Source organism: Ammospiza caudacuta, chromosome 2 (genome assembly GCF_027887145.1).
Source record: "Ammospiza caudacuta isolate bAmmCau1 chromosome 2, bAmmCau1.pri, whole genome shotgun sequence".
NCBI classification, from domain to species: domain Eukaryota; kingdom Metazoa; phylum Chordata; class Aves; order Passeriformes; family Passerellidae; genus Ammospiza; species Ammospiza caudacuta.
The window spans coordinates 107,256,980-107,329,068 of NC_080594.1; the positions used below are offsets into that span (position 1 = coordinate 107,256,980).

The 72,089-nt window shown below is 44.0% G+C and overlaps 1 protein-coding gene across 2 annotated transcripts; it reads left to right on the plus strand.

The window, feature by feature from the left end:
• Positions 1-19,201: 19,201 nt before the first annotated feature.
• Positions 19,202-57,875, plus strand: PTCHD1 (patched domain containing 1). Of its 2 annotated transcripts, none has more exons than XM_058825293.1 (3): positions 19,202-19,567; positions 31,646-32,306; positions 50,305-57,875. In XM_058825293.1, exons 1-3 carry the CDS (start codon positions 19,217-19,219, stop codon positions 51,957-51,959), a joined length of 2,667 nt encoding a protein of 888 aa, XP_058681276.1. In that variant the 5' UTR covers positions 19,202-19,216; the 3' UTR covers positions 51,960-57,875. The 2 variants fall into 2 exon arrangements, with proteins under 2 accessions (XP_058681276.1, XP_058681277.1); XM_058825294.1 differs by having other exon boundaries at positions 19,217-19,567; positions 31,838-32,306.
• The last annotated feature ends 14,214 nt before the right edge of the window (positions 57,876-72,089 follow it).

Here is a 72,089-nt window from a genome sequence, read left to right on the forward strand (position 1 = left end):
ATAAGCTACATAATAAAACTCTGGTGAGGAGGAGGAGATCTGATGATACTTTTTTTTTTTCACTAACCACAAAAACTTTTAGCTGTGTTCCAGTTCCAGAGGCCAATATTTTATTTTGACACAAAATACTCAAGTTTTGAAGCAGTTTGGCTGGGTTTCTCTGTAATGGTACATTCCCCTGCTGTGAGATTTTGGTCCATGCCCACCTTTGGTTGGGATATTTTTCCTGAGCAGTCCCACCTCCCGTCTTACAAAACAGCTTTTTCCCACAACTTGCAATACCTACATTTGGCTCCAGCTGGGGTAAATACTGACAGTAACATTTCCAACAGCCTAAAAAAAATTAGAAAACATATCATTCAGAAACTGTATTTATGCCCATTTCAATGCTTCCCTATGAGAATTATTTCTTTAATGTTGATTTTTTTTTTCTTGACAGGATAAAAGCCCATATTAGGAAAAAAAAAACCTTGAGGTCTAACCTTATGTCTCCCAAAAATGAAATCAAAATAGAAAGACAAAATATTCCTTTAAAAATAAAAAAATACCAACAAGCAAAACAAAGCAGGCATTTTTTTAAATCACAAAACCAGAAAAGACAATGCAAGTCACTTTTAAATTAACGGCAACACTAGCTCATTCTTCTGAATATGATATTAAAAAATCTGTTTGAAAGTATAAATGGTGAGATACCAGGCTAAGTGTTTTTACAGTGATTCTGTGACTAAAGTGCTTTTCGTGGTACTGTCCATGCAAAGACCTCCCAGCAATTTTCCAGCGCTGATGCGCTAACTCCCCTGACATTGACAAATACACTGCTGTTCTCTTTAGCAGTTATGGGAGCTGAGTCACAGAATACAAAGTCCCTCACAGGAGGCTTTACAAGAAGCCAAAGTTTCCTAGGTGTGTCAGTTCTGTAACTCAACAAGCAGGCAATTTCCTCCACCCTGCAGGTGCCAGGTTCAAAATCCCCAGCTGAAAATCCCCAGCTGTACCTTCAGCAGCGTGGGTCTCACACACCCTCCCTCCCCTCTGTGACATGGACTTTCTGCAGCCCCCATCACTTCTGCCTTGTCAACGCCTCCAACATAAATATCCTTAATTTCCCACTATAAAGTGTGCCTAAACACAATTCTAGAAAGGTCTAGATGGAGGATTTTGTGTTCTACTTGAAAGTCACCCTCAGCTGCAGACCTACCCTAAGACACCCGACTGCTGTGTCCTCCTTACACCTGGTGCTTCTTCCCAAGCTGCTGTGTTTGCTCCACATGCTCCTTTACATCCAGTTCCCTCCCAAAGCATCTCCATGCCTTCACTCCAATTCCCACTGAGTCTGGAGAGGGCGTGGGAGGGTAAAGACGGGAGAAAAAAGAAAGTCTGCAACTCAACAGACCCTGAGATACATTCATGCTGCAGTGAGAAATGGTGTTATCCTTGCTTTCCCCACCTCCCCTCCTCTCCTCCCTCACATCTACTCCCCTGCCTATGATCAGTATTTGTCTCACAAAGATGTGACAATCCTTTCTCAGGGCAAGAAGAGGAGCAGGAGCAGGAGAGAGTGGTGCAGGAGCTCACAGCCCTCTCTCTCCCCAGCCCCAGGCCAGGGCTGCTCCTCCATGCCCTCCCCAGGCAGGGGCTGTGCCTCTCCTCCTGCACATCAGATTCCTTGTGTGTTTGGGAGCACATGGGAAAAAAACAAGCTAAAGAGGAAGCAAGCCCTTCAGCTTGGCTCAAATGCAGTTTTCAATGCTTAACCTTTTTAAATGGCATCAGCATTGCACCACAATTAGATTTTAATATATCACTGCCTAAAACCATGTATCTTCATTCCAAGTATTATTTACTGTAGAAAACATCTTATGATGACCTGCCACCACGTGTATCTGCCACTTATTTGCAGCTACTTTGATTTTAGTCAATAATCCCTGCATCAACACAACCTTTTGATTAAAGATCAAGGGATGATTTTTGTAGACAATGTTTTCATTCTGAAATACATTCACATCTGAAATACATTCCAGAATTAATTAATTTATTAATTATCATAAAATTTCATAGTCAACTCTTTTAATCATGCTGTCAACGGCCTGTGTACACGAGCTGGGGAGTACACACACCTTCTTTGAGGTACCACTGCTTCGCATAAATGACAATTATGCAATAATCACAGTGAATAATAACCAGAATTCACAGTACAGCACATTCATCTTAGGGAAAATGAGAGTGACCAGGGTGGGAAAAAAAACTCCAAGACCAAAGATCTTGCTTGTGCTGATAGCAGAGGCTGGCAGATGAGAAATACAATGAACCCAAAAGGTAAAGCAACTAAATTTACCATTGGTTCTTGTAAGCAATGTATGATAAGTAAAACCCCATTGGAGACATGTTTGAGGCATATTAGGAAATGGGGAGAGGGACAGCTTCAATTAGGTGAATCTTCCTGGTCCATGCCTTGTTTTCCACAAAGGCAGCTAGAAGTGTTGGAAGTGAGCTGTGGAACAGCCCTTCATACCAGAAAACCACAGAGCAAAACAATGTTTCTCACCCCCTTATTGAAAATAAACTACAAACCAGAGCTCCTCCTCAAGGCTTCCTAGCAGGGCTGGGAGCTCCTTTTCTCCTGCTCAGTTTAGCAAAACATGCAGGGAAGGGAGGTGATAATCCCCTGGCGACATTTCACTTAACACTTCTCTGGGAGGCAATAATTCCTGTGTGCCACAGGAACCAGAGTAATGGAAGCAGGCTCTGTCTCAGAGAAGTGTGTTAATGCACTTGCAGCACATAAAGGACATTATTATGAGCTTAATCCAAGTTTTGATGAAAGCACTGTAAAGCTCTCCTTGGTGACATTAGGCACTTTCACTTAGAGCAGGTGCTGTTTGGCAGCCCTGAACAATGAGAGGCTCCAAACCAAAGGAAACCCATGGCTGACCCAGGGATATCCATATGGAGATGGATTCCACACACTGAGGTAAGTGAGCCACATCCTCCATCCCTTACCTTCAGGGTGAGCACAACAGTTCTGGCTTCAGTAAATAAGCAAAAATAAGCACATAGACACAAACACAAAAGTAATAAAGAATCACATTGGAGCTTTTCTATATTGGGGCTGTACAAGGAATTTAATTTGCTAATTCACAAGAGAAGGCTAGGAGCATAAAACTGAGGAACTGAGCCCTATCCCTTCCTTTTTTGAAAACTTATGTTCTCCCTAGAAATCCCTTGGCTCATCCACCTTGTAGGCCCAGGTTCTCTCCACCTTCTTTGTGCACCTAACATCAAGTTTTCTTCCAAGCTGGTTTATCTTCACCACCAGTAACATGCAGCCCGCATGCTAACATATCCTTATACATTTTTAAGGGCTGTTGTGGACTAAGAAATGTTTCATGAAGAGATGGAGAAACTAGGAGAGAGCAGGAAAATGAGGCTAACCAGAGCTGAAAGTGTTAATATGAAAATGTATCTGTAAATTATGGCCTTTGCTATTTTTAGCTATCATTTTAGAAAGAGCAATAATGATGGGCACCACCTTTGTCCTCAACTCCTCAAAGGCAACTTGTCCTCACGACTTTGCCACTGCTGCATGAATAGGAGATGCTCCCTAAGCAGACAGGGAAGGCAGAGCAGCTCTGCATGGGACTGTGCCCAGTGATTTAGCTGCAGAGCTGCCACTCATTTTGCCATGTTGCTGTAGAGAAGCTAATTAGCCCCACTGAGAGTCAAGCTTTATTAGCCTCAGTGCATGTTTGTTAACCTTGTCTCACCATCAGGGACAACACTTGGCCAGCACAGGACAAGGGTCTGTGCACCAGGAGCCTGCCCACAGACGCACCACATGTTCTGGCTCTGTCCCTGGTGCAGTGTTCTGCCCCAGGGTCCCCAGTGCCATGGCCAGGTGGGGAAAGTGGGGGCATCATTCACCCTGCTCCCCATTTCTTTCCCACCACTTCTTCTCCCACAGGCAAACATTGCAGAGGGCCTGCTCCAGCTCAGCAGAAACAGCACTCTGCCCTGCAGCTGCTGCCCACCACAGGAGTAACCAACACACTGCTGGTACAGCTGGGCAACTTCAGCTTTGGAGCTGAGCTGATGCTCATTCTCAGCGAACACTGTCACCAGGTGTTTGGCACCTACACTCCTGCTGCTCCAGCTGCACTTCAGGCCCAAAGGGCCAATGTTACTACAAGAGGACTGGGGATACCTGTGATGGACCTGGTGATGGACCACGCCTTGAGGCACCTTGGCCTGAGCCTGCCTCTCCACACAGGATATGGAAGGATGCCACAAGTCCATGTCAAGGCAGCCAGGGTGCTCAAGCTTGTGGATTGCTCAGGGCTGCAACTGCCTGATTCTGAATCAAATGTGGAATGTGTATGTGCATGGAGATTAGGTCAGATGGTGACTTTAGGCTCTCATCCTACAAAGGGAAAAAACAAAATAAACATCCTTAATCTGAAGAGAAGAAAATAAGGAAAACAAATTGGCCAGAACCACACAGAACCGCTGGGCCACAGACAGGAATCAAAGCTGCCTTGAGTCCTTGCTTACCCCTTGTATTACAATCCCAGCCTTCCTGCTCCAAGCATCCTTTTGGTTACTACTGAGAATATGAACTAAGGTTGTGCATTATCTTTAACAAAAATGCCTCAGATAATCCAAGGCATTGGGAATTAATTCCTTGAGCCTTTTGGCTGGACCCCATGAGCTCATTTCAGTTGTGGAGCATTTCTGGAGTGTGTTGCCCTTCTGTACTGAAATAGCTACACAGATCAGAACCTGGGCACAAAATTCTCCCCGTGGCACCCCAAGCCTCCAGGTCTGCCCATGGCCTGCCTTCCCCAGCCATGCCTGGGCTCCACTGAGCACATCTCTGCAGTGCCTCTAGCAGGCACACACTGTCTCTATGACAATGAGAGACAGGAAGAGCCTGGGAAAGATGCTGCAGAAAGGACTGTCTGGCACCAGGAGGAGACAGCAGAATGTGCAGGAGACCAGAGCAAAACATTCCCTGCAGGCTTAGGAAAGTGATGTGGCCACGGGATGACAATAAAGGATCCAAAGGAAAACAGCAATAAGTGTCAGTTTGCTTCAAGTCAGGTTTTCCTTGCCATTAATGTTTTCATTACCTTTTATTTATAATGGATTAAATTTTAACCACACAGTACTGTAAAAAGTGCTTACTGTGCACCACCCAGCTCAATCTCCATCAGGCTCCTGAAAAGTGTGAAATGTAACCTTTCCAGCTCTCTAGTGCAGAACTGCACTGCCTGTTATGTACCTTGCTGTGGCACAGGAAGGGTTATTATGAAATAACAAGTACTGCATAAGAGCACTTTCAGGTGCTCTCTGTATTTCTGTCAGGCTTTTCCCTCTTTGGAAGAACTGCAGTTAAAAGGCATTACATTAGCATAAAAACCATATTTAACTAAAAACATAACTACTATTATAACTGATGATTCAGAACAGGAAAGGAAGGAAAGTAAGACTTACAATTCACTCTTAACTATTTATTGTTTCCTTTTTAACACTTCATTCAGACAAGAGCAATGAAATGGCCTTGCCAGGCTCAGTCTCTATTTATAGCTTCTTTTCAGTACTCAGGTACTAGTGCCTTCCTGCCTCATATACAAGAACAAGAGAAGTATATTTAAAAATGTACATGTTTTAATTTTGTCAGGATTTAATGTGTCACTAGAGAAAAATGCAGCAAAAGTCTATAAGTGTCTGCTTCTGCTATACACCAAACTACTGATCGTGATCAAGACAATATGACAGGGATTATTAGTCACATTAATTGTTACAACTCATACTCACAAATTGGTTTTAAAGCTGCATGTAGCTATTTGCTTTCAAAATCCAATAAAACAGAAAGGTCAATTTTTTACTTAAATCACTAAAAAGAAGTCACCTACAAAAGCTGCTGAATTTCATCTCTGTAATTTCAGAGGACAGATTAAGAAATTGGGCAAATTTTTACTTGCACCAAGTAAATGAAGAAAAAATGCAGCATGTATTTGCAGGCTTATTCACCCGTGCTGTACCCCTACTGCATGCTCTTTCACAGCCACCTATTCTCTGCAAGTGGGTAGGAGTGAGGGAGAAAGTGGGAAGAATGAAATATTGGGACAAGTATGTAATCCTGAAGTCACTGGAGAAATCAATACATTGGTAGTATATTCAAGTTCCATATGTGTGTGCAAACAAAAGACCAGGACGTATATATAAATCTGCATATGGTATATGGGACTTCTGAAACAACTCCCTGAGACATATATTGCTGCCCTACTGCTGTGCTTTTCAAAACCCACATCTTTTCTGAGAGAGAAAATGTCTGCACCTAGCAGATTCTAACTTTGTGTGGGTGTGTAACTTACTTGGTTACCAAAGAAACTAGTTCATGTTCTACACCACTGAAAACTAATATTACTATCAGAATAAATAATTGGAAGGAGAGGAAAGGAGAGGGAAAGGGGGGAAAAAAGAGAGAGAGAGAGAGAATTACTGCACTGCAGATTTGTAACAACCAATTAATGGCCAGGGAGAGAAATGCCATAGCCTCTGTCACAAAATTTTCAGTCTCCCTACACCAACCAAACAAGCCTTTGCTTTCAACGCAAATATTTCAAACCCAAGCCTACACTGCTGTGTTCACGCACCACTGCACTGCCTACACGACGTGTTTTCTGCATAAGTGAAGGAAAGTTGCAGACATCTTGTACTGTTGCCAAGACACTCTGACACTTGCTCAGAGACTCTGCTGCTGCCGCTGCTGCTCAGGAATCCTCTGACTCCCTGCACTCCAGTGCCGCACCTGGGCACTCCCCGGCTGCCTGCACCTCCTGCCTTGCTCTTCCATCTGTGGAAGGTGAACAAAACCCCAAAGAGCAGAACCGGACCTTTTCTTTGGGGCAGAAATACTGTATTAGTTCATGCTCGCTATGCTGGCAGGGTAACACCCATATGCTTCACGCAGCCCCGCGCCAGCCCCACCAGCGGCTGTTTCAGGGGGTTTTGGCCGGTTTTCCCAAAGGGCCACACCAGTGCTGTGCCCGTGTCCGGCGGCAGCTCCTGCGCGGTGCCGGTCCCGGCGGGGCGAGGCGGGAGCGCCCGGCAGCGCTGCCCGACACCGCCGCCCCGCGGCCCCGCCGCCTCCGGTGTGCCCGGAGCGCCCGGGGTGCTCGGTGTGCCCGGAGCTGCTCGGTGTGCCCGGAGCGCCGGGAGCTGCCCGGTGTGCCCGGAGTGCGCGGAGTGCCCGGAGTGCCGGAGCTGCCCGGAGCTGCCCGGAGTGCCCGGAGCTCCCCGGTGTGCCCGGAGTGCGCGGAGTGCCCGGTGTACCCGGAGTGCCCGGAGTGCCCGGAGTGCCCGGATCTCCCCGGTGTGCCCGGAGTGCCCGGAGTGCCCGGAGTGCCCGGAGCTGCCCGGTGTACCCGGAGTGCCCGGAGTGCCCGGAGTGCCCGGAGTGCCCGGAGCTCCCCGGTGTGCCCGGAGTGCCCGGAGTGCCCGGTGTACCCGGAGTGCCCAGAGCTGCCCGGTGTACCCGGAGTGCCCGGAGTGCCCGGCGCACCGGGAGCTGCCCGCTCCTCCCTCCCCGCGCTCCCCTCTCGTCCCGCGGGGAAGGCGGCGGAGGAGCGCTGGGAGCCTACAGCGGATCTGGGGCGAGGGGAAAAGGGAAACAGGGCGGAGGAAAGGAGAGCAAGGAAGAGCGGAATGTTCGGGATCTGATACGAGCGTAGGACACAAGTGCACCTTGTGCCCGGCAGAGGCGGGGACGTGTCCCCGTCCCACGGCCAGCTTTGGCCGAGCGCTCCCCAGAGCCAGCGAGCCCCTTGTAGGCTCCTTCCAAGAGCTGGAGGCAAGGGGACCCCCACAACATCGCAGTCAGTGTAAATGGAAGGCGCTGTTTTCCTTACAAGAATTAATCGACTCCTTTCCTTCCCAGGTAATCCCCTGTTTACAGTCTGTGGCTGATGCATCAGCGGGCTGGTGGCATCCCCCAAGAACGCTGAAAGCAGCAGACACTCGGCAAATGGAAGAAATTACAAAGCTTTACCAGGAGACGCTGGAGCTTAGCAGCCACTCTCGACCCTCAACAACACCTTACTGAAGGTTTCCCTTTTTCATTACCTTTTTTCTCACATCTGTGAGTTTGATTGTGCTAAAGCCTGGCCACTCTTCATATCCTATTCCCTTTTCTCTATCAAGCTGCAGCTGGTTTCACCTTTGTCCAGGTCATTCCATGCCACCTGGACCTCTGGCTACAGATTAGTGACCCAGGCATTAGTGTCACTTATCTTGATTTTCTCTTTCACTCAGAGTATCTCCCAGCCCTGACAAGAAAATAGATAACAAATTTCAGAAGCCAAAGCTGAGTTCACCCACCTTACTGCAGCTGTTCTCCACTCAAGCCCTTTCCTCCCATACTTTTACCCAGACAAAACTCTGCTTCCTTGCTCTCAAATATGAGTCTTCAGGCAGCCAGACATAGCAGTGAGAGGCAAGGACAAAGTCTGATGTGCAAGAGGCTGTACAGCTATGTGACTCCTGAGTCTTTTCTTTAAATCTTCTTTCCTCTCGTTCCAGTCACAGCAAGATTCCAGCACCTACAGCAAAAGACACAGGGCCTGGCCTCCAGGGAACAGACTCATTCCATATGCAGCTCTGATTCCTTCCTTAATTGACCCTGGACACCGAAAATGAATGGCTTAATCCTAAAAAAAGCTAGTGTGTCAGCACGCAAGTAAAATGTATATTTACACTAAGGCCAAATTAATGTAATTTTGGGACCTGAATTTAGGTCCCAAATGGAACATTTCAGTGCCTGACTCTGCAGCATGAATGCTCCTTAATACATATCTGCATATAAATTCTGGAATGGGGCTGGGGATGGGGACAGATGTCTCTATAGCAAATGGTTTCCCACCCCCTACATGAGTCCCTGAATGCATTATTGCCAGAGGACCCACTGAGAGATCTGAGACTTAATATACAGGCTTTGACCTCACAAGCTGAGAAGGAAACTTTTCAAGGGAGAATAAAACTCTCCCTTTACTGTGATTGTCACCAGTCTTCTCTGGCAACAGAAGAGACACAGGAGCACAAAGAGGTGTGATGTATGGTGATGGGGAAAGACACTTCTCCCTGTTCATTTTCCACTCCTGTAAGTAATGTGTTCCTCAAGACCAGGATTCATCCTCTCACTGTTTTATCCCATCTGCTGGTCCCAGATCCCCTCTGCACCATTATTCTCCATCAACTGCCTAAGATTTCTGTATCTTCATGCACCTCTCTTCCTCTCCATTTCAGTCAGGCTAATTCACCTTCCATCATATCAGAGAAGGATGCATTAAAAGAAAAAGAAACCCAGGAAAACAATCTCCCTGAACCTCTCAGAATTGCCAGGGACCAGAGCAGCCCCTGGCTTCCAAAAAAAGCAATTGCAAAGCCCCAAACTGAGCATGCTAAATACAGTGCGGTTTAAGCAGCCATCTCTTAGGAACCATCTGCTTAGCATGTGCAAATAGTGACTTTGGAGATTATTATGATTTACTGAATTTTGGAAGGATTTTACAGGAACAGCAAGAGAAGGCTCTAAGTACTACTGTGACATAAGTATTACAGAATAATGAAACACTGATTTTAGTTTTAGAAATAGAATTCATCTGCCATGAACCAAAATGTAAGCTTGCAGCAGCCTTGAGGGAAAAAAAAATACTCTTAATGATTTCCTCAAATGTACAGTAAATTTCATTGAAATATAGAACAGTCTTTCCTTGTATGATATTCCCATGCAGTCAAAATAAAGTGTGTGCTCTCAGGTGCAAAGCCAAACTCAATTAGTATTATACACAAACCAGAATATACCCTGAATGCTGATCAGAGGCAGGCTGATGATTCATACTGCCATGGTCTGCACATTCGGATTTGCAAGGAAAGCCAGTGTACAGCTTGATAAGGGGTTTTGATCCAAAAATAGGCACAGATGTGATTTTAAACATTTGCCTTAGAAAATTAGGTTTAGACACTCTGCTTTAATTGTGTGTCATCTAATGCTGATGGGCACTTACCCAGGTAGAACACCAGCTCCTCAATTAAAATGTAAAGCAACATGTAACATTTACAGTAATGTAATTCTATATTCATGAGCAGAAAGAGCTGCTTGGAATGCAGCTTTCATAGAAAGCAAGCCCAAAAACCCTATGAAGATGAAATATGCATCATACAGTAGGATAATTCCCTGCTTCTCTTTTTATCCCAGAAACATCAGGAACAATTGGAAAATCAAGCCAGACCCATGAAAAGCATGTAAGACACAAAGGAATCCAATGCTTTCTTATTTTCAATACACATCTGCTTAATCATCTGATGGTTCTGAACTGAAAATATATGCCTTAAGAACAACTGATCTCTCTCAAAGATTGCATGCATTTCACCTGCTCATAAAAGGTACACCTGTGAATTACTAATGTGGGTTTCTTCCAGCACTGTACAATCATGCTTTGTCATGAGAGACTTTTAGTCCTAAAAAATAAAAACAGGCTTGTTTTTTTTGTTGTCTTACCCTAAAGGAGAAACCTTCTCCTACTGTCCTGCATATTCTTTACATGGCAGTGTGGGGTAAGCAAGTAATGGGATACTTTAGGAGCTATTTTAATATGGTTGTGGTAGGTTTTTAGTGAACATGTGTTAATATAAGGGGTGTAAGAATGGCAAATCCCTTGCATTATGATAATGCGGCTGTTTTGTTTTGTCTTTTGTTTTGCCTCCTGAAGGTCCTAAGAAGCTCCTCTTCTATTTTTCTCCTGATGATAGCCAGTTCCTGTCTTCATCCATGGGTACTTACAGCAATGCAGGGGAAAGATGAGTTTGTGACAGGCAGAAAGGACAGCAGCACAGAGGTACAGCAGCACAGAGGTACATCCAAACTGCTGACAAACTCATCCCTGGTGCATTTTTCTGGTGTTTGTTGAGAGAGCACTGGTGCAGGGCTGTAACAATGGCCATCTGGGATCCATGTTTGTGGGAAGTCGAAAATGGGCTGGCTAAAGAGTAGGCAAAATTCACTTCCCCTTTACAATTCATTCTATTTCTTGGCTCATGACAACATAAAAAAAAACCAGCGATAAAACATAACAAAGTGTAATGTTAAGGATGATCTTACAGTAAGGGTTCTGAATAAAACTCTGCACTGGTTTATCATACTGTGTTTCCTAAATGCTGTTAAACTGCAGATTATGGTCATTCCACTCTCTGTAAGAGGCACACAACCTTTATCATCCCAGTGTTAAAACCAGGGAAACTGAGGCAAGGAGAGAATAAAAGTGAATTTCCTACAGCAACACAGCACTTGTAGAACCTGATTCCAGCAGCTTTCAGTCCTTGGTCTGTCATCTCTGCTGCATCCTATAAATGATGCAAAACCCCTGTGATATTGTCTAAAATCTACTCAATCTGATACCAGTCCATAAAGATATTCTGAAAGACTGGAGAAAAATTACAGGGTTTTTTAAAATGTCCTTTACCAAAGGTCTCTTACTTTATAGCCAACAACACTGTCAATATGACTCAATATGCAATCTAGATGCAGGTGGAATAGTGTGACAGAGCAGTATGAAGACAATTCTGAGTCAGTGTGCTGTCCCAAAGCTGTACATCTGTAATATGTATTTAGATAATTGTTTTTACTAACAGCTTTAGAGACACAAAGCCTAGCCAAAGGCTGTAAAGGGGATGTAAGTCAGAATATAAAGAAGTAAAGCAGGGGAGAAATGGGTTGATCAGGCCTGTCTACACAACTTGGCTGCTCTGCCAGGGACTTCCATCAAACCCACATTTTCTCTTCAAATACAGAGTAGATGAGCTAAGAGGGAGCTGTTCACTGGGCTCAGTAATGAGTCTCTCTGCATCCACAAATCACAGGCTATTTTTCTTATGCTTCATCAGATGTGGAAGTGTGACATCTAACCTATTCTTTGCTCATATCTTGGAGTCACAGAAAATAATGCTGTCTGACAGAGTCCTCCAAGATTCCTAGTCCATTCTTCTGCACCAAAGTGGAATTTGCAATACTTATGTCAAACCTTTTACATTTATCCAGCTTGCTCTTAAAACCCACTAGTACTGGAAAGGCTGCACCCTTCTCCACATTACTATTAGAAAAATGTCACCATCAAAAAGCATTTTTAATGTCCAACTCAAACATATCCTGCTTTTACTTAAGCCTCTGTAAATATATATAAAATATATATAAACAAGTATTTAATATGTTCCGTAAATACAGTGTGTGTATATATTCACATATACATGTGCATTTATGTGTGCATACGTATGTATTCATTCCTAAATCTGAAATCAGATGCTAACCTATTTTAATAGCTCCATGTGTTTTCTTCTGCTTTCACTTGCAACCTACTTCTTTTGCCCATTTTTGTATGAAAGCATATAAACAAAAAGAAGCATTCACACTATTCTAGGACTTGCACTCTGCCAAAAATCCCAGTATCTCCAGACATATTTACTAAACTCCCAGTTAATGTTTTGTTTTATACTAAAACTTGTCTCTAAAAGCAGTGCTTTACCTTTAAAGTAGAGATTTTATACACTTAACTGTGATAGTTAAATGAAAAATACCTATTTTCTTAAAATAATTTACCCTCAAATGAAACCTCTTTTCTATTTTGGTCCCTTGAACCCTGAATATTATAATTCCTTTTCTAGCAGTATTCCAATATCAGAATAATCAGGGCTATTCCAGTAAGAACTTTGAATTGTGCACCCAGGGTAACACATACATAGCAATGCTTCTTCATTGGCACACAGACATTTTTCCCAAAGGATACGTTGTTTAAGTCTGTCCTCTTATTTAGACAAATTCATGCTCTTGATAAAATTTGTGCATTTCCTATTCTTTTAGAAAGCTGCATCACCCAGTTATCTAATACAACTCCACTCAGTTAACATCAACCAGACCAAGACACCAAGCAGATTTATTGTGTTGTCATCTGTTTGTTTTGTTTCCTAAAATGTAATTTGAAAGCTGTAAATGGACTCGTCTGCTTATATTAGCTGTAACATTTCACTACACCAGGACCATTCAGACTGCAATTCAAAACAAGAACTTAATCCATCTTCCTGCAAGGAAGGACTCTTTTTTATCAGGCCATTATTATTTATGGTGAAGGAAGGACCTTTCCCTAGGTCTGGCAGAAGTGTCAGCAGACACTCTTTTAAAATGAACAGGGGAGAGGCCATGATAAATAGTCTGGTCAATCACAAATATCAGAGAGTGGAGTCAAAAACATAGCCAGAGAGAGACCCAAAGGTTTCAGCTTAAGAAACAAATCTGGATCTAACAAAATATGGGGGAGCTCAAATAAAAGCAGAGCTGTGGGTTTGTGCAGGCTATGCCAACATGCAAGGGAACAGATCCATCCTTCCCCTCTACTGATCTTTCATACAAGCAGAGGGAAAGAAAAAAGAAAAAAAAAAAAGCAATAAGAAAAGGAAAAAAGAACAGGCTCACTGGCTCCCTGTCACATTCCAGAGGTTTTTTTCAATCTATTCATATTAATGGCACAACTGGGGATTTCTAGTTTTTGTATCATCACTGCCGGGAGCAGGCTAATGGAGCATCTCAGAGACAGACCACAGCTCCAGCCACACAGGGCACTTTCCTCCTTTTATTACACTCTGTAGAAGATGTCACACATGCTTTCCTTTAGCAGCCCTCATGAATCAGCAAAGAGCTGCCAGAGAGTGACCACCAGGGCACTTGGGAAAGAATCAGGTGCCAGCTGTCATATTTCTTGGTGATTTACATCATTTTTGTATATCTCTCTCTCCACTTGGAGGAACAGGCCAGAGAGGAGCATTTACATATTTGCATTTTACAGGACAGACTGCAAAGAAGAGATGTTGTCATGCAGGAGCAGGAGGGAAGATTTCTTTCCTGTCAGCAGATGCAAAAAGATATTTCAGTTGCTGTGAATTCTCCCAAGATCTGCATTAGCAAGTGCAATGTGTGGAGGGTGTGTGTCCTGTCACGGGTGGCAACACGTCAGGGCGCCAGGGAGAGCAAAGGGCTCCTCCACAGCTCCTCCTCATCTTTGTCCCTCTCTTCCCTTCTGTTTGGTGAACATTAGGGGCTTGAACACACTGAAGAAAAGCTTCAACGTGACTGATTTTGTCAGCAGCCTGTTTGAGGGAGGTAAGAAATCAGCCATCTTGAACTCCAGCAATGAAATCTGTGGATGCAGACTGCAAAAAGTGTGGCCATCCCTCGCAGGGTATTGTTCTGGTTTGTACACTGGGTTAAGAAAGCAGCTGTTCTTGAGACAGCCCCATCCTTTAGGACCCAAAGGACTGGTGTAGAGAGGGAATACACAGCCTGTGATGCTGCTTTGTTCTTCTACTTAATTTCTTCTTTCTCTGGTAGCACAGTTTAAAAAGTCACCTTAGTTTTGGGGTTTTTAAGCTCTGAGTATGCTGTTTGTGCCCATGATGCCCCATTCCTTGGTCCCAGCCAAAAGAAGGTGGGACTGAGGAGAGGAAAAGAGGCAAGTGAAGTTTCATTGATTAAATATAAACTACTAACTGCACTGAGACCAGCTTGCAATTTCCAAGGTTTCTTCTAGAAAGTCCTTTTTAGTAAAAGAAAATTGTCATCCTTCTGGGAGAAATGCAGCACATGAGAGCAAAAAGAGTGATACTTTTGTATAATATTCCTACTGTGATGGAACCCAGCTGGAAATAAGGAAGATGACTCCTTCTGCTTCATTCTTCTGCTAACTGCAAATGGACAAAAGTTGCAAGTTGAGAGGATCCCTCACCAATCAGCAATGGGAGATTAACTTTATCATTAACCTTGTCTGTGCCCTCACCAATTTAATTGGCATTGGCCCAGGTCCCAGACCTGAGGCCAAGAAATATAGAGCAGAGTTTGGTCGGGTGATGCAATGAGAGCCACTTCTCCTCTCCCCAGTCATCCTGGACTGGCTACATGTTTTCTTGATCCCTTGGCACAAAGCACAGGGTCTTTCCACGTCACCAGCAAGACTTTCAGCCAGTATAAATGAGCACGACATAACCAATGTCAATAAAAATAGTTTTGCAGCTCTTAAGAGTCTAACCATAATTATTAAACTCTCCTTGAAATTTTTCTTCTTAGTTCCCTTTAAAAAAAAAGCCTTTGTTACCCATCTCCTCACTGTGGTTAACCTCATTGTCTCCAAGCTCCAGCTGGAACCTGCATTACACTTTGCTCAGTGCCCTGTTGCAAAAAACATTCCCCACTGGCAGCACTAAATCCCCTGCACATGCTCCTAAAATATCTTCTGTGGTTCCTCATGCCTAACTAAACAATGCAAAACCCTGATTCTCTGCATACCTCCCACAGCCATCCCAACTGCTCCTGACACCTTTCCTTTCCCCTAGGCCCTCTTCACTCATCTGAAGTTACTCATCAGGAATGCCCTCCTCCATCACTTCTCTCAGTTTTTTCTTTCATTGGACCACTTTTGGGGAGTTAAGAGAAAGAAGTTATTTTAAATAAAACCTTGTCAACTTCTTCCTCTCTAAAACTTCCCATCATAACAAGATTTGAGCAGATGCATAAAGATATGCTCATTTCTGGATGTTTAAGTCATTCTCAAGCCCTCTGGCCTGGGCTGCTGTTGACCATGACACCATGGCCTCATGCTAATTTACATTACCTGTTTGTCCTTGAGAGCCTCTGAGCGTGCGTCAAGGCAGTCTTTTTGCAGGGATCTGAGAGTCAACAAATGCTCCCCAGCAGACAAATCTGCTCTTGAGAGCAGACTGGAACCCTGTGCAGATGCTGCCTTTGAGTCACATCTTCCCCATCTCCCTTTTATACTCTGTCCCCAAAAGTAGCTACCCTGAGGCGTTTGCTTTGAAAGGACATAATCATATTGTTCCCCCCTCATTATCCCTATTCCCAGCATCTGCACCTCATTGTATGGCCATCTCTTCCCATCATTCTCTCTTAATTTAGTTTGGGAACTCTCTGGAGCAATGAGACATCATTATCTATTTTGTAAAGCGCCATTCAGAGCCGTGGCAGAGTGGCACACATACGTGACAGAAATCCTACCTTTCCCTTTGCTCCAGAGGAGATGCAGAGCAGGGGAAGCTCAGTGCTCACTGTGCAGCATGTGCTGCCAGCTCTCCCCTACAACACAGGCAAGAGCTCACCGGGCTTTGGTCTCCACAGAGTGCTGTGGGAGGTGTCCAGCTGTTCCCCTCCTGACAACCACAATCCCACAGAACACATTTGGATGGCAATTTCTGGAGTGCCAGAGCAACGATGCTCAGTAGCAAGGTGATTTCACCACCTGCAAAGTCAGGAGTATGCAGGTTTCCCTGCTGGCTTGGGAACATGCACAGGGTGCCTGCAGCATTGTAATGTACTCAGTGCAGCTCCAGAACACAGCTGAGCTCCAGTAGCACATGTCAACATTCCCCTGTATGTTCCTCCCCACAGACAACCCCACAGCCAAAGGCAGGGCAATTCTTTGGGCCAAAGGGAGGAAGAATTTTGTGGAGTGAAATCCTGTGACTCTCTTTGGAAAGACATCATTTCCACTGTAGCTAACATTGCAGCCTGATGCTGGTTACAACAGGCAGTAAAACTGACACTGCTCTGGGAAGACAGGGGAACCTCCAGCAGAATTGCTGATGCATCAGTTTTTTCCTCTATGCCCCTGCAAAAATGCATATATATATATATATTGTTAATGGTTGGGTTCATGTGATTCTTTGAGTCTTCCTGGGGTCACCTATAGCTTACCCAAAGTTAATGTGCTGAGAACTGGGTTAGATGTCAGATCATCAAACTAGTTTTCCTGAGATACCCTGGAGAACTGTGCATTGGCCACTGAATGGTTACTGAAACAATTAATAATCTCCCTTCCTTTTTAATAATGATAAAATATCTTTAATGGAGACCCAAAAAAACCAGCACAGATGATACTGCCTGCAGCAATGACAAAAGTTCTTTACTTGTTGCTAATGATGTAGAGCACCAGGAACATCCTGACGCTCCCCTGACACACAGAGGTGAGTAAGCCTGTGTTCAGATCTGTGTGCAGTCATGGCAGCGACGGGAAAGTGCTGGACTGGGACACAAGAGACCGGGGCTCTGAGCCTGACCTAACAGTGAATGGTCACCTAAACTCGGGTCCAGTCCTCTCCCATGTCTGTGCTTCTACGTCCACCTTTGAAATATTCTTTAAAATATATTCAAATTAGATTTTCTTTCTTAAACTTACGTAGGACTGATACAAGCAGTGGGGACCCACCTCTGTGGGAGTGGAGCCAGCAGGGGCAGGATCGTGTTACAAACCCCAGCATCCCTGCACAGGGCACTGTGGGTGCAGCTGCACTGACCTCACAGGCAGATCACTCCTGGAGGGATTCCTGGCCTTGGGCATGAAACCCAGAAGAACCAGGAGATGTTGGTTCTGACCTTGGCCGTGCTCAATCAAGCCACTCGCTTGCTCGCCACATTACAAGTGAAACATGGAAAGAGTTTAGCATTCAAGCTGTGTGACCTAGCTGTGAGGAGACAGGAATGATGTCAAGGTTTTGTACATGAAGCGTACATGACAAAACATTAGCTTAGGTCAGACACTACTGAAATGTAAAAGGGAGGATGACCCTAGGTTGTCAGCCTATCAACAACCAAAACAGGGAGGCACTGCCGTTTTATGCAGCAATACATGTAACAGCTATCAAACAGAAACTTCCTTGCCTCAGATTTGTACAACCACCGGCCTGGGGAGTAACTGGACTCCCATTACCAACACCTTTGGATTGGGAAGCAGCAGCCTGGGCCAGATAACAGGAATCAGCTAGGAATCAGCGTGCCCAAATACGCCAACAGCTAGAGCATTTGTGCTCGTTTCTGTTATTTAGATACAATTTGTGTTTAAAATCGAGGCCGTGCCCCCGAATCGCATCCGGTCTGTCCCTACACACAGGTGGGCAGCGCGCTCACCCACCCGCCGCCGGGGTTGCGGTTCGCGCTGCGGGGAGCGGCAGGGGAGCGCTGCCCGGGCACGGCATGGAGCGGCAGGTGCGGGGCTCAGGTGCGGGGCTCCCGGCGCGGGGCACGGCCGGGGCAGCTCCGGAGACGATGCCGGGTGGCCGGGGACCGTGAGACGGGCAGGGACAGACCCGCCGCCGGCACCCGCTTTCCCTAATGGGCATGTGCGGCGCTCGCACATGCCCACTCGGGCGGCGCGGGGCCGGCGGGCTGTGCCGCGCTGCCGGCGCCGCCGCGGTGGCCGTGCGGCGGGACCAAACGGGGCGCGCCGTCGGGCACCCCGGGACGCGGCCGGCCCCCGTGGCCGGGGGAAGCGCCCGGGCGTTTCTGGCGGCGTGTCCCCGCAACAAAGCCCCCCACGAAACACACGCGACTCCCCCTCCACCGGGGGCGGCCGTTCCGCGGCCCGCCACCCACCCGCCCGTCGGGGCCGCGGGCAGCCCGCGCTGCTGCCCCGTCGTCCCGGGGGCGGCGGTGCCGGCGGCGGCGGGCGGGGCCGGGCGGGGCGGGGCGGGCCGCGGCGTCCCGAGCGCGGCCGGCGGGCGGGCGGGGGCCCCGGCGGGAGGCGCGGCGCTGCGCCCGCCGCCCCGAGCTCGGCGCCGCCCGGCGTGGCCCCGCGCCCCTGGGTGGAGGGCGGCGGCGGCGGGGGCGCCGCGGAGGGCTCAGCGCGCCCGCCCCGCCTCGCCTCGCCTGCCGCGGCCGGGGGATTAGTCAGCAGTCTGCGGGCAGCCCCGCTCCCGCGCAAACTCCGCGGCGGGGGCGGGGAGCGGCGCTTGCCCCTTCCCCTTCCCGCGGCGGGGCGGCGGCGGGGCTGCCCCCCCACACACACCCCCCGGCCGTCCGCGCCGCCGCTCCGCGGCGGGGGGCGGCGGGTTGGGAAGTCGGGCACCGAGGGGCTGGGAAACTCCTCTCGGGCACGGCGGCGTTGCGGGAGGACGAGCGCCCGAGGCGCCCCGCGCACGCACAGGGGCGGGCGGGCGCGCACACACACCGCACACACACGCACACGCGCGGCGGCCGCCCCCGGCCCCCCGCAGCCGCGGCCGGCGGGGAGGCGGCGCCCGGCGGGGCTGCCCCATGGTCTTGAGGGGGCCGTGGGGGAGCTGCGGGGGCCCCGGCGCGGCGCTCGCTCTCCTGCGCGCCCTCCGCACTAGGATGTTGCGGCAGGTCTTGCACAGGGGGCTGGGGACGTCCTTCTCCCGGCTCGGCCACTTCGTCGCCAGCCACCCGGTGTTCTTCGCCTCGGCACCCGTGCTCATCTCCATCCTGCTGGGCGCCAGCTTCAGCCGCTACCAGGTGGAGGAGAGTGTGGAGCACCTCCTGGCCCCCACGCACAGCCTGGCCAAGATCGAGAGGAACCTGGTGGACAGCCTCTTCCCGGTGAACCGCTCCAAGCACCGGCTCTACTCCGACCTGCAGACGCCTGGGAGGTACGGCCGGGTGATCATCACCTCCTTCCGCAAGGCCAACATGCTGGACCAGCACCACACCGATCTCATCCTCAAGGTAACCCCGGCGGGTCCCCCGGCCCCGAGCATCGCTCCCCGGCCCGGCCCGGCGCTCCGCATCCCGCCCCGCTCCCCGCACCTGCCGCCGGCACGGACCGAGCCGCGCATGCCGTGCTGTGCCCGCCCGGCTCGGGCGCTGCCACCGCAGCTCCCCGGTCACCTCCCTGCAACAGTTGGGACGCCAGCCCGCCGCGGGAGCCGGCACCGCGCTCCCCGCCCGCGCCGCGGGATCCGCGCTCTCCCTCCCTTTTTTTTTTGGTTTTTTTTTTTTTTTTCACCCCCACCCCCCATCTTTTTCTTTTTTCCCTGTTTTGCTTTTATTTGCTTTGGGTGAGCGAGAAGGGCAGTCTGGCTGGCTTAAATAATTTTTTGTTGTCTCTCCACTCGCATGGCAGTTGTGCTCCCGAGTTAGGGCATCTCGGGCTTTCATAAACTCAAACTTCAAAAACAGTTAGGTACCAGTCTATCAGGCTGCCGAGAATGGTTTAAGGGGCTGCTGCTGTGTCTGGACTGCACTTCTGCATGGAGAGGGGTACTACAAAACCTTCTTCTCTCTGCTCATCAAGGCAAATGACATAACTCAGCAGCTTATTTTTAGTGGGTAGTGTTTTTTTCCCCTCCACTCCCAGCCCACCAGCACCGGTTCCTTAGATGAAGAGAAAATCCAGCCCAGCTGTAGACTGCAGGCATGGTGCAGCCTGTGCTGCCGGTTCAAGTTAGAGCGGGCAGCATCCTCCCACTTGAGCAGCACGGAGTGTGCAAGTCACAGTCTGACAGGACATCTCACTGTGCTATAGATCATAACATGTCAGAAACCTGCCTTTCTTCAAGCTGGTGGCCTAGTTTATGCCCCAGTAGTTTTGAGCAATCCTGGAAAGAAAAACAGGGATGATAGATGCAAAAACTTGAGTGTTAAGAGGGTCAAGTTCACTCAAGAGAAAGGAAAGGAACATTTTAATATAAGCAGAGGTGTGGCTAGCTCAATCCTGCACATTTTTGCTGTTGCCTTGTGGAAGCCCAAAAGATTTCAGCATTGGTTTGGTTTTTTTTTCCCTGAATGTCAAACTGTCAGCCCATATAAAAGCCAATGTTAATTCTTCTTTATCGCTTCAAGGAGTGTCTCTTCTAAAATGAAAAAACAGATGCAAACACCTATTGTAAGAGATTTCAGGGAGACCTCTCTCTTTACTAAACAATGAAATAACTGTTACAGTGAATTTATTTATATTTAATTTCCACTGTAGGCACATACAGAACTGTGGTACAGAGCCACAGAGTATTTTCTGTTATCTTTTTGACATATTACCCAACAGTAATGAGCAAACATTTAATGAGTGTCAACTCACTAACTACAGTAACAGCAATGTTACTGGTGAATGAGAAAACTCCAGAGAAATTATTTTCATTCCTTCATTTTCTTGCACTGTGAATTGCATTTGCATCCAGTATATGCACATTTACTCAGTCATAGGACAATAATGATAATGGATTTTTTCTCTGTACTGCTTTCTGTGGAGATCTGTAGTTTTATCAATAGCAGAGTGACACACATAAATGGTACTCAGAATCTTTCTGCAGGCAAACTTCTGCATGAGATTTATCATGTCAGCAAGAGAGGTATAACTTAGAAAGTTCTGTCAGTATTTAACACAGCCCCATTTTTAATAGACAAAATTCACGAAAAATATTATTTTTCTTTTAGTGAGATAATGAACACCATTGCCGTTTGATTGTTTAGACATTGTCAGACATGTCTGATGCATTATTTCCAACTCTCTACTTATCTAGTTAATTCCAGTATGTTTTGTGTAGAATGGATTAAGTTCCTGATGATGCTTCTGTTTGTGGGCAGAGGCAGGCTCAGGCAGCTGCCTGTCCAGCCTTGGGGATGGCCCATCCCATGGGCTGCAGAACAGCAAACAGGAGGGAGGGCTCCTAGCTCCCAAAATTGTTCTGTCTGTGGTGATCCAGGCCTACATCATCTGGAGTTAACAGGGCCCACCAAGGGAAGGAGAAAGGAAAAGGTGGCCATCAAGGCTTTCCTATACACCTTTGGTTCTGTGAAAGGGAGAAGGGAGCAAAGGCAGGCCCAGCCGCAGTCCAGAGCCAACCAGCTCAGAGGACTGTGCTTGTAAATAAGTGTCCTGGGTGAAACCACAGAGTAAATCCCACTCACGTTTCTGAAGCTGCCATGGAAGCACAGGCAGGGCAGAGAACCAATACGGCAGCTTTTGCATATCTTTCCTTTTCTGGAGGATGACCTCCCCAAGGGAGAGGTTTTGCTTTGGGATAAATGTCAGGTTGGATGCTGGCTCCTCCCACATGGCTGTTGCTGCATCTCCACCCACAAGCAGGAGGATGGGAGACACAGGAGGATGGTTGCCCCAGGCAGATGCTGGATGCTCTTGCAGCACATCTTGTTGGTTTCCTTACCTGCCATATCCCACTTCATCTGCCAGAGAGGGAGAAGAATGAGCCTTGAGCAGCTACAGCTTCCCCAGTCATGTGCCAAGGAAAGGGGATTTTCCCTGATCTAGGCAGAGGAAGAAGTCATCTTCTGTTACTGTTCCTGAGTAAAGGGATACAAAATTTTGGGCTCTGAGCGGTGGAAACTGAAACGTAGATGGTCCTGTCAAAAGTTCATCAGTCTAACATCCAAGTCAGTTCATTATTAAATGAAATTACTGTTATGGTGACATCTCTAACACACTCTGGTTAGCTCAGTGCGGCTCCTGGTGGGCACATGACCAGGCTGACAAGTCACCATGGCCAGTGCTGCACGATCCCTTGCTGCTGGCTGGGAGGGGGTTCTGGGCAGGCTCAGCCCCAGGACTGTCTCAGCCCAGGTCTCAGGCAGAGCTCCCAGAGCAGGAGCTGCTGGAGGGCTCCCACTGTCAGTGCACATCTGCCAGCGCCACACTGGCTGCTCCCAGCACAGCCCCAGGTCCTGATGGACGCACAAGCTGCTCCACACAGGGGCTCTCCTCCTTAGCAGAGAGGTGTGTGGCTCCCTTACAGAATAGTTTTGCTTTTGACATGATGCCAAGTACTCTTTTATTTCTTATTTTTGTGTAAATCTCTATCCATCGTTCTCATAGCTCCCTGTAAGTGCTTACACCATTCTAGGCCTGCCATCCCAACATTGCATTTCCAGCTGCCATAGTCATTTGCAGAAGGGAGAAATCTAAACATATCCTGTCTCGGGTCTTGAATAGGTGTTCCAATAAAAAGCCTTGGTAGAATCTCAGATATGGAAGAGATGCATCCTGAGACTGAGATATTGTGGGAGGACAATAATGAAATTTTACTTGCTGCAGTACCTGCTCTATAGCTGAGCATAGGTAACTGGCATCCTGTGCTGTTGTTGTGCAGGACGTTTCTTCCTCAAGATTTGTCTTTTGAGAGAGAGAGGTAGGAGATAAAAACCCCTAACTGAAGAAAGTGTGCTTTTACCCCTGCATTTCCAATGAGCGCTTAGAAAAGCAAAAATAATTGGGATACTTGATGTGGACCATCATGCAGAGGTTCAGATGATTATATAAGGTCTGTAGAAATTCTCTAAAAAACCTAGAATCCCACCTAAAAATAGTGTTACAACAGCCCCCCTATCATTTCATGGTGATATTTTCACTTGCAGCGAGAGACTTGTTAGGTTAAAGTTATACAAACTCGTGGGAATACAGACCTTGACAGATTTTTGAACCTCAGAAAATACATTCAAACTTAGAATTTGACACACCGATCCTTCTGATTCTGTTTATTCCTGTATACTTACAGTGAGTTAACTGCACCGTACTAAAGACTTTTTTGAATTAAAGATTTACCCTTTTTTGCAGAAAAATATTCTCTTTCCATTTCCATTACTGTGTTTATAACAATAACACAGTACTAATATTTTTTTGGCAAAAACTCCGCTTAAGATATCAAGACATAAAGATGAAAAGGGATTGAAATGTAACACGCCTTACTGAAGGGGATTGTATTTGCAGTTTCCTTCTATAAAAATCTGTAGATGACAAGGGGTTTTTTTCTTAAAGAAACCTTTACTAACTACAGATTTGTAGTGCTTATAGATTGCTTCTCTCCTAAACCAGGCATTATTTGATCTAGGTAACTGACTAAATATGTATTTGTACACACAAATAAAGTAAACTCAGTTATTTCTGTTTAAGGACACATTTATTTAAGAACTTCAGAACTTCTGATTGCTGCAGAACAAAACAGTTTAGCTCCAAAATCTCGCAGACCTCATACTTGTTGGGGTTTTATTTCCTCTCTCTGCTCCCTAATTATTCTGTTCCTGTTAATGTGTGTGTTGGCACGGTCTGTCTGTGGTCCTCACGGATTTCCTCACTTACTTTGTACGTGTGAGGAAATTCGTGGAGGAAACAACCCTGTTTAGAAATAACCACGTTCCCTTGTCTGTGGTATTCCCAACTGCTTTGCTGTACAAACACGGCACACTTTAACCATTACTTCCAAAGTCGGGGGAAGGGGGTTGTGATTGAAAGCTGGGTCTGTTCCAATCCTGAATAACACAAGGTATCCATTTTTTAGAAACTTTTGGCTACTCCTGAATGCCTGGACACAGGCAGTCAGCTGTGGATCTAGCAATGGATGTAGTAGGTCTCCACCTTCTCAGGGTAGCTCGGGCACTAAAAACACTTCTTGAGAAACAGGCAATAGAACACACAGTGCATTCTGCTGAAAACAAAATAAAGGATGAAGTCATGTCTTTAGAGCAAGGCTGTAAGATGAGGGGAAGAGTCCTAATACAAGAAAAACAAGGGTGTGAAAGCAGCAGAAGTGCAAGCCTGTTGTCATAGCAGCACAATGCTGCAGGGCTAAAATGTATCTTATGCGAAAACAGATGAGAATTAAGATACGCAGGTAAGATCCAGGCACAGCCAAGGAAGAGGGAAGGTAAATAGCACGTTGCAAGGACAGTGTGGAAGTGTGTGCAGAAACCCCCCTGAGCTCCAGTGTCAGCAGCAGCTGCTCCTCCGAGTGATTCCTGCAGGCAAGAGGGTTTGGTCTCTCCCGCAGGCGCTGGGCAGCGCCTGGAGCAGAAGTCCTAAAGTTGCCTGTGCCTGGGAGGATGATCACATCCCCCTGGTGCCCACCACCCCTGGCCCTGCTCCAGTAGCACCAGCCAGGACAGGGCCCCTCTGCTCTCCCTCCTGCGTCACTCCATGGTGTGATGCTCCCTGCCAGCCAAGCAGCCCGTGCTCAGAATGCCCAGCATCCCGTGTTGCCTTGCCTTTCCTGCCTTGGAAGGTCAGACTTTGCTTCCCCTCTATCAAGCAGAACACATGGAGGACAGGTGTTTTCAATAGCTGGCTGGATGTGTTATGTGTGCTGGGGGATCACCCCTCAGGGAGAGCCCACAAGGAGGCCAGGGACATCTGTGCATCACAGCCACCGAGACCAGGCCACCCCCAGGCAGTGCCACAGGGCTGAGGGAGAGCTGCCAGGGCTCCCCACTGACCACACTTGTACTTCCTAAAAGCTGGGACAAGGCCCTGCCTTTAAATTGGGGTTTGCAGCCAGAGAACCCCCTCTTTCTTATTGAAAGACAGAAGGAGGAGCCGAGTTGTTAAGTGAGACCGTGGGCTGTGAACCTGCAGCTATTAAGGTTTCCCTGCAGCGCAGAAGGGGCTGTTCCTCAGGCTTCTGCTTGGCAAGAGCCCCCTGAGAAGCAGTACAAAGATGGAAGGGTGTTCATGGAGACATCTGAAGCGCATGGAGAAAGCCACCCGTGGTGGAACTGATGCAAGATCAGACAGAAGAGAGAAGTTTTGTTCTTTTTTCCCCATCATGAAAAATTGATCTTGTTGCCACACACCAGGCTGCGCAGAGAGGTTTCTGCTGCCCAGGTGTCCTGTCAGCCAGCAGCAGTCAGCCCAAAAAACAAGAGTGGGCTTCTCTCGGTGGAACAAATTCAGGCAGATTTACAAGGTGTCAGAATTAAGATGGTATTGACTAGAAAAGCTTCTCCACTTCAGATTAGAAAAGAAAAATCATTTCTAGCGATTTTCTGTAGCTACCAAGAAGACAGATGGAAATGTAAATGTACGCACATCTGCCGCTCCGAGCACTAATAGTTGTCCCTCAGTTGATGACTTGTAGTTGAACCATTTTTAGATTTTATTTTTCTGAAAATTGTTCGGAGAAAAGATAAATCCTTGTGGTTTAGACAGCTGAAAAAATTAGTTGCAAAAATAAATCCCGTGCATAATTAGTATCTTAGCATCTCTTCAGGAAACCTGATTGCAGGACTGAGAAAAAGAGCCAAACTACTCAGAGCAATCCTTGCTGCTTGCTCTCCAGCTGTGACTTCTAATGCTTATCCCGAGCCATTAGGATCTGTTGGCTTCCTCTGCTGGCTGTGTGCAGGCTCCTCATCCCTTACTAGGCTGGCATGGCCAGCAGGCCACTGCCACCACCCTCTCTGAACCCCTGCCCTGGACCCACAGTCTCGGACTGACAGCAGGGCACAGCCTGGCCAGGGGCTCCCTTGCCCTCCCTCTCTGCACCTTCTGATGAAAATGCACTCTTGAAGGTTTAATTCTGCCCCTATCTGCAGAACCCACAGTGGAGATTTTTTGTAAATTAAGCTGGAAGCTGTGCAAGTCTTTTCCCTCTCATAACCTTTTTACGTTTTGACTGAGGCCACCTCTTGATGTGAATAAAAAAGTACACTGCAAAGGTATGAAATGCCAGAGATTACTGAGATCATAGAAGAAGTGGAGAAATTTATAGCTATCCATTAAAGGCATTTTCTCCTCTTCATTTTCCTTGGCACAAGTTACCTGTAAAAATTACTAAAAGAGTAAACCAGCATCTCATAAAAATGAAGTGTATATTTTAAATTATTGTCTTCATCCTGCTTTCTAGTTTTTCAGTCTTGAATCCAAACAGTAATAAAATTTTAAACAGTAATAGGTAATGAGTTCAGAGCCTTCCCAGTCTTTCCACCATAATCATGAGTTTAGACAATTTTTTTCTTTTGTTTTTTTTTAATGAAAGCTGTGATTAAAAAAAAAAAAAAAAAGGCAATACTTCAGGCTCCAGGACTCAGAAACAACAGACTTGGTGGTGAAAATGACAGCAAAAATATTCTAAGAGTGGCAACACTGAAAAGCAAAGCTAATATTGGATTTGAACCATCAGATGGAGACTGCAAGACTAAATAAGTCAAATAATAGCAGCAACACCAAGGTAATACGGCTTTGCATACGTGCTCCTGAGAGTTAAACAGTCTGCCTGCCAGATCACTGGCAGTGCAGGAGGACATTCATATATCTAGCTAGTTTTGTCTCATTGGCCATTCATTGACTGTATGTCAAGCACAAAGTATAGTCAAGTCCTTACAATGAGTTATGTCCTCAATAAACACCACATATCACTGCTCAGCAGCAAAACCAAACATATCTTTGAGGTATATATGATAAGCAGGAGGTAGCTGTACACATCCTTATGATTAGAAATGGTGTCTGTGGCTGACCCAGCTTCCAGGAGAGTCAGGATGTGTTTTCATGAGCTAGGCATGGGAGCTTGTTAAAGACTGAATGGTCCCACTGCATTTTGCTGTGGCTGTCACTGTGGAGTTTCCCTGGGAGCAAAGCTGTGCCACCAGCAAGATGAGATCCAACTGGGACACTGGTGGTTGGGTCCTCATCCCCTTTGCCCACAGATTTGATCGGGGTAGGAAATTATGTAATATGAGTTTAAAGGATTTCTGGGATTGGACCATTGTGCAGATGAATCAGCAGTTTCTAACCCATCCCTGCTGGGAAGGGATCTGTTTCCTTCACAGGGAGGCTGCAGACTTCTTTGTTACCTGATTAAATTAACAAAATTCTGGAAATACCTTCTCACTTTTGAATTAAAGGATTTTTCGACAAAGCAAAGGGGTACAGGTTTTTCTCACCCCTTCTTGTAGCTTCCTGCACCTTTTGCAGGGACTTAAGAATAAAAACAAGCTTTCCTTTCTGTCCTGACCATACATCTCCAAGTACAACCTTTTGCCTTCAGGCTCAGCTTTGATGGCACTGCTGAAAGTTGTGCCAAGCTCAGTTCAGAGGAGAGCTGGCTCATAGAGCCCAGTGTGGGGCTTGGCCATCCCAGGGCCCCCAAACTGACCCTACTGAGGGGCTCTGGCTCCCAGCACCTGTCTTCCTGTGCTGGTGGCAGAGATAGGAGGACGACCAAAAATAAAACAGTTGGAAGAACTTCCAGCCATGGCTCTCAGGGCCTGGTGCAAATGGCATAGCCCAGGATAAGTGGAAGGATTTTTGCTTCCTGGCGTCCTCCTGGGCCCATGGACAGAACCAGCTGGCAGGGAAGTGCAAATTCACCACCTCTCATCTGTCAGCTGTGCCACAGGCTTAGACATGGCTTGGTGGGGAGGTGTGAGACCAGTACAGCCCTCACCTGGAGATATTTGCTGCAAGGGATTTGTCTCCGGGTTGAAACCATCATTCTTCTCTGTCTAAAATAAATAACCAAGGGAGCATGGGACTTAAAGTAAGCAAAGACCAAGACCAAGATGTTACCAAATGCAAATGACTAAAGACTAAGGGAAAACACTGTTCTAGAAATCTCTAAGGTGGTGCAGGACACAGAAATACCATTTTCAGAAGGGAGAGGGGAAGTCCAAGGAATGATCACTGTTTAAACAATGGCAGAAGGAAGAAGTGGATGTTATTATTTCGTGTCTGAACACTTTCAGTGTTATTATTTCATGTCTGAACACTTTCAGGGACTGTGTGCCACTGTGGTGAGGGAGCTTAGGTGGTGCTGTGCAGTTCTCACGCTGCAGTGCTCTGGCATCTCAGCAGTGAGCTGCTTTTTGGTTCCTTGCACTGTTAGCTAGCTGAAAAAGCTGGGAGTGATGAGCAAGCAGTGCATGTCTCCCTTCAAGAAGAACCATTCATTCAGATTTTGTTATTCCTTTAAATTTCCCTTTCTCCTAATAGGATCAGTAAGGAGAATAGCTGGCTCAGTGAGGATCTGGTAGCCAGTCATTTGTCCCAGGATTAGGTGCCAGGTTTATTCCAAGTTAAATGGTTACTTGCTATTAGAAACCTCTGCACTGAGTAGTGCAATATGCATTATGCATTAGCATATTGCTGATGTTGTCCCCATCACACAACAACCCTTACCATCAGACTGAAGTTTCGTGGGGGACCTCCTGGTGTACCATAGGTAAGCCAAACTGCAGACTGTGCAATCCTGTGAACTCACAGGATGTGCCCTTGTAAGCTCTTGGAGCTTCTGTTTTCTGTGGATGCCATTCACCCAGGGTTATGGCTGTGGCACAGCTGAATTCCCAGCATGGCAGCAGAGAGAAGAGTGCCATGGGACTGCAGCTCTCCTCAGGGAGGAGGCAGCACCCTGTGGCTCTCGGGCTGCCACAGGCAAGCAAAGGCAGAAAGGAGAGAGAGGCTGCACCATGCTGCAGCACACCCTGCCCTGCGCTGAGGCAGCAGAGGGCTTTCCTAGCATCAGGTCTGAAAAAAAGTGCAGATAAAGTGTTTGTCTTGAGAAGGGAAGTCTGGGTCAGAATTCCCAGTGCTGAATCCCTGGGCATGCTGGTGCAGTTCTCAGCACCCTTTGCTGGGATGGAGGGAATGGCAAGCTTTCCTCTTCTTTGGCTGTTTGCCGCCAATTTGAGACCAAACATTGTGGCCATTGGCAAAGCTCAGAATATATCTCATAGCTACTCTAAACTGCACAAGCTTGCAGCCAGCTCCAGGAGCTGCTCAGCTGCCAGGATGTGCCAGGACACAGAGCTGTCTGCCTGCTTCCCTGTGCTCCCCAAAGCCCCGTTTCTGAGAGGTGGGATGGGCAGCACCTGCTCCAGCCCAGCGCGGTCTCAGGAGCACCAGGCCACTGCTGCAGAACAAGCTCCTCTGCCTGGAATGATCATTTGCAAGAGGGAAGGAGTATTTTAGGTATGACATTTCGTTTCTAGCCTTTCACTAAAGATGAAGTAATATCACTAAAGATGAAGTAATAGATGAGGTTATTTTATAAGCTGAATATTAGAAGAAAGTGCTTCAGATGTGGAAGGAAGCAAATGCTGCAGTGAGGCAGGGTGGGTAAATAGTAACACACGCTGTTTGATAAAAGTTGCATGTCAGTTTAGTTTCTTCTGCTTTGTGTCACTCCATAGATCCTCTCTGAAGGAGTTGTATTGTGAATCTAATAAAGGCAGGAAATTCCTTCTATTCCTCCTGGTTTCCCTCAGCTGTGATCCTTTATGTCATGCCTTGTTTTATAGCTGTTGTCAATGAAAACAATTCAGTAGCTCCCACTGCAAAAAAATTAAAATCAGATATCTGTCTTTGATTTGGTAAATCAGGGCATTTTCCCCAAACTGTAGTCACATACAATAGAATTTGTACCCCAAAACAGCAGAACTTTGCAACTCCAAACTGAAAAGATGGGAAGTATTCTCCCATTTCTTTGTCATGTTTCTGCAAATATTTTATTTTGTTTTGCTTTAGAAGAAGTTGTGCAAAAGACTCTAAACTGTTGCACAAACAATTACATTTTTTCTCCTACCACAATGGAAAATTTTCCTTCTCACCATGGCCAGGTATCATGTTCTCACAGAACTATGAAAAAATTTGTTAGTTCAGTTCATTTCTCAAACTTATGTTCCTAATGTCAGTATTGAACTGTTATTTCTGTCAAAAAAATTAAAACTACTCAAAGGTGGAAAAATACACCCCCAAGCTGCTAGAGAAACAAGATGAGAATATAGGAATGTTGTAATCTTTGTCTGTATGATGTCACTTTATCCTGTGGAATGGAGGCAACATAACTAAATTTATACCCATCACAGAGTGTGCAATGGAATCACAAAACAATGAGGTTGATGGTACCATATAAATTAGGAGGGGGAAGGGTGGCTGGGTGGGCTGCTGCAAATAAGTCTCAAATACCACACAAAAGTCACTATGATACAGGGGGTTAGCCAGGATTATTAGGCATTTTTTCCTTTGCCCTCAGAAGAGTGTATAAGCTCTATTGCTCTCCTGTACACTATCTTCTATTTTTTAAACAGTGTTTATCATCAGACAGAATGATACACAATAGCAAATTCAATATTTTTTTTTAAACACTGTAACTCTAGCCTATTTGGGCTATTCTTTTGCCATATTTTATATTTCTTGTTTCTTCTATGTTGACTAAAATGGATTCAGAAAGGGTTACAAGAGTTTTCTGTATTTTTCAAGAAGAGGTGGTAATTTTTTCTGCCTTTCTCATGCTCAAAAAACTGAATATTTTGGGGATCAGAGCTCAGGCATGGCAAACTTGAGAAGAATGAGAAACAAAAAGGAAGGTACACTAAGACCTGCTACACCTAAATAACCTACAAACCCTAAAGTTAGGGGACCCTCACTAATTACCAGAACCTCTCAGAGAGAGCAAGGGAAAACCAGTGTCTGTCTCTGCCATTGCTTCCTGCTCTCAGACTGCTGAGGATTTGATGGGGGAAAGAGAGAGGAGAAAAGAGGGCAAATTAGTTTTTGCCAGATCTCTTTTCCCTGCTATGCCAATAGTCTCTATAGGTAGGACATGCAGCTGTGGTCTGTGCTGGTCCCCTGCACTGCCAGGCTGCCAGCACATCCTGCACGGGTGGCACACCTGGTCACGGTGCTCTTCTGCCTTCTGTACTTCAGGTTGATCTCTTGAGAGGGTAATTGGGCAATTCTGAGCACAACAGTGTCCCTGGACATGGTTGGGCTTTAGCTGGACCTGTTGAGTTTACTTATTTAGAGAGGCCAAACAGCAGCTGCATGTGGCCCGTATGCACATCACATTATGTCAGAGTTACCAGCAAAGGACACTGGGGAATAATACTGCTGATTTGATGCATGTTTCCTTTTTTTTTTTTTTTTTTTGCAATGAGTGTGCTATTAATACTGCAGTCACCAGAACTTTTGTTGTTGTTGCTTAGATCAATAGCAAAGGGACGGCGGTGAGGAGCTGCTGTGGTTCTGGCTGCTGCTGCACGAGATGAACTGGTGAATAACGTGTGTGATTTCTCTTTCCCTTGTAGTTGCACTCTGCAGTGACCAGGATCCAAGTTCAAAGACCTGGTTTCAATTACACGTTTGCCCATATATGTATCCTGAACAATGACAAGACATGCATAGTGGACGACATAGTGCATGTACTGGAGGAACTAAAGGCTGCTCGTTCTTCTAATCGAACTAATTTTGCAATCACTTACCCGATTACTCACTTAAAGGATGGCAGGGAAGTGTACAATGGGCATCAGCTCGGTGGGGTTACTGTGCACAGCAAGGACCGGGTGAAGTCTGCAGAAGCCATTCAGCTCACCTACTACTTGCAGGCAATCAACTCCCTGAATGACATGGTGGCAGAGAAGTGGGAGTCCATTTTTTGTGACACTGTTGAACTTTTCCAGAAATCCAACAGGAAAGTCAAAATGTACCCTTTCACTTCCTCTTCGCTGAAGGAGGATTTCCAGAAGACGAGCAGGGTGTCAGAACGCTACCTGATCACAAGCTTGGTCCTTGTGGTCACCTTGGCCATTCTCTGCTGCTCCATGCAGGATTGTGTCCGCAGCAAACCCTGGCTTGGCCTGCTGGGATTGCTGACAGTGACCCTTGCCACCCTGACTGCTGCTGGGATCATCAATCTCACTGGTGGGAAATACAATTCCACCTTCCTGGGAATCCCCTTCGTCATGTTAGGTAACTATCTCCTCTCTCTCTTTTGTGTGTTTGTGCCTCCCTGATGCATTTCCCAGCAAGCAGACAAGCATCACTGCATGGTTCCTGTTGTCTCATTCCTGCAGCACTGCCCCATGCCAAATCCACACTGCCTCTTTTCCTAAACAGTTTTTATGGTGCCTGGACATTAAAATCATGTCTGGGGCTCTAGTATGGCACAGCACAATGCTGTGGGATGTGGAGCCTGTGCAGTAGCAAGGAACTGCTACTGCAAGGCAAATGCTTTGCCTTTTGCAGTGAGGGAGCCCAGCTGCTCCTTCTCTGTGGATGTTTGATTCTGGTTTTGGAGGGAGACCTTTGCAGTGGTCCCCATGCACCACTGGCAGCATCAGCTGTGCTGGCAAATCAAAGGGCTGCCCATGTTGGGCATTTAGGGAGTGCTGGCTCCTTTGGAGACCAGAGTGATGCTGTCCTGGCTTGGCAGGTGTCTCCCTGTGGGATAAGAGTGGTAGTTGTTTCTGGGTTGCATTTCTCCAGCAGTCCTTGTGTTGGCTGAGCAAGTGTAGGGAGAGTTTCACAGCCCTGGGGTGAGAACTTTGGCAGCCCTGGTCAGGGATGGACCTGCAAGCTCAGTACCAGCACATCCCACGGCAGAGGGTTATGGAGGGAAGGGGCACTGGCTGCTCCCTGGCTCCTGTGCCAGCAGAGATATCCTTATCTCCCTGGGGTTTGTTCCACCTTCACTCACTGTGGAGTATGGAGTGGTTTCAGTTTGTTTTATTTTCATTGAGGGTAGGAAAGGAGAGGACAGCAGTCTGGCCATCTTGTTCCCAAACCAAAGTCAGAGCCCTCTCCTGCTGGCACCAGGGCATTTGTGGGAATTCTGCATATTGTACCCAAAGAGGCAGGAGGACTTCCCAGGAGACAAAACGAGAGCTCTGGAGAGTTCACAGCCTCTTTGTTTGTTTTTGGTTCATAACCAGTGTGAAAAGCTTTGTGCACTGTAGGTGTTTAATATGTCCTTGTTCACGCCATTATTCATTTGTGGAGAATAATACATGCATTGATTTGATCACAGCTTCCCCAGCTGAAAATCAGTGTTCAGTAATCCTTCAGGTTTCAAGTGTAAGAGTGTCTCCACTGACTTAGTCACATCATGTAGTGATATGACACGTTTTGAGCACAGCTATTTTTATATCCAGCACCAGGTTCCTGTGCTGTGCTGGTACTGTGGTGCTGCTGCACTGTGGTATTGTTTCACTTTAATTAAGGACTATGCTTCAGTGCATCACACTACCAGTCAACATACAGAATATATTCAGTGACAAACAGAATCCAGCTACATTACATCGGCTGTCATTTCCAGATGACATCCGTGAAAATTAAACTACATTGTAATCTAGAGGAAATGCAGTGCCAGAAAGTCAGAGTCAAAAGAAGGGTATCTTTCTAACCTGAGTCTCTGGGGTTTTTTGGTGGGTTTTTATGCCTATTCATGTATTATGAAATTCAATTCCTCAAACTAAGTAGGGTATATTAAGTGTAACTTTAGATAGGAGGGGATTTTCTGGTGTGTTACAAGAGTAGCAGAAAAGCAGTCTAAAGTCCAGACATATGAAGTGAAAGTACGTGAGAAAACTGACTCAAAAATATGAAATATTAGCTTTGTTTAGGGATCAAATATCTGCTCACTGGGACAACCTTTCAGATCTTTAATTTACTAGTAGTGACAATGCTGAGACTTGAAATCCTCAAAGACTTACAGATAACTATGAAAAGTTTCATATGTCTATTTTAGTGCTCCTTTAAGTGCCACGCTGTATAGTCAATTCTGCTTTTCTTTTAGGTTTTTTTTTCTTTTTCCTGATTTTTTTTTGCTCTTGCTTGGTTGAAGTATTCCACTCTTAAAAGGGCAGCTCAGGTCCCACTGTGAATGAGTCAAGGTAGAGCAGCCAAGTTCGTGTAAATCTTGCCCGCTTCCCCAGCTGCATAAAATCTCCCCAGGGATGGGAATATCAACAGGTGAACAGAAGGCTCTGAGAGCATTTTGGAGTTTTTAATGGGAACTGTTTTAAGCTGGCAGATAGCTAGAAAGGCAGGTTGGCCTTTTTTTTCTTCTTCTTTAAGTACAAAGGCAAGATTCATGTGTTTTGAGATGTATTTCATACCTAGATGTTGTTTTGCTTATAAAGGATGTTTTAAGGCAAGGCAACTGAAGGCTGGAGACACCCAGAGCCTCCATTACAGCCTGCTGAACTGCTTCCACTTAATTCCAGTGACCGTCAGATTAGATCATAGATTACCTGACCTTTAGAAAGCCAAAGGATTTCTGGCTAACGACATAGCCCTGTATCTATTACTCATAATCTCATGGCTAAAAGCAGAAATGAGATAGAAAAAATGATTACACCGGACACATTTCAGGCACAGCCCCTTTACTGGTATACATCATTAATGAAGTTTCCCTGGTTTACAGCAGCTGAGGATTTTTAACTTTTCATCAGCGTTGCGGAGGCGGGGGGACACTCTCCAGACATCATTTGACACAGGATGAGATTACATCTTTCATAACAAATAGTTTTCATCATGCACTCTGTCTCCTCCTTGGACCACTTCCTCCTGTGTTTCACTGCACAACCACTACAGCATTTGCATCATGTCTAACCTGAGTTCCCCTTTTGTGACTTAGCTGTCCTCCTTATTTATCCATTGCATCTGGAAAATAATTTATTTTCTTTGTCTTTGCATATTTGGTACCACTCTCACTTGCTCGGTCTTCTTCCTTTTCATCCCAGCTTTCCTCAGACTCACGCAGACTGTGTTTACCAGACTTCCAGCAATCTTCTTACTTTTGACCATTCCACATCTTCCATGGAGTGTGGTGCCTAAATCCAGGCACAGGATTCAGACTGAGGCTTTCAGCAGCACATAGAGTAGGAGGAGGATTTTTCACATCTTGCATATGGCACTGCTGTTCATACATCGCCATATGTCATTCATTTTTTTCTCAGCAGTATGAAATGGTTGGCATTTGGTTGGTGGTACATGGTAATTCACAGATTCTTCATGTCATTTTCTACCCTGTTTTCACAGCCATTTATTCCAAACAACATGCAGAAGTTTGCCCCTGTCCTTGCTGAATTATAGCTCGTTTATCTCTCACCATTTCTCCTCAATAAGTTTATCTGGAGACCATCACTGTCTCCAAGATGTATTAGCTGGTCAGCAATGTTTTGCAATTATCAACCTTTTCGTATTTTCAAGAATTACTTTCTGAATAGGTTGTCCAGTCACAAGCCCAGTCTAAAAATATAGGCAGTATGTCTGGAAAATAGTCTGATCAAAGTGCTTTGTAATACTTCTTCCATTCATCCTGTTTTCTTTGACATCCCTTATTCATCAGCCATTTCCAAGAACAAACAAGCTACAGTGAGGAGTACCAGCCTCTGTAGATGTTGAATCCTCAGCTTTTGCATCAATAGGGAATTAAAAAAGTTACTAAATTACCACAACTTACCAAATTACAGTCTTAGGCTGTGTAAGTGTAGGCAGCAGGAATATCTTTTGCCTGCTCCACCTGTTAAATATGACATGCCAGTTTAAACACGTCATACTCTGGTTTTAATCTTGGTAGTTTATTCTAATTTATTTTACTTTTCATTAAGGCAGATAATTGTAAGCCATCTTACAAAAGATGAGTCTGCATAGCCTGAGTTTGTCACTACTGTGATGACTTTAATGGTGAGGCAGGTTTCTTTCTTGTTGTCCCTGATTTCTAACTCAACGGCAAAAACTGAAGCTGGGAGAAATATTGCCAGAGACCCCCTTGCCCAGCAGATACTAAAGAGTGAAGGTTCTCTCTGGTGCCTGGAGGTCCAGCTGTGAGAGGCTGTGGCTGGGGCTGGCCTGAACCCCACTGATGGCTGTGGGGTGAGGCAGCAGAGTCCAGGCTGGCTGCAGCCACTCTTTTCTCTGGGATGTCTTGTCAAGTCAACTGGGAGCTGCTCTTCTCCAGTTATAGGTTAACACAGGTACTTCTAACCTGAAAGTGAAGCCTAAAACCTGGAAAAATTAGCAGGCTCCCACCATTTGTCTGGACATAGTATAAATTAGCTTATGTCTCTGTAGTTTTTTCAAATTGCCATCCACATCTATCAGTGTGCAAACAAGTAATTTAAGTACAAGTTTGCTGACATGTCTAGATCTTGTGAATACTTTGCCGAATTAGGGATGTTCATTTTTGACCACAAGAACAAAAAAAAAAAAAATTCTACAGTTAGGTTGTGTTTAAAATAGCTGATTTATAGTGTCAGCTGAAAAACAGAATTCAAATTCTGATTTCCTATTGCCTTCTTCATTAAAAACTACAGATGTTTGGTCTGGCACAGATGCTAATATATCCATCATAAGTTTCCCTTAGACATTTAATGCTGTTTAAAAACTGCCAAACCTTTAAAAATTATGTTTTCCTCAAAAACATCACAGCGTTACCAAACAAATCATTGGACAACAACCAGCGCTGTCTGAACAAGTTTTTGGCGTGACTTTTTTTCCCTTCCCAGAGGCAGAGTGGAAACCTAGGCACTCAAAAGAAAATTGCAACATAGCCTTTGCACTGCAAGCTAGCAATGTGTTTGCTGTTCCTTCAGAAATGGATACAGCTTACTCGGGGAGAAGTGTCTCTCTGCAGCTGCCAAGTTCATGAAAAGCATCGGCTCTGTGAAACCGCGCTGGAACGCCGGGCGCTGCCAGATATGGGCAGGGACACAGGGCCAACTCCCTGAGCTTATATTTAGCCTCCAGTGCTGGCAGGGGAAAGCCAGGTAGAAGTTATGAGAGTGGCTTCAGCATGTAGCACACTGTGAAAGGAAATTATAGGCAGCCGTGTGTGAAACTCAGCAAAAACGGGTAAATGAAAACCCCTTCTTACAACCCCCATGGCATCCCGCCCTGCAGCATGCCCCTTCTGGGATGAGAGAAAGGAAAAGCAGTCAGCAGAGAGATCCAGGGAGGGATGGGTGGGAAGGAGCAGGTGGAAATGAAGGCAGGACCCAGGCAGAGTTCCCCTGAGGTTCAGTCTCAAGTGGAGGAAAGTCAGGGGGAGAAGGAGACACCCTTGCAGGGCTGCGGAGGAGGCTCAGGAGCAGGTGAGGTATGGAGCACTTTGGAAGGTACCTGGAGGAACCAGGGCTCATAGTGGCACCTTACAGATGCAGAGGAGTTCCAGTCACTTCTTAGAAACACAGATTTGTTGGGGGCACTCCTTCCTCATGGCTTGCCTTGGGGAGAGCTGTGCTGATGGAGAAGTGAGCTCAGATACCTGTACGGGAGCTTTACAAATGCAAAAAGTTGGAGCACCATAGATGGGATATGAGGTCAGAGACGGTTGGGAAATAAAGTTGGAAGGAAAAAGGCAACAGAAGAAGAGGGAAGATCAATGTGTTTGATGATAGGAGTGAAAATCACAGGAGGGCAAGTGAGAGGACTGCTGAAGGTTAGAGACCATGAAGGCAACAGGCAACTAAACCCAGCAGGGCAGCTGGCAAGCAGCACAAAAACCTGAGGGTGTTGAGGCCAGCACACAGCAGTACATGGGGCTCACTGGTGCTGTGCCTCAGTCCAGTTAGGCACCTGGCCTGGCTGCTGCTTAGTTCTCTGGAAGAACATGCTGGTAGGGAGTTGCAACATATGCCAAATTCATACATCCAAAAAGCATCCATTATCCTCCCCATCAAGCATCCAAGTGTTTGCTATATTCAATAAAATTGAAAAGTCAACATTGGTTACATATAGAGAGTCAAAAACAGTGAAGCAGCCCCTCCACAGGCCCCCCCAGTGCCCTTCAGTCCACACACAGGAGTAACACACACCCCCAAATGTTTGACTTCGTGTAGTATTTTTCCACCAATTTTCCTGCTGTCAGCTAATAAAAATGTGACACTTACTGAGTCTGTTTTTTTATTCCCCAGCTAAGCTTTCTCGTTCTACCTGTCCAACTGTCCCTCTGCTGTCCTTTCATGCTGTGAGGAAGCATGACCTCTTTCAGCTGGCTCAGCTGCTGCCCCCATGTCTCTTTCTCCCATCTCATCCATCTCTTTAGCAATATCTGGCGGCCTCCTCCAGCAGGACTCACCCATCTTCCTGCTCCAGGCAGGGCATCTCCTTCCTAATGCCTGCACAACTCTCAGCATCTTTTGGTCTCCCTAAGCTTCCTTCATCTTTTCTGCTGTTTTTCACATTCCTGTCAGTGTTTCCCCTCTGCCATTTTGGTTGGGTTTTCTTTAAATTTCTCCTCTCTCATCCTCCCCTCTCCTCAGCCACAGCTGGGCCCATTGCTCCCACCATTTTCCCTATATTCTTCACAACTTCCTTGGCACTCAGCTAGGTCCCCACTGTGCCCTGCAATTGTATCTCAGCTGCTTGTGGTTTCCACCATTCATCCTTTCCTTTTTTCATGCTGCCAAAGCACTCCAAGTACACTTGGTTTTTTGTCACTCCATCTGCTCAGCTTTCCCAGTTCAACCCTGCACAGCTCAGTTACAGTCCTAAAGCATTTTGTGGTTTGTTCCTTTCATCCCTCTTCTAAGAAATGAATAAAATTATCTGGTTTTATCTACCCTGAACAGACAGAATCCCAGGGTTGTCACTTTCCACATGATGCTTTTTTCTTCTCCCTTTTCTGTTCTCAGTCCCTCAGTCTTTTATTGTGGATTCTTACATTTTATGACATCTCTAAGCAGCCATGCATCTTTTGCAGTCCTTCAAGCATCACATGGTATTTTTGTTTCTCATGTGGAAGAGGGAGTAAGAGCAGAAGTAGGTTCCCAAGCCACCCCTCCTCATTCAATGTTCCAATTAGTCTTCTCACCAAAGTCAGCACTGTCCACCCAAGGTGGAGCTGATTAATCACCTCCTTCACCTGCTGGTCTTCCCCACTCCAGCTCTCCTGAAGGATGATGTCTCCAACCACTTAAGGAACCCAAGCACAGAAGCCACTATTGCATGGGAAACAAATAGACTTGAAAAACAAATGGTGCAGACTGTTTTAGACAGCAGCCCTTTCCTGAGCAGTTGGAAAGCAGCAGGCAGAGCTTGCAGCTGGCACACAGGACAGACACACAGCCAACATGGTGCCCAGGCTCCCCCTTCACCAGCACAAAGCCCAGAGAAATCCCTGCACACGGTCGTGCTTCTTGGCTTCAGAACACTGCTGATGACTCAGATAATTTACAATGTTTTTTGGAAGAGAGGAGCTGTATCCATAGGAAGTCAGTCCAGAGAACATCTTAATGTTGAAACCAGGTGCTGTACAGCCATTTCCTCTTCATTTTTGGTGCCCCAATATCCACTTGTGAAAAGTATGTTACAGGTGATGCAGCATGTTCAATGAACATTTATTTATGCAAAGAGGAACAGAAAGCTGTTCCACTTTCACTGTCTGCATTCTTTTAACTGTGAGGAACTCAGTGCATGCAGGGGCTCAGTGGAGCCTTTGTCAGAGGTGTCCCAAACAGTCAGAAGTACTGAGAGTTTGGCACTGACATCCTGATTTTCTTCAAGCAGTGAAGTCCCTCAAGAGAAACTTTCACATATATGAGAATATACTGGAAGTTCAGAGGTTAAAGAAAGGAATCTTGTCTCTATATCTACATCTACATGTAGAATGTGGGTATGTGTATATATATATATATATATATATATATATATATATATATATATATTTGTTTGTGGTACACTTTATATACTGGGCCTGGGTGGTCAATGAAGACCTGGGGAACATCAGCAAGAACTGATATGACTTCATTTTAGGTCTGGCTGCAAGAGAGATGGTGCACATTGTGAGCTTCAAATAAATGACATTCCCCAAATAGACAGTAGCCTAGAGGTATGCAGGGAGGGGACCAGTCATTTTCAGGTCATGAAACCTCTGGCAGAGAATCCAGAGGTGAATTAACTAAATTGGAGTAAGTCTGGATGCTTTGTGAAAAGCCCAAGTTGAGTTCCAAACTTGTAATTTTTTTTTTTTTAATCAGTAAAAATAGTGAGTTGGATGTGCTTTAACTGAATTTTTGCAACTTTCTGAACATTGTGTTTCACATATGGTTGATCTATATATTATGAGTAAGAGTAGTGACAAACATCACTAAAACAGGAGAATTTAAGTGTATGCCTGAGATGTTGCAGTTGTAGCTTTCTCGCCAGAAAAGGAGAAACTTGAAGAGTGGTAAACAAATTCATATTCCATTGGCCCATGTTCCACTGGGACAGCACTCCTAGAAGCAAATGATATTTTAGCTTGTAGCCTTAGAAATTTAAAGCAGATTGAAAACCTGGTTGCCCCAAGTGTACCCAGTATGCCTTACTCCATCTTCAGGAGGTTTGCCGTGTGTCACTTGGCTGCTCTGTAACATGGTAGATATTAACCTAGCACAGGTCATTGCAGGAGGCTCTCACTTGTAAGTGCTTCTTTTCCACAGCATGCATAAAATCTGTCCAAAAATTACCTAGTGATGGAAATCAGTTTTCAGTTCTGTCTGCTGATATGAGTCACAGCATGTCATACATGAGACAAGCCCGGGTTTCTTAACAGACTAACTCCACGTGTGACCACATCCTCCGCTAGTGAGGCTCGAGCTTTGTGCACCATGGGGAAATTCATCCTGCCAGCTGTACCTGTCCTGTCCTGGCACTCTCCCACCATGTACGGCTCCCCTGGTGCACAGGGCGAGCTCACACACCCTGGGGTCTGCACCCATGCCAGCAGCAGTGGTGAGCAGACCCTGCCCTCCTCCCTTGTTTTCCTCCTTGCAGTTTTCTCCTTCTCTCTTCAAAAAACAGCTCACCCAGGGCACTCTGCTTCCTGGGAGATTTCCTGGTGTTTCTGAGCTAAAGAGCATGAAGAGGCATTCCTGGGAGGACTTTGGGACAGGCAGATCCTTTGGAGGCCAGACAGAGTCAGGTGCTTGCTCCAGAGCACAGACTTGCATGTACGGCACAGGTTTGGCTCAAATGCTTTTGGTTCACATCTACAACAGGTCTGGGGGTCAGTAGAGGAGCAAGCCATGCAGACACAAATATTCCAGCAGCTAAAACCAGATTTTGCTAACACACATCTCCTTCTGTTGCACTGAAAGAAATATGACTTTTAACTTTTGCCATGTCTTTTGTGAAGACATAGGAAAGCAAGTGACACGTTTAAATAGAGCTGACAGCCTGCTATTTAAATGCCAAAACAACCCTTTACTGATTTTTAAGTGGAATAAAAGTGGATTTTGAACTATAACATAGTTTGCTTATCAAAATACAAGATCTGCTCAAGTTTTGTCTCAAATGTATCTCTGTTTTTAAAATGTGTTTATATGGCATTCTTGCTATCACTGTAACAACAAAATCTCAAATATTACATTGTTTCAAAAGTAAAAAATACAAGAAAAACATCCATCTTTCTCCCAAAACCTAAATCAATAATTTTATTTAACTGAAATCAATGGGTCTGTTCAGGATTTACCATGTAAGTGCTGAATTGCATGTATAATCATTATAGTAGGAGGTTGTTAATTTAAACAGAATTTGGTATACTTTAAAAAATTATTTTGAAAATGCAATATTAAATAGTAAGATTTTTTTTATTAGTAAATAGCTCTAAAATACTCCAAAAATAAAAAGTAGTGAACCATGTTACCACCATCACTGATTAGGGATTGTGGTGAGATCTAGGGACTATGAATATCAAGACATTGTTTAATTCTACTTAATTAAAATATTTCATTCTCTTTGTTTCTTTCCCCCTTAAATAGATAGAAAAATTACAGAATGTTTATCTGTGTCTTGTGTATGTGCATGTATTTCTTCAAAGATAGGGATTTATATGTAGAATGATTTTTCATTTCAGTACTTATATGTCATCATGGTTTATATATATGTAATATGTGATCATAGTTTCAAAATTAGCTTGTGACTTGTACCATTTTCGTAAATATTGGCTCATTTTAGTTTGTTTGCCATGATAAAAAATTGTACTGAGGAGTTTATAGTGTGTGTGCTCCAGGCACCCCAAGCATTGCTGACTGTGTCCCCACAGTTCAGGTGAGAGCGAGGGGGTGATTTCATATTGTCTGTGCCTGCTTTGTGCCCATGTGTACTTTTTAGTACAGGTCAGAAAGGGCTACACCTGACCCAAACAGACTGTTTCACAGGACAACAGAGAATTGACTGGGTGCTCCATTTGCAAAAGCTCAGTTTAAAAATTTAGGATATTATGGCAGACCCTCATTGCCAGAAGGTTGGGATCTAAATTACTATGGTGCAGCAGATCCCTACGAGTCTTAGGAGGAACCTACTCCCCTTTTGTGACTGGGAGTGCTACACAAGACTTAAATGAGGCCTCAGCCTTGTGCTGGGTTTCCAGACACACTCCATTTTCCTGACTGTGCATTAAGCAATTTCAGTGCAGGCTTAATGGCCCGGAGAGTCTTTCAGCAGGATCTATGACTGAGAACATCATTGTGGTCTCCCAGTGTGAAGCACTGAGCACCAGTTGAAGACATCTTCTCTGCAGGCACCAACCGAGGCAGCGTGTGCTGCACGGGGACACTTTCTCTTCACAGTGCATTTCTGTGGGCACAGCCACCCACAGCTGTGAAACACAGCAGATTCTGAGAGCATATTATTAAACATTTTGGTTTCTCTTACTTTGTTGCCAAGAAGATACTGCACAAAACACAGCTCTCTCTGCAGAGACTGAGGCAGATTTTTATCTGATGTACATGCACCAAGATACTGTGGTTTTGATGCTGGTAGTAAGTTGAGGAATACTTGGGCATGCATGGGGCTTTGTGACTGGGATGACCAGTGCTGTTGTAAACACAGTTGGAGAGATCAGCCTGACACTTGAGGATGAATGGCTAATAATCAAATGCAAAGAAAACCAGAGATTGATCAAATGGTTTCATGCCTAGATACCTAACAGGCTCACCTACCTAATTTCAGTATGTGTCTCTCTTGGGAAGATCCCAAGTCAGATGTTAGTACCAGCCATAGTACATCTCAGGTGATAATATGTGTTAAATTTAGTACCCTTTAAAACAATAGTTGCAAATACAGAACCTACCCAACAGTGCTGTTACCATCTTTCTGAGGTGTGCTGTCATGCCTGGAATGCAGTTACAATCCTGACATGTGGAGTCTGTGGCACAGCAGGTGGATAAAGCCCTGCAATATGCACAGCCTATGCTTATACCAGTACATCCCATCCCATGTTGCTCTTCATGTGTCCCGAATTCCTGTACCATGCCTACACATAGCATTTGGGTTTACTTGGCCTTTGAACCTGTGCTTGGAGGCATGAATGAGTTCAGCTGAGCTTGTGTGGCTTGTGTGACTTCGATGACTTTGCCAAAGAGGATGCATTTAATGCTTCTCAACTGTCCACAGCCTGCAGTCCCCTAGTCACAATTTCCCTGAAACAAACACTGCTGCCTGGAAACACAGTTGTTTAGATGATACCTTACAGGATGTTAGTATCCTCCAGGATTTTACTCTACACTGTGAACTGGGCTCCCACAAACAGGCAAGTGTAGGAAAAGCAAGTAGGATTCACAGTGCATTTCTCAGCTCAGCACAAATGTTTGGGACAGACAAGTCTGCACTGTGGGATGTTCAGCAATACACACCCTCCTTCACGTCTGACATTCATGCAGCAAAACTGAGTGTTGCACCATTTATGGACCACAAGGTTGGACATTGCTTGGGGTTTGTTACAGCAGCATGCTAATGATGGTATAGCTGGTCAGCTCAACCCTTGCCAGTAAATCGTTATCCACTCAGTGAAAAAGTGTTGTATAAATTAGGCTGATTCTGTCTGCATGCTGAAGGATCTCGTTTAGCTGCAGTATTGCATTATTTCAGTGAGAACAGGCTGTGGAGCCAGATGTTTGCTTCAGCTGGATGCAAGTATTCTTGCTCTGCCTGTCACCTTCAGTAGCAGTTTGAGCCTGCTGTATGTTCTGGGCTGAAATCCTGCCTGCTGGGAGAGGCCACGTGAAGCAGGCCAGGTCTTCAGTCAACAACTGGTTCATTGCAACTCCTGTGACAAAGGGAGTCTGGATTAGTGGTTTCACTTGGCTTGTCAGAAGATGGGAGCTGATGAGATCACTGATCTAGCTGGAAAAAAATATGTCAGCAGGGGGAAATTATCTCAGCCTCTTTGTTGACGTTACTGTAGAAAGCAGTTCTAGAGCTGAGCAGTGTCCATTTTTATTTTTAATACTGTCAGCTAGGAAAATTCATTGCACCTTCATTATATCATATGTTATTGCAGGTACCATTTTGGAAAGGGCAATTCCTGTGATGGGATTCTGATCTCCTATGTACTATTTTTGCACAAGAGCAGTTCTTGAGACCTTGCCTGCATTGGCAGCAAGCTAGGATATGCATTTACAGCATCCTAGTTATTTGATGTTAATTCATCTGGTGTTTGTCTCTGCAGATGATATTTCACTCCACTTTGAATGTGAATCAAGCTGTGCTTCACAGAGACCCACAAAGAAAGCTGGTGCAACATAGTTTGCCCTCTGTACATTCACACCCTTTTTCACAGGACACTAAATTCCTCTTGCAGACAAGTGCTCCAATTTAGAGGAGTGATTTCAGGCTTAAGTCAACCTGAGTGGGACAACACTGGTCCAGCTGAGCTGATTACAGGGATGCAGCCATTGCAGTGCAAGCAAAAACCTTAAATCAAAATCCACACTTAACCTCAGATATTCCATCAGAGCATGCTTCCACATCAAATTTTCAGCCACCCAGTTTACAAGGCCCCCATATATCCTACCATGAGTCATTACCCATTTCAGACAGTCTTTTGTGCCATCAGCATCAGGAAAAAATTTTGTTTCAAAAGTGGCCTTCAAAAAAAAAAAAAAAAAAGCTACTTTCTGATCCCCACCATTCCTTTAGTCCAGTGTGGACTAAAACAGGTGAATCAGTAGCCATGTGGGAGCAGAAAACTTCAGTAGGAGAGCAGAAGTAAGGCCTGAGAAGAGAGAAAAGTGAGAAACACCCATAGCCCAACTTTGCCACTAGGGAAGTCTGCTCCTTCTGGAAGACTTTGATGCTTTATTGGTGTTAATTGTGGCAGTGAATGGGCACCATATACCCTGGTGCAGTACTCAGCCTCCCTGAGGGGCAGATCTGGTGTTGTTAGTGTTTTGTGTGCCTCTGCATTAAAATGGGATTAATAAAATCTATTTGCCCTGAAATGCCACCTTCCACACAGAAGGTTGGAACTTCACAACTTGTAAAGGGAATTTTACTCAAGTATCAAACACATACAGAGACATACAACCTTCAAAACAGTAAGGACAAAAAAGATGAGACCCACAGTGTACTATTGTCCTCTACTTTCATAGATGGGTAAAAGTGCAAAAAGAAGTACCAAAAAACCTCTTTCTCAGTCATTCCTCTCAATTTCTCTGATGGAAGAAGTCTATTTGGATATCCAAGCCTCATATTACCACAATAAGATCAAAACTTCACATGATTTTAGTGCAAAATTGATACCCCTCACTTGTTTTACAAAAGCAGGCAGCCGGCATTGTTTCAGGTAAGCAATTAAACCAAGCAAGTAGAGAACAGGTTTGTGACTCCAGAGACCAGCAGGTCACTTTGCTGCCCTCTCACAGGCTCTAAGGGTGGTGAAATCCCTTCTCCTCCCTCTGCTTTGGTCTCACTATTTGCAGTCAGGAGCAGAGCCAGCACTAAGCCCAGGCTGCCTGTGCCAACCCATGAGGGCCCCTTGCTTGAACAACCACTTAACAGGGGAAAGGATGCATTTCTTTTTTGAGGTTTGAAAATGGTACTAAAAAGAATTATTTCAGTGCCTGCACATAAGTAGTATTTTAAAATGAGGTAAATTATTTGATAATTTTAAGGAAGATAAAAATTTTCTTTCATTTTCACAACTTCCTATGAATGCTTTTTTTTCTGATGTAGGCTCTGCATTGATTTTGCAGAGCATGTGTAATTGCAAGACTTGTTTCTGAAGGAGGCAAATGAAACTTTTTATAGCTTTTTCAGGCTACTCATAAAAGTGCTGTATTTAAGCTAGGACTAATTTATCAGGTTTACTGGTATTATTACTATTATCATCAGGCTCTAAAATTAAAGGTAGCCCACCTCAGGCTAAAAAACCTGTGGAGATCCTCAGCATTAGCAGTAGTTTTCTTCTTCATTTTCTTTGACTACATAACTCAGAATGTCTGCTCTCAGTCCTCCAGCATAAGGTAGGAGTATCTCCTAAATACAAAGCAGCAGAAAAAGAGAATAAGAAAAAAGTTTGATTCCCATTTTGTCCAAAATACCTTTCTCCTCTCCCTTTAACATTTTCCTTTGACCCTGAACTTCTTTTCCTTAAAAAACTCCCATCTTTCTGTGTACTTCTTGTTAGCTCGTGATTGTACAGCCTGGCTGTAGGGCACGACCAGTGAATCATAGCAGCAAATGTCAGCAGGAAAAGATCTCCAGTAGCCCATCAGCTGTTTGAGTTCATATTTATTATTTACTGAATGACCGTGAATAATGAACAAGTTGCTCTAAATTATTGCAGATTTGCGCCTAAATCTCTATTAAAAAGGGAAAATCAGTTGAAGCAATTACAGAATTTACTTACAAGGAAAAAAATTCCCTTTGTCTCATTAATATTACATGGAGAAGATGTAGCAACAGTGAGAGAAATAGAGGTAATTGGTGCAAATTGATTAGGGGTGCAAAAAATGAAAACTCTGAAATGACAGAGAAGTGAAAGAAATTCTCTCAAAATGCTTCCATGGAGATATCTACCCTAGTCTCTGTGGACTAGACTTATATGAACATCAGCGAGTTAGAGTGATGGAGATTGTTCTCCAAGTGGTTTGCAGTCAGTATTTAGAGGTAAATTAGGTTAGGTAAATCCCATCCTAGCTAAATACAGCTAATCTTTGGACTGCCTAATTTGTACTTGAGTTTGGGCCTAATTTTTTTCTGAAGAAACTGGATAAGGTCAGGAATGGCACTGGTGCAAAAGTCTGCAACTTTAGGCATGTCCTTCTCAATGATAATTCTGTACCTGTCATATAAATGGACAGAGAAATCACAAACTGTACAATTGAAGGAAAATACCAGCTCCTAGTACATAGATTGTGTAGCAAACAACAAAAGGAACCTATCCTAAAATAGGAAAGTATCCAAATATTTTTCTCTTGGCTTTGTGGAGCACATGTGGTGACGCCTCTTCATGCATTTACTTGAGCAGTTCTCTAAATCAGATTCCATTTTAGGGTAGTCCTGAAGATTATGTAAGAGCAAATTGTGGTTTTATCTTTCCTGCCTAAAGAAGGAATGTGGTATCAGAAGTCATGTTATCAGGCATTATCCAAAGCCTTATACCTGTTAAAATGTCATGTTCAGCATCATATTTAACTAGCTCTAATTTCCTTCTCTCATTGCACATTCAAAGGTTCCCCAAATTAATATGGCTATTTGAGTATTTTTAGGCAAGAGCCTATTAATGCTGGGGTGGTTTTTTTTTTACAAAAACATGCTATAGCTAAAGCTCATGATGGAAGTAATTTGTAATATTCAATGACCTCATTTTATTCTGTTTTGCTCACTCAATGCTAATGCGTATGATGCCATGTGAAATTCGCAGATGAGCCTGTCTGCAGGACTCATGGGAGCCATAAATGGATTAAACCTCTCACTCCCTACTTTGGCAAGTGATCAGTTACATTTAAATAAAGGTCAGTCTGTCTTTACAAAGAACACACTGAAAGCAAGCTTAATAGCTTTCCCTACTGAGCCTAGAACATAACTATTTGAAGCATAATTAGCAACGGGGTGCCAGTCACTGATTGTGCTTTTTGCTTGATTTTATGTCTGGGGAGTTCCAGTATTCCCCATTAGCTCTGAGAGGGGGCACAGTGCTAGTTATCAAATTGACAGTCTTGACCTGGCCTCTGAAAGCAGCTGTAAAACACTGTTGGGGAAAATTAAGATGAATGCCAAAGCCAGGTCTGTAATACTGCTACAAATTGGACATTTGAGGTCCATGCCACCACTCTAAATAACAAAATTGGTAAAATATCTGATTTGCATGAGAGTGTGGACTTCATTACACTAAACATCAGGTGATAAGGAGATATACCAGTTGTCCTATTGTCTCATCTTATGAGCTCTGTATTGTGACTTCTTTATGAAATACTCCATACCTATTCTTTCCAGCATAACGGAGTGACCAGCTCTGCCATCTGTCAAAATACAGATTTCAAGAAGGGTGGAGTGAATCAGCAACAACTTCCCCTACAGTAAAAGGTGCTGACCACAAAAGGGTTGTTTAGTCAAGTTAACTAAATATTTAGCCTGTATGAGGCATTTAAGAATTAACATGGTTATAGACTCACAGCATCACAAAATGGTTTGGGCTGGAAGGGACCTTCAAGATCATCTAGTTCCAACATGCCTAATAGATCTTGTGGTGTTCCACTTCTTCAAAATACCTCATTTGCCTTGGGTTTATGGGCTGGTATTTATATCTCTGGTAGCAAAAGTGATAATTGTCTACAGGGGAAGAGAACAGAGCTGATACAGCAATCTTGGTACTCTGCAGACAGCCTGAAATTCTGAGAGATCTGTGAATTACCTTGACCTTCCTGACTGGAGCATCAGCTTCAAAAGTTCAGTGATTGCACTTCAGTGTTATCAGCAACTAATTTAGCACTGATCATTTTATCTACTACTATCAGAGAAGATGGATAAGAGCAAAACACAGTGGACTGACTTTTGGGAATTTCTGGAGATAATCCAAGAGCAGACCAGAGAAGCAGACAAGTGACAGCAAAATCAGCAAAAGAATGAGGAGGAGGAGGAGGAATTAAAAGGCAGCAAAGGGGCTGGGATTATATGGAGAAGATCTCTTAACTAAAGATAAACGTTATAATAAATTATTATGAGAAAATATTACCATTTAACCTTTTAGGTGTGATACAAAGACTATATTCTGTTTATCTCTGTGTAAATTGTCAAACTACATTTACTTCAGCTCCTCTCACCTGGTAGATGGTCAATGGCTGCATTCCCAGCCCAGGATCACTACCAGAGAGCAGAGGTCTGTGTCCTCCAAATGCATCTTTACAACATAGAAACTGTAAGAGGAAGATGACTAACCAGGGATTAAAATAAAAGCATGTACTTTTCCTGATTTACCTGCACTTGGGGGTTAAACACAGGATTTTAGGTCATTCCTTTTGTGAATGGTATATCCATTTTAAGAGTCAATTAAATACATTACAAAATGTAGGCATTGCCAAGAAATATAGGGCTGTATTTGTTTTATAAGCTCTCAGATATACAAAGAAGACCAATGCCTTAAGCAGCTCCATATCAGTTTTACCACTCTCCTTCTCTAAAATTTATTTGTGCTTTTATTTGTTTGTTTCATTTCTAGGATTTCTTTTTCCTGGTGGAAAATTTGTATGGGAGGTGGAGAAATCAGTAACTGATTTAATTGATCATTTTCAGTTTGTGTGGAATTTTCATTTTTTACAGGTTTTCTACAATGCAACCAACTAATGTTCTGCTTCCAGCACAGGCACTTCAAGGTCGTATTTCTTTGTTTTCACCACAGGTCAGATACCATCACCAGGAAAAACTAATTTGAAAGCATCTTCCATCACAGGCACTCGGAAATAACGAAACAAAACAGCCAAGCAGAGTAAAAAAATCCTGTTTCTTTTACCCATGGATCCTGGGCCAGCAGTGCAGAACTCTCCTCAAGCTCTCACAGTAAGGTTTGCTATGCAGGTAGCAAATGTGCTCCTGTGGTTTACACCTCCCTAAGCATTTCTCTCTTCTACAGGACATTTCCTTCAAGCACTGGCAGCATCCAGCTGTGTCTCCTTTGAGCCTTTTAGCATGTTGACATTACTTTCTTCTGTGTAATTTGGTATTTGAATACATTGAACACTACCTTTGTTCTCTATTGTAGGTCATGGGTTGTATGGGACTTTTGAAATGTTGTCCTCCTGGAGAAAAACTAGAGAAGACCAACACGTTAAAGAGAGGACTGCAGCTGTATTTGCAGACTCCATGCTCTCGTTTTCTCTCACCACTGCCATGTACCTGGTCACTTTTGGAATAGGTGCCAGTCCCTTCACTAACATTGAAGCAGCCAGGATTTTCTGCTGCAATTCCTGTATTGCAATTTTCTTCAACTACCTCTATGTACTCTCCTTTTATGGTTCCAGCCTGGTGTTTACTGGCTACATAGAAAACAACTACCAGCATAGTATCTTCTGCAGAAAGGTACCAAAGCCAGAGGTATTGCAAGAGAAGCCTGCATGGTATAGGTTTCTTCTGACAGCCAGATTCAGTGAGGACACGGATGATTCAGAGGAAACGAACACTTACGAGAGTCATCTTTTGGTGTGGTTCCTGAAACGCTATTATTGTGACTGGATAACAAACACTTATGTCAAGCCTTTTGTAGTTCTCTTTTACCTTGTTTATATTTCCTTTGCCTTAATGGGCTACCTGCAGGTCAGTGAGGGGTCAGACCTGAGCAACATCGTAGCGACCGCGACTCGGACCATCGAGTACACGACTGCCCAGCAGAAGTACTTCAGTAACTACAGCCCGGTCATTGGGTTCTACATCTACGAGTCCATCGAGTACTGGAACACCAGTGTCCAGGAGGATGTGCTGGAGTACACCAAGGGCTTCGTGAGGATATCTTGGTTTGAGAGCTACTTAAATTACCTTAGGAAACTCAACATATCTACTGGATTGCCGAAGAAGAATTTCACTGATATGTTGAGGAACTCCTTCCTGAAGACCCCTCAGTTTGCCCATTTTTCAGAGGATATCATCTTTTCCAAGAAGTACAACAATGAAGTTGATGTTGTGGCCTCCAGGATGTTCTTGGTGGCCAAGACAATGGAAACCAAGAGGGAAGAACTTTATGACCTCCTGGAGACCCTGAGGAAGCTCTCTCTCACCTCCAAGGTGAAATTCATCGTTTTCAATCCATCATTTGTGTACATGGATCGTTATGCCTCTTCAGTGGGAGCCCCCTTACAAAACTCCTGCATTAGTGCTTTATTTCTGCTCTTCTTCTCTGCATTCCTGGTGGCAGACTCTCTGATCAATGTCTGGCTCACTCTAACTGTTGCCTCGGTTGAATTTGGAGTTATAGGTTTTATGACCTTGTGGAAAGTGGAACTAGATTGTATTTCTGTGTTGTGCTTAATTTACGGAATTAATTATACAATTGACAACTGTGCTCCACTGTTATCAACCTTTGTCCTGGGCAAAGAGTTCACAAGAACTAAATGGGTGAAAAATGCCCTGGAAGTGCATGGGGTAGCTATTTTGCAGAGCTACCTCTGCTATATTGTTGGTCTGATTCCTCTTGCAGCTGTGCCTTCAAATCTGACCCGTACACTGTTCAGGTGCTTGTTTTTAATAGCATTAGTCACCTTCTTTCACTGCTTTGCCATTTTACCTGTGATACTGACTTTCCTGCCACCCTCCAAGAAGAAGAGGAAAGAGAAGAAGAATCCTGAAAACCGTGAGGAAATAGAGTGTGTTGAAATGGTGGATATGGATAGCACCCGAGTGGTTGACCAAATTACAACAGTCTAACTTGATTTGTTGGTTGCTTTTTTACACTAGGTCTTACTGAGAAAAAAAAAGAAACCAGTACTGACTAAATGTGTGGGGACAGGAAGATTGGAGGTTTTCCCCTCCCTCCTCTAAGCTAAATCCAGGAATATTCAAAATTATGGGAGAAATTAAAAATAAATTAAAAAAAAAAAAAGCAAGAGCCGGGGTATTGTACCTTGCTCAGTTCCTATAACAGGTAATATGGGAGAATTTGCACACCCATGCAAAGAGAGGTTAAATTTTAGATGCATGAAGTAAGATCTAATGGAAGAAGTTGGGTTCTTAAGCAGTCGTCTGCATCGCCTGTACTGCAGATGCTGCAATTATTGTGGCTAAACCAAATCATGTTGAAAGGTCAACTGTCAAGGCTGAAGTAGCACTAAATGTTCGCTGGATGTAAAGGCTTTACAAACTTTCTGCACAGCAATAACTCAAGTCAGTGAGTCAGCTCTTATAAGTCTTTGCCATCACATTTAATATTTCTTTTCTCCCCTAATCTAAACATTTATGCAAGACTATATAAAAAATAGCAAACTGTACTGGGAAAGAAGGCAGTACACAGCAACCAAGTGCTTTCCAAACACCTTTATGTTATGAATCACTTTTTTTTTTTCTAAAAGTATCATTATTTTAAAATTGAAATCATCCCTTGTAACATTTTTAATCATGGTTTTATAGCTGTTTCTTTTTCTTATAAAAACAAAAAAGAACAAAAAAAAAAGGAACAAAAAATCCATGTGACTCTGTCACTCTAGAAAATATATAATTCTATTTTATACATATCTCGCTACTAGTTAAACATGTAATCTGCTTTACCAACTGTAATTTTGTTAGCACTCTACTAAGACATGTGAGTGGATCTAGCAGCAGACAGAAGATGGGGTACTGAATATTTCAGCACCAAAATCCATGATACAAACCTCAAATACTAAAATGTCATCGAGAAAGTGAATGTTAGGGCTCTTTTAGTGAGAGCCTATTTCAGGCCATTCACTGGTAATGCACACTAAGAGGATTAGTGGGTAGTTTTACATAATGTATAACTTAATCCCTCAATCTTCCTAGAGTACCTGTAAAGCAATAGACCTTGCAGCTATGGGCTCTTCCAGGAGACAGTAGACAGTAAGATTTGAGTGGAACAAACTGAAGGTTGGGTCTGTGGTTTAGCAACAGCAAGTTCAACAACGTCCCCAAAGAGCCCATGTCTTAGGGGCCTATTGAAAACATCACATGTAAGAGGGAATAAAAAACACCCAAAAAAACCAACTTAAAAAGATTACATACCAAGTCTTTTTGGAGCCAGGAGTTCTAAATCAATAATTCTGTCAGCATCTGTGATGTGGAGTAAAACAGATAAAGCAGCATCTCTTCCCTCCTCCACCCCCTCCACCCTTAAGAGCGACAGGCTCATTGCTGTAAGGTTTTATCGTGTGGTTGAACCCCAGTGGGGATATGTAAGCCAATTCTGTAGGTTTTGCTGAGAGTATTCTGACCATACATTGCCTGTGATGCCCCAGTGGCAGGAGCTGGCTGGTGTGTGTCGGGTGGGTTCATATGGACTGTTGCTTTGTGGTGCAACATGAATGTATTCCAATCAGACTCCCTTCTGCAGCTCATCTGGAAACTAAGAGCACTTGAAAGGTTTTCAGCATTTGGCACAAAGTTTGCTTCAATGTCAGTATCTGGAGGGGGAGGGATATTGCAAGAGCTTTGGGGCTTGGAGCACTGGGAGCACCATGCCTTGGGAGGCTGCTGTGGTACCTGTACAGCCACTAGGACGTCTGTGGTCACAAAACCAGGATGTGCTTCATTGCTTGAAACATCTCTTTAGCATCCAAATCCCAGTGACCCCCAAATGCCCTGTCCAAAACCTGCAAATGCCACCTACTGAATATTAATTTTCCAGCAAAGAGATATTTCTGAAGCATCCTTCCTAGCAGAAAATAAGATAACCAGATATTTTGCCCTGAAGCAAAATATTACATTCTCACTAGCAAAACAAATCAGAAGAGCAGCTGGCAACATTTACTTTCCCCTGGATAAGTCCCTTCCCTGACCAGAAGAAAGGAAGCTGTGTCCAGGAATGCACAGGCTCTTTGCTTAAGTAAACAACAGTTGCTTCAGTAGCAGCTGGGAAGCTGTAACAACAACTTCGGCCTTGGCAGAACACAGGCAGACACCTTGAAGACAGCCAAATGAATGTAAGGCTAGGAAAAAGATCTGTTTCCCCTGTTTTTTTTAAACTCAGGCTTGGGGCTATGTTTTCTGGCCAAAAAATATTCCTTAAATGTACTTCACTGTAATTTTCTGTGATCATCAGTATGTTGTTTAAATACCAGTCACCCTGTCCCCTGGCTGTTCAACAGGCAACTGCAGTGGCTTTTAAACTTCTGAGGGCATTAGCAAATTAGCTAAGAGTTACAGAGGAACTGCAATTCCTCTGCAGTGATCCACTGACTTGTGTGACACTTAGAAATGGGACACGTGTCAGAGAGGCTGTTTGTGCACTGCCGAGAGGAATACATGGCAAACACTGATTTTACACCTCTGCTATCCCTCATGCTATTCCCTTGCAAACACCAGATGCCAAGATAGTTACCATAAACCTCCTCACATCTAATTGCAGTGCATAGACCAGGAGCATCTTTAAAGAGATGTCCAAAGACAAGCTTGCAGTTTCACAGATCTCTTATTAAATCTCACCATGTGAGGCCTTCAGAGATCTTCAAGAAAGGTGATAAAACCAGGGACAAAATTACTTCTCTATCTCCAAACCTGTCAGAAAAAGGATGAGGAGGCATTCCTGTGACAAAGTGCTGCAGAAGAGGCTTGAGTGTCCACAGAAGGCAGGGTGAGAAGTCATGGAGTCTACGGTCTACGTCCTTGCCCCCAGGGCAGAGCCAGCAATGTAAATTTACAGAACAGAAATTTAAATAATTTCTGAAGCATGTTTGTCCAGCCCATTCCTAAAAGTCTTTTTAAGGGCATATTCCTTTCCCAGTAGTTCCCCCCAGTGCCATGTTACCCTCTCTAGTAACCATTAACTCCTGCTAGCCACTCAAGACTGGGATGGAGAAGAGGAGCTGTGCCCCTTTCTACACAGGGATAGGACAGGCAGGAGACTGGAGCATCCCCAAAAGAGAGAAAACCCAGAACAGAGCCAGAACCAACTTGCATACATTTTTCACTGTGTTTCACATCAAGCTGCCATTCTGTTCCCCAGCACTAGCAGGGTACAGCCATGGAAGTGTCCAAGGTGCACTCAGCCCAGGTCCGCGAGACTCGGCCTGGATCCTGATGCGTCTGAGGGATGCACCAAATGCTCCTTCTCTGCAGGTAGCTTGAATACCTCAACGTGAACCACATTCTCAAGGTTTCAGACTATGCTAAGCCACTTTGGCCTTCCTCCCCTTCAACCTTTTCCTCTGGAGCAATTATCTTCACCAAAGTCAATGGACCTCCCTGCACTGATTGATTATTAGGTGCAGATGCAGTGCTCTGTTCTCAGTCCAAAGCACTCCCAGTGGCTAACTGTGCATGAGATTTTACCCTTACTGGTGAACCTCCAGTTTGGAAGACTACCTAGGCTTAAGCAGATTTTTGTCATACTCTTAAGTGGCTTTTCAGCCCAGGTATCACTGTGGTTTTGTTTGCAATATAGATAATCCAATTTTTTATAAATGCAGTGAGTAGAGCAGAGTATTATACACTGTCAGGCACTGACTAAAATCTAACAGTGAAAATTTTAGCTAAGGCTAACAAGACTATGTAGGACTATGGCTCACTGAGCACATATATCTTCTACAAACATGAAAATTCCCATACAGTAAGGTATGGTGTACAGGATATTTTTACTACAGGGTAAGCATGGGGGAAAAGAGCCAACCTACCTGCATATGGCCCTCAAGATCAATCCAGTTTTCTTGTAATATAACTTCTGATATTGTGTTAGCACAAGTCCACTTTCAATTTACAATTACTCTAAATGGAGAAAAAAAAAAAATAAAGAAAATTTGTTATAGCTGGAATAACTATGCCATAAACATTAATTGATGAAGACAGAATTTTCTGCCCAAAGCAGAAATGTCGAAGTGTTCTAGTTAGATTAAAATTAGAGCTGGAATTGTTGAGAAAAACCTGTCTGTGAAAGAAAAATAGCTTCTTTTCCAAAGACAAGCAAATACACTTATTATGGTCAACTGCATGGACCTGGAGGGAATTCAGTACCAAAGTGGCCTGAGGTTATGTTGAGTCACAAGAGGATTCACATCTGCTCTCAGAAGTTTGCTGAGCCAGCGCTGAATTCAGGTAAAACATGTACTGGAAATTGAAAGGTGTACTTTTAAATGTTTATTTCTAGGCTGACTGTCCTCCTGTGAGCCATGAAATCCCACATCAGCCAACACCTTTATTTTTATTCAAAGGGAAAGCAAAACTAAGTGGTGGCACAACTGGGCAGAGATCAGGGGAGTCCAGAAGGAAGACTGGCTTCTCTGAAAAACAGAGAGAGCCAGCAAAGCAAATGGGTTGTGGGAGAAGACCTGGTGACTTCAAAACTTAGCAAAGTGGTGGTTTTTCCTACTTTGTTAACTCAGAAAGCAAATATCATCTTCAGGGTGACACGGGAAGGGAAGCTGAGTTAGTGGGCATCAGCTCTGGGTTTGCTGTGCTCTCCAGTTACAGCAGCTCCTCTGGCATGGTTGGGAGCTGTCAGCAGGATGGGAATTGGGCAGGGCAGGGCTGGCACTGCTGTGGGCACTGGGGATGCCAGACCAGGGCTGTGGTGGTGCCATTTCCCTTGTCCCCATCCCACAGCCCTGCCAGGGGTTCCCGGGGTGTGCAGCCTGCAGAGAGCATCAGCTGCCCTGCAGGAACAGCTCCTCACCATTCTCACCCTGTGGCAGCACTGCTGGGGGGTTTTGCTGAACCAGTGCTGTCATGGTAAGGCACAAACCCTGTAGGAAACCACTTTCTAGAAGCTCTTGGTTGGAAAGAATTACCCAGAGCCTTTTCCTCTCCTGCCTTTGCACACGTTAAAATCCTGATCCATAAAAATCAGATTGTACAATTTAGCTCTGTAGGGACAAAGTATTTCTTCCATGGCTTTATCCCTACATTTATCACTAAAAGTACCTGTCATTTATTTTCTTATCAACATTGTGAAATAACTAAGCCTTTCTGGGGAACACACAAGTCTGATGAGAAGGAGGTGGGGAGGGGGGAGAGCCCCTTCCCTTTCCCAAAGGTAGGAAGCATCTTCCACCCATGCCAGGCACTACTGCAGGGCACTACAGTGACCCCAGCTCAGTGCAGTGGGGAGGACAACCTTATCCCCCCTGCCTAATTTTATTAGAGAGCAGGGAGAACCTTTAACTCCAAATTTTGGGGGGAGATGGGCCCCAAGGAAGCCCTTGTGAAACTCTTCCACTGCCAGAAAAGCGCAGTGGGAAACTTCTTGTTTGGTTGGGTTTTTTGAGAAAGAGATGGCAAAAGGATCCCAGGAGGGCATTTGAACACGAATTCCTGTCCATGGTGCGTGGGTTGGAGCAGAATGGCATGCCCTGCCATGCCACCCCTTGCCCTGTTGTCCTGGCACAGCTTTCTGCCTGGAGAGAGGGCACCTCAGCATCACGTGCGCCTGCCTGGGGCAGCCGCTTCTCAGGCACAAATTGTTCTGATGTCGTTGGCATTCTGCAAGTCATTACCTTTTTTTAATTTTTGGGGAAAAACAAAACAAAAAAAGATCGGCAGAAACAATTCTAGATTATTTAAGCTCCAAGAAGTCTTAACCTGTGCATCAAATAAATGGCTTGCAAGATGTCAGGGGTTTTCCTTTAGGCTTTTTTTAACCTATTTTTACTATTTTTGTATTAATTTAGGGGGAAAATTGTATAATGAATCTCAATGTATAGCATAAGCCTAAAATAAAATGGCTGTCTCTCTCTTTGCTTCCTGTGCTCCCAAACTGCTACAGAAATCCCATGCCATCACCAATGCAACAAGCTGATTTTCCTGGCCTAACCCAAATAATCAGGGTGAGCGTGGTCTCCAAGTCCCCACAGAGAGGGGTGGTGGAGGAGTTCAGGGGCACCTGCTCAGCACAGAGCCAGCAACGTCCCCAGGATGATGGGCATGCTGCTTCTGCAGGAGCGCCTCTTGTTCCAGGCTGCACACTGCAAGCACAGGGAAAACCACATCCATTCATTTCCATGTTATTGGGATCTAAGTGCTTTTTGGGAGTGTTTTATATAATCCACCAGCAGAACTCCAGCCTCAGCTGGCAAACCAACAGCTAAGGCAAAAATCTGAAACTGATTTGATCAAAAACTACATTTTATTTCCTCAAACAAGACCTGGACCTTCTGAGATCTGGTAGGTAGGCCTGAAGTATTACTGTTTAACAGAAGTATTGTGATTGAACAGACTTATTGCTATTAAAATTTTTCTTACCAAGACCTTACCATTCACAAACTCAGAAGCCCCATCATCACTGAGAGACCACCTCTCTCACCAGCACAACCACAGCTGCCTGCTCTAGGATCTTCTGATGACTGTGCTCAATCATCTTCTTCCCATGCCCAAGCAGATAACCCATTTACCCTTCTTTCCTAATGTTTTGGAGAAGGGAATCAGCATCCATAAGGCCCATTTGGACCAACTGCTTCAAAGCAGAAGCAAACCACTCCACCAGGGGATGCAGGTGACAGCTATAGGTGCTATGTCACATGTGACTGCAGAAATGAGATGTGCATCACTTTACTGTAAAAAGCAGGTGAGCCAGATCCAATCCCAAGTCACTGCAACAAATAGCAGGAGTTTGGTGTTTTGGCTACCAAGGGCTTTCAGGCACTTTAGTTTAATGGGAAGTTTGGGTCTGCAATTTAAAGGTGATTCCTGTCACCTGTTATGGCTCTGGGCCTTGTCCCTTTCAGTCATTCTTTCTCTCATTGCCTTAAATTCAGAATCCAGAAGCACTGTTGCCAAAAATTCTGTCTGAAACTGAAACTCAAATGATATCAATTTTTCTAATTGCTAGTGTGATGTAAGAGAGGCTATGTCTAAGCATCACACAGGAACTCAAAAGCAAAACCCCCATACCAGGCTGGTGTTCCTCATTTGTATTAGCAGGAGCTCCTTCGTGCAAATCTCCACTGATCTAATTTACAAAATTCAGCCTTTCCAAATGTATAATCAGCACGTTTCATTCTGAAAGTTCATCTGTACCTGTACCTTCAAAATAAAAGCATGTTAAATCTGATTTTTAACTTATCAAGGGATATAGTTCAGCCCAACAAATGTTCATGAGCAGCATGTCTGAATCCCACATGCAATTCTTACATTGCTGCATACAAGTCAGAATATTTTCACTCCCAAATGCCACATCTCCTTATTTATACAACTAATGTGCACACAGAAACTAGGCAGGATTGTGGACCCAAAACAGTGAAGCATGCTCATGTTTACATTCATCCTGTATACATCACTTAAACTTTTAAAGGTTAGTGGCTATATACAACTCATTGAGAAGAACAGGATTTTTTTGCTGACTCCAGTTTACTGGCCAAAAATAACAAATATAAGCACTAGCCAAGCACTAGCTAGAAAGAACCAGGGAATAAGACATCCAAAAGTCCATCCAATCATCCACTTGAAAATTTATACATATGAGAAATGTATGAATCATGTTAAAGGCCTTAGCTGGATATCCAGACTATACATAGCATATGTTATATATGAATGCAGAATACTCTATTCTTTTTGGCCACATTGAATCCTTTGAAATATCCTCTGTTCTGTGAGGAGGCATACTTTTGAGCAAAACTGACATTTATCTTCTTAGAAATTACCAATTTGCACAGGTGAAGTTTGCTGGAAACAAAATTTTAAATGTATACAAACAAACTGATGCCAGAAAACACAATTTGTAAAAATTATGCCTTCACATACTGATTATATTTCATAATAAGCAATCTGTTCCCTGATGCTACAAGTAAAAACTGATTTTTTATTTGTCAGCTATATTCAGGAAAATGAGATGCCCCACTAATGTATATATAGTGCATACACCCCCATAGCAATTATGTATTTCTTATACGCCCAGCACAAGTTGGCTCTGTATAAAGAGGAGGAAAAGCCAACCTAGAGATGTAGTTGAAAGCTGGTAGGAAGAATAGTTTATCTGCACTGAGATTAGTAATGGATCAGCAGGGGAGGAGCAACAGAGAAGTTTGGAACTCAGGTTTTATTGTGTCAGGAGGATGAGAAAGAAATTATATAAAAACCCTCTGAGTTGCAAAGGGAAGGAAGGTCTAAGCTAGTATGAGATTGAGAAAAATCATATGAACATATGTAAGACTAGCAGCTGTAAGGTATATTAAGGCTGTTTAACAAAAGACAGGATCTGTCTATACAAGGAAAATAAAAAAATCACAGCTGCCTAATTATATGATTTCAAATATAGATTCAGTACCTCATTGTTTTGGAATAAAAGGAGGATATCATTCCTAATCTAATCTGGGCCCAGAGCTGAAGGATTTGACATGATCTATAAACAGTATCATACAGAAAAAGAGATTGGTCGTGGATTCTGGCTCATAACTTACTTAAAAATGACAAATTGACCCTCACTATTTTACTGCAGCTCTTATTTAGAGAAGAGCAGCTGACTTTAATGTTCTGAAACAGTCATGCCTTCCTGACAAAAGACTTGTGCGCTGGAAGGATTGCTTTCTTTTCTTTTGAAGATGTGATCAATTTTCTCTCTGGACAAAGTGAGTCCTCAGGCACAAAACCCACAGCAAGAGGTGGGAAATTCCTCTCTTAAGGTGATTCCTGATTCAAGGACATCCATCTGCAATTGCATTTCTCTTTTCTCTCCTCTCTGCATACTATTGCAGGCAGTTCCACACCTGTTTATTGACAGTCTGACCAATCAGTGCATGGTACCCTTCTTTGCGAGAGAGGTGGGGTTCGGCCAAGCATCCCCTGATGCTGGCTCCAGAGGCTGTGGCCACATTATAATTTCAGGATTATTCTAGCCCCCCTCATGGGAGCCTTTCTGTCAATATCTTGGATCTTGCTGGAAGGGTGGCTACAATGGCTGTCACAGGACAACCAACAGCAATTTGCTGACCTGCCATGCCTCTGATATATGCAAGTGACACAGCAGTTTCAGATCTAGCAAGGAGAAGTGTCCAAAGCTCACTATCAGGACACCAGGATATTTAATATCACCTGTGAGGATGTTTACACAGCAGACTTACTATATGGAATTTGCAGAAATAGGGAAAAGAGAGATAGAACATCAATTAAACTCCTTATTCAGCACTTTCCATATGTCTCCATCAAAGGAAGAGTTCTTGCCTCACAGTCAGTGGTGATACCAAACATTAAGAATCTATTTTACAGAAAAATATTAAAAGGATTTGGCTTAGAAAGGGGAAATGTGGAGCAGAGATATGTGACCAGAATTATGGATAAGATTGCTAACATCAGTGAGTTCTTTCTTTTATTTTCTTTTTTTCTTTTTTTTTTTTTTTTTGCCAAGTATATCCCTCAAAGCCAGAATCTCAGAATACAAAATATTTGAAGTAAGAAGCAAATAATAAATTCATGGAGAACATTTCACAGGTAGAAATGACAAATACATATTAGAAACTATAAAGTCAAGGGAGACAACAAAATCAACTCAGATGAGAAATGCTTAGATTTATTGTAGAGAACTCCATGAAAACCTGGACAGAAAACCTCCTAAATGTACTCACAGTCCTGGAGAGCTCTTCAGGTGGTCTGTTCCAGCACCAGATCAAAAATAAGGTAAGTTTTAAATTATTGACAACTAAAACCAACAGAGCTTTAAAGCGTAGAACTTGGGTAAGGGAGAAATGGAAAAATTATGGGAAAAATACTGAATTTCTTACTCCTTGTGTTCATCAGCACCTCTCCACAGACTTCTCAGGAGTTACAGCTAATAGCTTTTGTTTAAAGCACCACCCAGCACATCCCAGACCCCAGCTCTCCCCTTCCCCTGGAAGCCTGAGGCTGAGTTTCATTTTGTGAGTCTGCTTCCAAGGCAGATGATCCCTCTGACAGTGTCTGAGTGACAAAGGACCTGAGACACAGAGGTGAGCACAGAGCAGCACGGGAAACACCAGAGCCATGGCAAGGCAAAGCCTTGTTCCTCCTTTATCAGACAGCTGTGCAAAAGAGGGCATTCCAATTTCTAATGTGCTTTAAAAGCTTATAAGAAAAATTGGCCTCTGTGGATCACTGTGGTTTCCCTAGGCAGTAGATGTGCTGTGGATGCTGTCCAGGCATCCTTATGCTTGTGCTTTCCCAAATCTTAGCAGCCCTCAGCTTGGCTCCATGCCACACAGTCCCTCTGACACTCATATTGCAGGTTTCATTGAGATACCTTTTTGGTGAAAATTACTTCTTTCACAACAAACAAATCTGTTTAAATATGAACTCTTCTATTTGCCCCAGGCTCCCACACCTGCCATCTCTATTCTCTGTCAGTACATCTGGAAATGAAGGTGGCCACGGTGGGAAGGAGAGAGCTGGAAAGCAAATAAAAGTCCCATCATTTCAGTTCAGTGGCAGCTAGTTTTGTGAGGCCCAATTACCAGAAATTTTGTGACCCTCATTTTCCAGTACCAAATTTTTAAAAGGTGCTCACTATTCCACTCCCAAGCCAGGAAGAACTACAGATTTTCAGAATACTCGAAGCAGAATATAACTGCTCTATTGAAACCATTTTGTCCAGTGGAAATAAAGCATTGGGAAGGAGAGGAGAGATTAATAGAGTTGCTGGATTTGAAATTTTCTGCAGAAAAGACTGGGTTTTCTTCTTTTTAAAGAAAGTTCACATTTCTACCTTTGTTCTGAAAGGAGAAGTCTTTAAGTCTGATAAACTCAAAGCACATTAATTCATATACAAAACCTTCTGTTCAGGAGAGGAGAGTCCAGATGTGAGCTGAGCAAAGATATCAAGGCAGTAGCAAATGCAAACAATAGCAAACATTGCACTTCTATGGAAACACAGATTTGAATGCATAATTGGCTGAATGTTACCAAAAATCTCCTGATGCAGGAAAAATAAAGTCAGGGAAAGATTGTCAAAAAACTTTCCATGGTTTTTAACTTCTTGTTATGGATCATCTGGGTCTTTTACACTCCATTGAAATCTGTAATCAGTTTCTTTAAACATAGTTATCATTAATATACATTCAGCCATTGACCAAATATAAACCATACTTAGCTGGCCAGCCATAGATCTCAAATAATCAAAGGTCATCCTTTACAGCTACCCCCACTCCTAAAATACATATCAAGTGTGTGTATTTCACAGAATAATGGGAAAAACTATACAAAATTCTAACCTACCTGGAAGCAATTTGCTTTAAACAAGCCAAACAGAATTTAAAAATTGTTTGCAGCAAATACTTTTAAAAGCTCAAAATGTGAAGGTAAAGTAGCTCTATTCAAACCTTTTGAAGAGAATGAATGAGAGAATGAATGTGAAAAAGCACATGGAGTGCAATTTGAAGAAGCAAGCAAGCGAATCATGACCAGAGAATGTCTATAAAACCTTGGCAGTTGACCTTCAATGGGTGAGGATGGTAAGTGGTTTGGAGAATCAGCATTTCATCAAGTGGTTGAGTATATTTTTACCCTTTTCAAATATGAACCAGCTCATCAGGTAAAAACTGGTCATGCAAGGTTTGTCCATTTGCCTGCTCTCAGTGAGCATGAAAAAAATCATATTCCTAAATGAGCCTGTGGTTTCTGCTGGCTTTGGTTAATTCCAGTGTGTTTCTGTTAACCACTAAGGGGACAAAACACAGAAACAAAAATCCTCCAAATCTCTATTGCTATTTCTTTTCTCAAGAATGTATCCTACACTTCCCATTACCATCTCCTTTTGCTATGCCAAACCTCTCTGATGAAATTCCCCAATTTTGGCCAGTTGACCCAAGAGCTCCCCTAATGCACTCTTGCAATTGTAAGTACTCAGGGGTTCCACTAAAGGGGTGGCTGGATGCAGCTTCAGGACTAATTGTATCCTATGAGTTATAGAATTATGCACCAACAGCTAAAAGGACACAATTAAAAGTGAACTATTGTGACACACACTGTGTAACCTCATACAATCAAATGCAATGTTTAGTAAACATGAACCTCTTTGTCATTTTGTATTTATTTATACAGGTTTAACAAAAAATAAAAAATAAAGCACACATTTAAAAATATCCCTGTCTCCATTGTGTCTCTGCAGCATTATGCAGCTTCCCGTTGAGGCTGATGGGAAGGCAATGACTCGGCCAGTGCCTGGGGAACTAGGCAGGAATGACTAGCAAGGAATGTGCAGCTCTTGTTTGAATTGAATTATACCTGCAAAGAGAGGGAGACAGCCTTCCAGAGAGTGTGGGAGAGAAAAGGAACGGCTCACCAGGCATTTGCTAGGAGCTGCCTAGGTGGGAACACCAAATTTCTGCAGAAGTAGGAGCCTTAACTAGGTCACTGCCTAAAGGACTGCATTTTTCCAGCAGTGTGCCAGTAATGAAACACCAAAGGGTTTCTAATTCCTGGGCTCCTCCCTTGGCTACAAAATCTGGAGGAAAAAGGAAAGGGGAAAAAGGAAAGGGAAAAAGGTCTTCTACTTACAGCTGGAGAACTGATAAATCTCTGGCATGCACTCAAAGCAGGGAGGTGACGCCAGGGAGCCAGGTCCTGCCAGTTTGCCCAAGGACCCATGGTTTATGCCACCACCAAGTCTCTGTAACACACAAAGACTCTGCTTTGCAGACCTCCAGCAGCACTGCCCCTCTCCTCTAGGAGTGACAATGCACATTTCAAGATCTCTGTCTTTCTTCAGAGGAAGGCTCTCTGGCACCTTGCCCTCCTGCAATGCCATCCTCCTTCTCTCTCCTTGCTTGCTCTCATCCTCATTTATCTCACAGACACACACATAAGAGATTGCTATGCAAAAGGCTGATCTCAGTCCATGCCCCTATGGCCTTAGCTATTGGCAAAGGAAAGCAATCCACAATTTTGGCAAAATCATCGTTTTTCTCCTTTCCTCAATACACCACAAGAAACAGAGAATGATCTAATGATGGATATTCAAAATAATGCAGAGGGAACAAAAGCCAAGAATGCTACTAATTTTTACAAAATATGTGCTGTGAGTTTAGTTTAAGTACAAAGAATGGAGAGGGAATATCATTATTTTCTACAACGGTTACAGAAGCAGTTTTGTGGTAGCAGTTTTGGTCTGTGCTTTGAATACAAAGCAATTACAATGTCAAATGGCACCATTTTGAAAAAAGAGAAGTGTTTCTGAAATTTAATTGTGTTCAAATCCCAGAGTAATTGTGGTACAATGGGAATTACCAGGTCAAATTTCAAATCTATCTCTACATTTGTATGATTCCATGCTCACATTTGGTGTACTCAGTGGTACCCTTAGCAGACACACAAGGGGGAGATCCCACATGGGCCCTTCAGGGCCAGCTCCATTTAATGCTTTCACTACTACCAGCGTGGATAGTGCACAATATAAGATATTAATAAAGCATTGTCTGCCTAAGTTGGGAAGAACTGCATAATTCTGAAGGCCAAGAACAGAGTCAAAACACACTCAGACCATCGAAAGAAAGAATGATGTGAAATCCACTGTAAGAAATTCAGAAAAGCGAAGTCCATGGGGGAAAGCGTAGTGCAAACACAAAGTATGGAAAAACTGATTACCCAGCAGTTTTGCAGAAGAGTATCAGAGATTGCACTTGGTCACTGCTTCACAGTGAATAAAAACTGTGGCAATGCTACAAAGCCACCACATCTAATCCTTATCCAATTTATTAAAAGAATCACATACAGAAGACATGGAAAACATTTTTTTTCTGTTCTCCTTAGAGGAGATGAATCTTCAACGGAACACTGTGGGCATGACCCTTGGAAAGAGTATGGAATTAAATGAGAATGAGGAATCAGAAAAATGCACTTTCTTCAGGAGAGTCTGCTTACTCTATGAGAGATGAATTTGAAAACCACATATCCTTTTATGTATGAAAAGGATATATAAGAACTGGTATCAAATGTTTCTTGTGTCCCCTGAAGGTGGGACCAGATACAATCATTTTAATTTGCAGCAAATATAAGTCAATTTGTATATCCTAATTCCAAGAATAGGCATGCACTGGGAATATGCCTAGGCTGGCTGTGGGACCATGTTTAGCAGGGTTTAAAGAAGAGGTTACACAAAAAACTGCTTGAAACAACCTAGATACTGATTCAGTCCCCTTTTTAACAAAAATCCAGTGTTTTCCATCTCAAGTATGGTATAGCAATTTAGGTTGCCCCAAGCTACGTCCCTTAAATTGGCTCAAATTATGTACTCAGAAACAGAGGCACCTTGAATTGCTTGTCATGTCTCTTAGCATAAAAGCTGGATTCGTGGCCTGTAGAGGCTGGGATGTGTTCAAAAAAACAGGAGATTTATGTGTCTGTAACTAATACTTTTAAGTACGGCAATTTAAAATTTGTAGCAATTCAGCCACAATAAGTGGAGAAAATGTGGTGTCTTCTACTGTTTCCTGATGCACTTTAATATGTATCTGTGAAATTCAAGCTCTTGAGCCCACAGAAAATCTCTGCTGTAAAACATACAGTCAGAAGGGTCCATGAAGTACAGAATAACAGCAGAAGAAAGAGACAAATTAATTTTTTCAATCAACAATTATTGGAAGCTTAGGAGACAAGAAATACCAGATTAAATACTTTCCCCATTTCTTTCTTGCAAATCAGTCTTTGGGTGTTTAATGAGTTCCTATCGGTCTATGCAAATAATTCACAATGAATAATTTATCTGATATTTTTTCTGTTTGTGGGATATCTAAAAGCAAATTGGTTTCCTCTCACATATTCATTATTCAAAATTATATTAATACAGCCTTGGGTGAATGTGTTTTCACTGCAGTTGCTTTGCTCCACAATTCAGTTTTCATACCACCTATTTGGTGGCGAGGGTCCCACCAAATTTATCTTGTCCTCAGGGGAAAGATTTCTTCAAGATGTGTTAAGGTCCCACTCTCACCAGGCTCTGCAGGATGTCTCTGTCCACTGATGCCATGGAAGGGGTTAACCTCTTAATCTGAGCATCTGGATCTCATGTGGGCATCTGGATTAGGCTGGCTGGTGGGAACTACTGCCAGTGCTAAATTAAGGATCCGGAATCACTACCAGTGCTAAATTAAGGACCCTTTTGAGCTCCCACTTTCTAAAATAACTGGCTGAAGAGAAGCAAGATTACCCAGGAAAAGAAAAGCAGCACTCTTCCAGGCATCCCATTTCTGCCATTAATGCTCCTCCCTATCTCTTCCATTGGCTGATCTCAGTCAACAACATCATAGAATCATGGAATATTTTAAGTTGTAAAATACTTTAGGGGCAATCAGTCCAACTGTGTTTTAGATGTATGGTTTGCCCACAAGAGGTAGGCAAAGGATTATGACCTTAGTTTTGGATCTCACTTTAATAATTCCTATGTGAAGGAAATTGCCACCGTACTTGAAGCCTTCACCCTTTTGGGTACAGTCCATGAAACTCCTTCTGCTCCTTGGAACAGAGAATTAAATGCTTGTGTGGAGAACTTTCAATTCCCCTCTGTCATGAAGCTTAGGGATGCCAGACAGGGCAGCTAACACAACAGGCATTGATCCTGTCCTGTAAAACACTGAGAATGCCAAATGTGACCAAGAACTGGCAAGGTCCTTCAGCAAGCAAATTTTGAATAGGAAGAAAAACTTGAACTGCAGTTGTTTTTCCAGATGCAGTCAGATCTTTTGATAATCACATTTCTATAAATTTTCTCATGACTTCAGTGCAGACAGTTAAGGGGTTTGGTAACGGAACACAATGAAATATTTGTATTGCTAGAGGCACTTGACAAGGGGACACACTCTATTAGAAGTCCAGTGTGTCCAGCTCCTTCAAATTCCTTCTTTAATGCTTTCAGAATGCAGAATGCCAACTACACTGCAGCATTTGCCTTTGAAGTTTCGTCTTCCTCAGAAGCTCACCTCAGACCTCCTCTTTCACCATCTCAGACTGCCAGAAGAAGTCATTCAAAGTTATCAAGAATATTTTTGTTCACAAATGGAAAGGCTCATTCTCTTTACTGCCATAAAAAGCCAGCTTAAACTGCTGACTGCTTGTGGCTAGCCTATCAATGTAAAAGTGAGAGAGCATGCATGGAGGAGATAAAAAGGGGCAAAGGAAAGAACAGAAAGCAGGCAGGGAGAAAAAAAAGATTAAAAGAAGAGGGGGGAAAAGTCAAAGAAATAAGTGGAATGGGACAGAAGCAGAAAAGGAAGGCAAAATATAGAGATGCCATCAGTACAAAGGAAGAAACAGTGAAGAAAAACAAGGATATTGGGAAAAGGCAGGGGTTATACCAGCTCTTAAAATAATTATAAGAAAACAGTAATGTCAAAACCCCAGTAATTGAATTTTTGCCTTGAAAAGCCACTGACAGCTTTGCTTAAATGTTTAGCCACATAAAATCAAACTCCACATCCCTGACTGCATGTATTTCTCAATGAAGTCAACAGGAATCAATAGCAACTGCAGCATTCAAATCCATACTGTTTTCATTGTAGAAAAGGTAAATACAATATTCTTTCCATACCTGCACCATTTCTCCATCTTTTGTAGCCTCTAATACACTTCCTAACATGTCTATCCCAAAGCCACTGTTGTTAGCCTTCCTGAATTGATGGCACCCAGCTGAAGAGAAGCCAGTGAGGGAGAGCTCATATATTGTCTGTTCTTAATAAATAATCAATCATTAAAGGATAGATTGGCAGCACCACAGCATTGTCCAACACTCAGAATCTATTTGCCTTGAGTCAGCTGCTCTGTACTTTCTCCCTATTCTTGAATAATTGAATACTACATCTTACATTTCTTTTTTTTTTTATCTGTGCAAGGACTGGTCTTATCTGAAAAATATTGTAAATTCATTCAAATTTCATTAATTCATTGGACCTAATGCGAACTGGAGGTACAGGAAAACCAAATAAATTAGTAAACCAGCATCTCTCCACTACCTATTAATAGGGGTATTTTCTGTTTCCTTTAACTGCAACTCAGGCCTGCCTGGCCTCTCACCCATCCTCTGCAAACGACACTGAAAAATTTATGAGCAGCCCAAACTTCCTCAATCATTTCAATATCTCAGACTTACAACCTATCACATAAAGTGAATGCTGAAATGCTTAAATCATCACACTGAGGCCACGTTTCTTGGACCAGTGTTGTTTCCATCCATCCACCCGCTGGGTCTGATGAGACTCCTGCAAACAGGGGCCAGACAAGGAAGTAATAGTGTCACATAAGAGTTAGATAAATGCTTCACTAGTGGAAGCAGTTCAAAGATTTCTTGGCAGTTTAGACAAATCCTGAATGTTGTAAGCACAGGAGCAAATGAGTGAGTAGGTCTCCTTTCAGACCTGAAGCTCAGGTGACCGTGGTGGTGGAGAGCTGTGGATGAGCACAGGGCACACAGTGTCACCAGGAGGGGCAGGGAGCTGATGGGGGCTGTGAAAAATGTGTATTTTATGATTGGCTTTTCGCAGATATTAAAATGAATATTGTATGTGTTGTGTAAGAAAGTAATGCTGTATTAATTCTCTTAAGTAGTGTGTTAAATATAGTTTTAGGTTATAACAAAATGTTAAAATAGAAACTATGCTATGTAGGATACTTTTTTCTAAAGAAAGGACTTACACTGAGATAGCAGCCACAGGACACCTAAATCTTTCAGAGAAAGGGAATTTATTGCTCCCTTATCAGGAGAAATGAACTTCTTCCCACCTCACTTGGGCAGGGTGATGCTGTTAGGATTATGAGGAAGAAGTTAACACTGATCAGACAGAATCCTGTATTTGAATGGAATTTATGCATCATGTATGATGTGTATGAATATGCAACAGGCTATTATTTTTAAGGGTTAATCCTCTGTAAACATGAGTCCTTTTTTGGGCTTATGCCACCCAGAAAAAGGTACCTGGACGTCCATAACTCTGTTTCTATTGTCTTAGATCGTCCTAACTCATATTGTCCTAATTCAAATTATTGTCCAAATTATTATTACTCTAATTGTATTACTATTTTTATAACCATTTTATTACTATTAAACTTTTAAAAACAAGTTGATTGGCATTTTTCACAGGGGCCATGACAATCCAGAAGGGGTGGCAGGTGGTCAGAGGGTTTCTGGAGTTTTTGGGGATGCCTCTTTCCTACCTTTCCATCGATCTCCCAGTTTATTTCTTTTCTCTCTGGTGGGCTTTGGTCTGTAACAGGGGCACAGCACAGCACCAGACCCAGCCCATGCCCTCCGGTCAGGCTGCCAGGCTGTCCCTGCCCTGTCCCGCCCCAGGGGACCCTCCCCAGTTCCCAGACAGGTGATTCCCCGCAGGAATCACACCTGCAGGGGACAGCAGGGACAGTGCAGGCACAGCTCCCAGCAGTGCCAGCCCCCTGCCTGCCTGCTGGGACACAGGAGGAGCACATGGCCCCGTGCCTCAGCCTGAGTCAGGAGCACTAATGCTGGAAAGCACATCCTAAAATCCAACAGGCTCAGGTCCTCAAGACCATTTTGCCTGTGCAAAAACCTAATGATTCTTCATTTGGGCACCAGTCTAGAAAGCAGAGCCATGGTGATCCAGGGGGAGCTGTCAGGCCTCTAGATCTCTCTGTGTGTCTCATTTGGGATGGGAAGACAGATAATAGACAATCAGGTTGATTAGCCAGAGGGAGTGACTTACAGCTTCGTGTACTGAGTGCTTTGTACACCTAAGCAACAGAACAAATTCAGATATATTCCTGAGTGGCCTATATAATAAAAAATATCTACATCTAGGCCCTAAAACAGGGAGAGGATTTGTCTCCCTTTTAAAAGTCGAGGTATTTAAGCACATAATACAGAAGGAAAGAAAACTTAGTATTTCCCTCAAGAGGTCTTTTAACAAAAGAATGTGTCACAATGTTTACAGAAGGTAGAAAACAAATTTGATAAAATAAAAATACAGGAAAATATTATTTTTAAGGACAGTGTCACACAATATTTTTGGTTATGATGCAAAAGCATATTTTTGATTTGCACAATAAGATTCTTTCCAGAAATACTCACTATTAATTGTAAAATGTCATGTTGTAAAGCAGAATCATCCATCAAAATGCAAAACAAGCAGGTTTCTTATTTTGGGACAAATGGAGCTCACCAAAGATATGAGGTCATGTGAAAAGAAGGAAAATTTTCTGTATTTTTCAGCCAGCAGGGTTGTGAGAAAAATCCTGTCTGAATCCTTGCCATTTATGTGATGTACCTGTGCAGCTCCAGGTTCCTCGTACACAGCAAGCAGGATGCATTAATCATGAGGAACAGAGGGCCTGAAGCTGCAGTGTGCCACTCCACTTGAAAAGCCTCTAAAACATGCTAGTGCCAGATCTGCCTGGGCTGAAAGCTGTGTACTGCTCACAATGATGCATCTGAAAGGAGTAAAATTAAATGTATGCTCTCAGAAAACTTGCTGCACATCTATTCCCAATTCCTTCCCATTTCTGCCCAATTTCCATCTCTGTCTTAAGCATGCTCCTTCTGTCTTTCATCAGACCAACAGAGCTTCCTCCTGCCTTTCTCATGCAATTGAGTCCACCTCAATGAAATCACCGAGGTAAATAAGGCCAGCAAGGTTTTCCCACTACCTCACAGGGAATTCATCTGCCCAGGCTTCATTTTCTGTAATGTATGGCTTTTGTTCCTGGCCCCCTGCACACAGTTGGGCACCCAGGCACGATGGTGACGTGGCTTTCTGCCCGTGCACACCTGGCAGATGGTGCTGTGTGTTAGCTCTGCTCTCAGCAATGCAGCCTGCTCATCACCACTCTGGAGCAGGAACAGCCTCGGCCACGTTCCCAAGCACTCACTCTTTGTCTGGAGTTCCTCAGATATTTCAGTGCCAGCCATACATCACAACTTTAAGAGCTGAGGTGACAATTCAAAATATGAAAATCATTGCAGAGTAAATGAAGCAAATGTTC

Bases quoted from the DNA above. Each gene is read 5' to 3' on its own strand.
- PTCHD1 (XM_058825293.1), top strand. From the start codon at position 19,217: ATGTTGCGGCAGGTCTTGCACAGGGGGCTGGGGACGTCCTTCTCCCGG. The intron at 19,568-31,645 runs GTAACCCCGGCG...TTTCCCTTGTAG, and splicing joins ACACCGATCTCATCCTCAAG to TTGCACTCTGCAGTGACCAG. The intron at 32,307-50,304 runs GTAACTATCTCC...TCTCTATTGTAG, and splicing joins AATCCCCTTCGTCATGTTAG to GTCATGGGTTGTATGGGACT.